This window comes from Myotis yumanensis, unplaced genomic scaffold (assembly GCF_028538775.1).
Source record: "Myotis yumanensis isolate MYYU_CA2020_CCGP unplaced genomic scaffold, mMyoYum1.0.hap1 SCAF_6, whole genome shotgun sequence".
Taxonomy (NCBI): Eukaryota; Metazoa; Chordata; class Mammalia; order Chiroptera; family Vespertilionidae; genus Myotis; species Myotis yumanensis.
The window spans coordinates 20,624,710-20,685,657 of record NW_027223757.1 but is presented as its reverse complement, the minus strand read 5'-3'; the positions used below and the strand labels follow the sequence as shown (position 1 = coordinate 20,685,657).

General features: G+C 40.8%; 1 long non-coding RNA gene across 2 annotated transcripts; it reads right to left on the bottom strand.

The window, feature by feature from the left end:
• Nucleotides 1-12,710: 12,710 nt before the first annotated feature.
• On the bottom strand, nt 12,711-56,588 carry LOC139012166 (uncharacterized). 2 transcript variants are annotated; one of them, XR_011471818.1, is made up of 3 exons: nt 55,916-56,588; nt 44,389-44,503; nt 12,711-12,757 (listed from the first exon to the last, which is right to left on the bottom strand). It is a non-coding gene; the product is annotated as an uncharacterized lncRNA (long non-coding RNA). The 2 variants fall into 2 exon arrangements; XR_011471819.1 differs by lacking the exon at nt 12,711-12,757 and adding an exon at nt 42,488-42,732.
• Between the last annotated feature and the right edge of the window lie 4,360 nt (nt 56,589-60,948).

Sequence of the window (60,948 nt, the reverse complement as noted above, 5' to 3'; positions counted from 1 at the left end):
GGTTCATAGGTCGAGTCTCATTGCCTGCATTTTAAAAACTCTAGCATCTGAAAGTTCCTCTTATATCAAGCTGAGATTGCCTTCCTGTTATTTGATCCATTGACCACAACCCTTCAATCCAAGTAAAACATGCTGTCTCGGATTTCTTGGGTCCTCTATTGTTTAGCTTGAATATTCCCAGACACCTCATCAGTTTCTTGTATTACATGATTGATACTTTCCTTCAGGTTACCAACTCAATCACTCTCTTCGAAACATTTTCTGGTTTCCCTATGCCCTGTGTGTCCCATCCAGAATTAAGTGCATATGTCCAGGTGTAGAAGAAGTCATCTGGCCCATCAAAGACAAATTTAGTAATGCCTGACTTTTTCGGGTCACTGATAAAAAGTGAACAGGTCAACACTTATGTAATAGCTCCTTGGCATTCCACTGGATACCTCATTCCAGATTGGCATAAACCTATTAATTAATCATCACCCTAGCCGGATTGGATCAGTGGAAGAGCCTCAGCCTGTGGATCAAAGGGTCCCAGGTTCGTTCCGGTCAAGGGCACTGTACCTCAGTTGCAGGCGCCTGCCTGGCCCAGACTCTCGTTGGGGCGTGTGCAGGAGGCAACCAATCATTGTGCTTCTCTCACATCGATATTTCTCTTTGTCTTTCCCTCTCTTTTCCACTCTCTGAAAATCAATGGAAAAATATCCTTGGGTGAGGATTAAAAAAAAATTTAATCATCAGTCCATAGATACGGTTGTTCACTCTGTTCCCAAGTCAACCACTCCAGCTTGTCCATAAGGACATCATAAGGAAAATTACCAGGTGTGTCAATAAATTACTGCTACACTTTGTCTGCTACCTTTTGTCAACTACCAGTCTGACTTTCCTGTCAAAGATGATGAGTTGATCCTGTTCTTATTAAAGATGATGACAGAACCTGTTCTTAGTAAACTCTTGCTGACTTCTAGTGTTCTATACTTCTTTTTTGTTGTAAACATAAACCCTTTTCAATCTCCAAAGCTGTCATTTTAGGACTCCCAAAGTAAGAAGAGATCACCTTACTTATGTCATTCTATCACAGCTCAATCTTTTTATTTATTTTAGAGTATATATATTGAGTTTTAAAAACCCTTATTTTAACAATAAAAAATTCTTAACCAATCTCTCTTTCTCTCTTTCCTCCCTATCCCCCTATCTGGCATTTCCTGAGGATGGAACGACATCTTATTTAACTGAGATCCAAAGCCACTAGAATAAGAATTGGCACATAGGACCTTATATCAGTTTCCTAAGGCTACCATAATAGAATACCACAAACTGGATAATGTATAAGAGCAGAAATCATATTTCTAGAGGCTAGAAGTCTGAAACCAAAGTGTTGCAGAGCCCTGCTTCTTAAACATACAGGGAAATTCTTCCTTGCATTTTCCTAGCTTCTGGTGGTGTCTCTGCCTTATAAAGGCATCACTCTAATCCTCTGTCTTCACATGATTTTCTCCTTGTGTTTCTGTGCTTACATGCCATCTTCTTATAAGGGCACAAGTCATATTAGGTTAAGGGCGCATTTACTCTGTGTGACCTCATCTTAACCAATATATCTGCAATGACACTATTTCCACATAGGGCCACATCTGAGGCACTGGAGATTAGGACTTTAATGTATCTTTTGGGGGAACATAATATAACTGCCAACAGCCCTCAATGAAGGTTTTTGCAATAATAAAGAATGAATAATACCTTGTATAATGAGAGGAACAAAAAAAAAAATGACATAGCTCTTACTCGCTACCTCTTTCTAAGGCTCCAACCCTTGGCCTTTTTCTTTTCTTTTTTTTTTATCAGCCAGCTAACATGCAAGAAGCCCAGGATTCTAAGCACTTTTACAGAGGACTGGAAAATACTCAAAATCCAAATGACTAAATCTTTAATGACGTGCTTCCAGGGAACCATTTCGTTTGGTGCACAGGCAAGACTCTTTAAACCCAATACAGTAACGATGGGCCTGCTCCTGGGACACCTGAGTTTATGAAAATGTTCAAACTGAGTGATCCCTGGCAAGTGACCTAGTTATGTCTCTGGGTAGAAGCTCTCCTAACCCTGTGAGGCATGCTAGAAGCCTAAGCAGAGAGGGTGGTTCCCTCTGAGTGTCTGACTCATGTCACCTCATGACTATATCTTATAGCCTCCTCCTCTTTCTTTGCCTTCCTCTCTCTTTACCCAGCCAAACTCCTGGGAGTGTGGAGCCTATAGAAAACAAAATGTGGCCTGACCGATGTGACTCAGTGGTTGAACGTGGACCTATGAACCAGGAGGTCACAGTTCGATTCCCGGTCAGGGCACATGCCCGGATTGCAGGCTCCATCTCCAATGGGGGTTATGCAGGAGGCAGCCGATCAATGATTCTCTCTCATCATTGATGTTTCTATCTCTCTCTCCCTCTCCCTTCTTCTCTGAAATCAATAAACATATATTAAAAACAAAAAAAGGAACAAAATGTGGATGAGCAATGTCCCTGATCTCTGTATGAGCATAGGGAGCTCAAGGAGCACTGTGCCAGGTGACAGAGAGTAACTCAAAATGGGGAGCTCCACCACTTTGGTGCATTGAGGTCTCCAGAGATATAATGCTCAATGGGTCCCTAAACTGAAGGCTTGTTGGGGGAAGATATTTACATCTTTTTGAAGTTACAGACTCCCAAAGACAGTCGATAGGGAAAAGGGGGAAGGTATAGGTCACAAGAAAATAAAATCACTAAGATCATGAGTACATATGGTGACCACTGGGTGCCACCTAGAAATAGTGTGGGACTTAATGTCCTGAACAAAGATTGGAACCCAAGAACTACTGTGCATGCCCGTTGGGATCTAGATTTACTCAAAGGCATATGCGGCCTGGCACATAAGTGACGATCATATGAAATAACTGCAGCCTCTGAGGCAGAGTGGCTTACACACATCTCATAGCTAATTGACCCTGAAACTGAGACTGAAATGCACATTTCTTGGGTCCCTCTAATGCTATTCCCACTTCATGGCACCCCTCTTCACCTGCTAGACGTCGTCATTCTTGTAAATGAGACAGTCAACCTTTAGCTTATGAAAGACAAGAGGGATATTCCGAATCTTTCAGAAATGTAAACTGGTAAGTGATGAGTGCACCCTACACTTAAAACTTTGACGAAGTATCTGCACAAAATTCATCATGTCCTTTCCCCAAACCCAGAAAGTCAAACCAAGTTGGTTACTTTATGTTTCAGTATTACTTTCTTTTGATTTGTTCTATTAATGGTGGATGCCCTCAAAGTCTAATTTTTCTGGAAAATTAAATTAAAAGTGAAATTTTATTATTTCCTGAGTTTTAGTGTGTCCATGTATTAATTGACACTGGATATCATGTCTTATAATTATTAAGGGAAACCAGAAGTCTCTTAATTTAAGAGATGATATAGTTTTGGGTTTTTAAAAAATAAATATATTGGTTCATGCTCTGGGAACTAATTTATTTAAGTTTCCATTGAGGCTTTTCCTGAGGAAAGTGGGTTTTGTCTAGTTTTTAAGATTTTTCTCCTTGACCTTGGTTTTTGGTAGTTTTGGTGTGCTGTATCTAACTGTGGAGTTCTATATATCTTTCTTGGATTTGTTAGGCTTCTTGAATTTGTGGATGAGTGTTGTTTATCAATTTTTAAAATTCCTAGCCATTTTTATATGTTTGTGTCTCATATTCTGTACCTCATATTCTCCCCTCTCTTCTGGGATTAAAGTTAAAAGTATGTTAGGCCTTCTACCTCCATTCTCTTATCACTTACTTCTCTTTGTCTTTCCATGTTGCATTCTGAAGAATATCTTGTGACCTATTTTCTGGTTCAATCATTCTTTCTTTAGCTTAATCATCTAGCCAATGAATTCTCAGTACCAATTTTTATATTATTAATTTTGGGGGTATGGTTTCCTTCTCCCTATAGTTATACCTAAGTTTTTCTTTCTTTCTTCCTTCCTTTCTTTCTTTCTTTCTTTCTTTCTTTCTTTCTTTCTTTCTTTCTCTCTCTCTCTCTCTCTCTTTCTTTCTTTCTTTCTTTCTTTCTTTCTTTCTTTCTTTCTTTCTTTCTTTCTTTTTAAAATATATTTTTATTGATTTCAGAGAGGAAGGGAGAGAGAAACATCAATGATGAGAGAGAACCATTGATTTGCTGTCTCCTACATGTCCCCTACTTGGTATCGAGCCTATAACCCGGGCATGTGCCCTTGCCTGGAATCGAACCCAGGACCTTTCAGTCTGCAGGCCAATGCTTTATCCACTGAGCCAAACCAGCTAGGGCAGTCATCACTACTTTTAAATGAGTTAAAGGCGATTTCTTAGTTAGGTGGATATAGACATTGTTATTTTCTCAGATTTGGAAATAACCATTGCTTTCCATTCCCACTGAGATCTAACTTGTGAGCCTAGTACCACCAGAGTTTCAAAATTTTTGCCAACAAGGCATTTGGAAGCAGAACTATGAGTGGTATTTACTGTGTAATGTCCATGGACTACATTGCCGAACTTTGTTACAGGGGAACACCCAGGCAGGTTTGTGCCACTGGGAGGAGCGTCTACTGTTTTCAAGGCAAGTTCAAGGTCGGATGCTTTCTCTTCTATATTGACAGAAAAGAGTCACAGCCTCACTAAAACACATGTACTTGTACTATTAGTTGAATTCATAATGCTGTTATAAGCAAGCAAAACTATTCATCTAGAGAAGGCTTAGAGAAAATTATGCTTAAAATTATTAAGACCAACCTGTGGGGTTTTTGTTTGTGTGTGTGTTTGTTTTTAATAAAACAAATACTTTCATGAAAACTTCATATGCAAACATGAATATCTCTAATGATACTGATTGGGGATATTTATCATGTCAGTGAGGCAACTTTTAGTTACTCACTGGATAATTTATCAGATTCATTAAAATTTTTACTTTTCTTCCTGCTGATAGACCAAAATACTGTTTTTACTTAAAAATGAATATGTGTCCATTGCAAAAAAATTTTAAGAATAAAATGAGCCCTCGCCAGTTTGGCTCAGTGGATAGAGCGTTAGCCCTTGGACTGAAGGATCTCTGGTTTGATTCCAGTCAAGGGCATGTATCTCAGTTGCAGGCTCAGTCCCCAGCTGTGGTTGGGGCTTGTGCAGGAGGCAACCAATTGATGTATCTCTCTCTCTCCCTCTTCCTTCCACTCTCTCTAAAAAATCAATGGAAAAATGTCCTCGGGTGAGGATTAACAAAAAAAGAATAAAATGAACATTACCTACAGCCCTACCCCCATATGTAAATACTGCTAATATTCAACTATATTACTTTCTAATATTTTTTGTATTTATATGTTTTGTTCATTGGGGACAGTTTTCTATCTTGTTTTTTTCTCTTAGAATTATTTTCTGAACACTTTCCATATTAATAAAAACCTTTGAAGTCTGCTTCTAAAGAGATATCAACATTCTATCAAATGATTGTACAATAATTTACTTGAATGATGAATATTTACATTGTTCCCCTCTTCACTATTAGAAATACTGTATTAGACTTTAAAATTTATTTTAACATATGATTTTCCATAAATAATGTGCAAATAATGCTACTGTCACTTCATTTGCACATTATTTATGGAAAATCATATGTTAAAATAAATTTTTAAAGGTCTAATACAGTATTTCTAATAGTGAAGAGGGGAACAATGTAAATATTCATCATTCAAGTAAATTATTGTACAACATTTGATAGAATGTTGATATCTCTTTAGAAGCAGACTTCAAAGGTTTTTATTAATATGGAAAGTGTTCAGAAAATAATTCTAAGAGAAAAAAACAAGATCAGAAAACTGTCCCCAATGAACAAAACATATAAATACAAAAAATATTAGAAAGTAAATATAGTTGAATATTAGCAGTATTTACATATGGGGGTAGGGCTGTAGGTAATGTTATTTTATTCTTTTTTTGTTAATCCTCACCCAGAGGATATTTTTCCATTGATTTTTCATAGAGATGAGAGTGGGAGGTAGAGAAAGAGAGGAGAGAGAGAGAGATACAATTCACATCATTGGTTGCCTCCTGCACGTGCCCCAACCAGGGCTGGGCTGGGCTGGGCAGGAGGGGAGGGGGCGGGATTGAACCCACTATCCAGGTATGTGCCCTTAACCAGGAATTGAACTGGAGACCCTTTGGTGCACGGGCCAACAATGCTCTAACCACCAAGTCACATTAGCCAAGGCTAAGCTGGTATGTATATATTTTAAATATATTTTTATTGATTTCAGAGAGAGAGAGATAGAAACATCAATGATGAAAATCATTGATCGGCTGCCTCCTGCACACCTCCTACTGGTGATCAAGCCCACAACCCGGGCATGTGCCCTTGACCGGAATTGAACCTGGGACCCTTCAATCCACAGGCTGACGCTCTATCCACTGAGCCAAATCAGCTAGGGCTTTGTTATTTTAAGTTATATATTTAATTATTAAATTAAAATCTCTCAATTGGGCAAGGCAGTGACGTTAGTGACTCCATGCAGAAATTCCAGAGGACAGTGACTTGCAAATATTATCTCTCATGTGAGTCAAAAGCCTACATACTCTTCAAAACAAAGATTTCTCCATTGCTTATGAAATAGCTGTCTTAACAGAAACTGTTAGCAGAGCAGCTGATCAGTAACAAAAATTGATCTATTTGTCACTAAGGAAAGCAATTGGAAGTTGAAAGCCTCCACCCCAAGAGTGGATTTCCCACCCTCTAGTTTCATGTTCAGAGGTTGTATCTTATCTTTTCTATGAAAACAATTATAAAAGAGAAATTAGCATGTATTCCTTAACTGGAGAACAGGATTTGGGGCTCCTGCTCTTGAACAGCAAGTCAGTGTGGAGGGGGAGCATTGGAACATAGGCCTGCAGGGTGCCCTCGAGAATGAAGCAGGCTGCCTGGTCATACTGCTCACCGTTAGAGCTCCCAGCCTGGTGCCACCATACATCCTGGCAGCCATAGGTACATCGGTGTGGCTAACAAACTTCCTTCCTTCTGGGACTATACATGTTTATTAGGGTCCAGAAAACACACTTCCAGTATTTAAACCAGAGGCTCAACTATGCCTGCCTAGAATTTTCCTAGAGAGGGTTTAAACACAATGATTGGCCCCCTACACAAGACAGCTAAATCAGACCATCTGGGGGCAGGGTTTGATTATGGAATGTTTTGGTCTAGGCCATTGGGTCTCAAACTTTAATGTGCATCAGAATCACCTGGAGGGCTGGGTAAACACAGATTGCTACCCCACTTCTAACAATGCTTTTGCATAGTCTAGGTGCTCTAAAAATATTTGCTGAATAAATAGCGCCAAGTTTGCATTTGAAAAGAATAAACTTCTAGAACAAGCTTGAGTAATGGGTGTCCATGGATGTGTTTGAGTCTATGAGCTCCTGAAATTGTCTGCAATATTTCATGAGCATAGGCCTATGTGCATGAAAGGGACAGCTCCTCAAGTTCTCTTTCTTCCTTTCTTTCTTCCTTTCTTTCTTCCTCCCTTTCTTTCTTTCTTTCTTTCTTTCTTTCTTTCTTTCTTTCTTTCTTTCTTTCTTCTTTTCTTAGCTCCTCACTTTCATCAGATTCTTAACAGAAGAGGGGAGTGGGGGAAGGAGATTCATGACCTAGAAATGTTACAAGCCACTCTTATGGGAATAAATGTTATTTTCCTTTAGGTGTTTGTTTTCATTAATAAAGTGTGTGTGTGTGTGTGGGGGGGGGGGGTTAAAAGTAGACTTTTGTTTTCAAAAAAAATAAATTTCAGTATTGGCAAGCCTAAAAAGCTTTTTATCTTGTTAAAAATAATAAACCAGACACCAAAGACACTAGACTACCATCTAAGAGCCTTTTTGCAAATGAAGGCCCATATTTTGAGGAATGCATCTATGTTTGCTTTACTTTGAACAAAATTTATTGCAGTTTGAAAAATAAAGATTAAGACTGTTCTCTCCAGGGCAGGGTGTTTGTCTTATAATCTTTGTCCCCTTAGGGTCTGCTGGGGAGAGGCACACAGTAATTGGTTGAAAGTAGAATGATATTAATAATATACATTACTCAACTCTGAAGAGCATATAAGAAATGCTAATAAAATATCAGCTTAATGTGCACCGCAGTTGTGAGTTGGTAAACTTTTCTTTTTTTTCAAATATATGGTTTTTTTTCCCCTCCTTCCATCCAATTCCTGCCCTTCAAGACTCAAAGATTCACCTTATCCAAGAGAATTCCTAAAAGCCTTCCCCTTTGACAAGTGTATAACAATTATTTTTTAAAATATTAGGTTTTATTCTTATAATATTTGGCTCATAAACTAATACTTTTTTTCTATTATTGTGTTGGATACATACAGTAATATTATACTGTTATATTATAGGAAATAAAATATTATACTTACAGTTAAGAACAGAGTTGTGATTCTAAGGAGAAAAGCCCAGCCAATGGCTATCACCTCAATGCTCTATTCCCCAGAGGGTCCAATGAAGTCACCACTGATTGGTGTGTTCCACCAGGATGCCAAGAAATGTAGCTGGAATCTGTACCTCTTATAGCTCAATCTCTCTCTCTCTCTCTCTCTCTCTCTCTCTCTCTCTCTCTCTCTGTCTCTCCCTGTCAGTCAGCAAATGGCCTTTCAGAGTTTTCAACTCATGCATAATTTTCTCCATAAAAGGAAATTTTTTTCTATGTTAACAAAGATCTTCCTTTTCCTTTTGAAGGAGTACAAGAGATTCCATCATATGAATACATGATTGTTGTTTTTTCCAAAGCCAGACCCCTATTGGTAAACATTTAGCTTATTTCCAATTCTTCCCTATGATAAACATAGCAATGCATATTCGTATAAGCACAGCTTCCTGCCCTTGTCTTTCAGGGGGGTTGGCGTACCTATCATTATAGCTTTCCTCCTTCTAACCCCAGATGTCAAAAATTCTGAATATTAGCCACGTCAGTCATCTAGTAACCATAGAAACCTGGGGCAATTACTTAAATTCTTTTTTGTGTGTGCAATGGAAATACTAATTGCTACTCTGCCTTTCTCACATGGAGAGGACGGGAACATGCTTTGAAATCTATTTCATCTGTGTTTTGTATTCTTCTAATAGACTAGTGCACAGTTTTTGTTCAGGATGCTCAATTCTGTCCTGTGCACTCAGTCAATGCTCATTGAATGAGAGGCTGTGAATGGACTTTACCAGTATTTCTCAGATTGTGGTCTGTGCACCACCTGCCAACGAGTCACCTGGTACACTAGTTACCGGAAAAAGGCAGATTCCGGAGGCCCCCTCCATGACATAGTGAATTAGAATTCGTGTGTACGGGAGGACCTGGGAGTGGAGAGGCCCTGAATTCTGACTTTGCTCATACTTCCCAAGTGATTTTCATATCGATGAAAATTTGAGAACCTGTAGATGAGGCACACACTGGCATTGCTGGTCCCCATTTAAAGCTCCCTGGTAGGAAGAGTAACACTACCTCCTTGGCTGAAGGAGAAGCATGTTCAACATGGGAAATTGTCCCCTATGCATTTTAGAGACATAAGTCTCATCATAGGACGCTTAGAGATATATCTTGGAATGAGCATACTACTCAAATAGACAGTAAATTTCTTACAAATCAATTTTCCAAGAGGACCTTCAGCTTCCTGATCAAGTTTTAAGATTGTGTGGATGTCTAGATTTGGCTGAATAAAATATCCTTGGCCATGATCACCAACAGTCATACTGAATGTGGCTATGCAGAACGTCCCCGAGGAAACAGGAAACTGGGCCAGTCCTTTCTGGGTAATGGAGGCCATGAATATGGAACAGAGAATGCAGTTTCTTTTCACTTAGTTCTTCCTGTGTTAATATATGGGACCACTTTAGAACGTAGAAAATGCAGGGGAAATAGTAGGGGCATGTTCAACAACTCAGACATTGCTCTCTCATATAATGTGGTTACATTAGAGAAGGATGATGAAGATGACTTCTCTGAAGATCAAGTCATGACAAGAGCTTGCATTGGGAGAGCTTGTTTGGTGTCAAAGCTGTGATCAGTATTTTACATAGAATGTCATATTAAGCCTCATTAATTTGCCAATCATTGCAAAGGTTTCAGTAAAATGAAATGTGGAAAAAAGCTAAGAAAACATGAACAAACACTCCCAATATTTCGAGTCAACAGGGAAAGCCAGAAATCCTGGTTTGTCGAAAGGTTATCAGCTTCAGCTTCTATGACCTCAGGTACCAGACATGTATTAGACAAGGTTGTGGTTCAGTGAGGTGACATTGCTTAGGAACATGCGAGCTAGTCCTCTTGGGAAAGAAAAACAAACACATTTGGAACATCTAGTGCTGTTTGACATTTTCAGCTGTGACGCTGAGGGCAGAGCCAGAAGCGCTATCATCAGCATTGATGTCAGTCCGTTTATGTTTGAAAATACTCCCCTGTTTGCATAGTACTCAATAGAAGGCATCTTGTAGAAGATGGACTCCTTGTCTCAAAGGAGTTTACACTCTATTTTGAGGAAAAGAGTACAAATCCCCACCTACTTTTAAAAAATAAACTTGTATGTTAACCACAACAAGCAGCCTGAGCTTTACAGACACGTGGGGAAGAATCAAGAGATGAAAAACAAGTAATGAGACTCAGGGGGAGGGGAGGCAGAAGCGGAGGAGTCATGGAACTCATCCAAGACCTCTGCTAGAGCAGAGCACAGAGAAAGAGGAGGACATTGAGTCCCTGGTTACCAGCCTCGTCTAGGTCACGTTGTGCTTTACCCAGGCCTGTCTCTGAGGGTTCCACGATGCCTGAATATCCAAGTCTTCTCTCTTGGCCACAGGGCTCAGAGCACCCCTGTTCCTACTCCCTTTTCCTGAATCTATGCGCCTGATTGCAGCTCCTTCAACATCAGAGGCAGTGGAGTCACCAGCGAGGTGTAAGACTCCCAGCTTTCCAGAATCCAACATCCCACTGCATCCCCAACTCTAACCCTCCCAGGAGGTCTCGGTGTGCCCAGCCCTTCTGTGCACTGATGTTCTCTTGGGAGTTAGCCAGTCCCTCTTTTCAGTGGTAATTGGGCAAGTGCTTGATTTCAGCAGTGTCTGAGGAGTGCTCCTGCCTATAACGGTGATAACAGCAGGAGCAACATTATTGCTTATCTCCCATATTCCAAGCAGTGAGCTAAGCGATACATAACAAGGACAGGGGCAGGCAAGGGTCTGTCATGTGGTCACTTCTCTGTGGACACTTGCTGCAGATGCTAATTGTTCCTACAGTTCCTTGTTGACTGTCCCTGCCCTCCCCTCTGCTCTTGGGCAGCCAGATCCACAAAGCTCTCTCCTATTCCCTGAACCACCCAAGGTTCTCCTGGTGCACTCAGCCTCCCAGACACAGCTCCTTCCCGAGTGGGAGACAAAACCAAGCCACTCCTTATGACACCCCTCACTCTTCCTCAGCTCTATGTTTTAGCATAAACATGAGGGTGTGAGTTCTCCTAGTTTTGCCCTTGATATTTTAGGGGGAGCAGAATACATCACCCCAAAATGTGCCACTTTGGCATGTGGATTACTTTGAGCTGAAGGCAATTAAGACCCAGCAGACCCTCCCTCCTTAACTGCCTAAAATAATTTAGATTGTGTGTGTGGGGGAGGGGGTGGGGGGTGTGCGGGCTATGCCAGAAACAACTTTTTATTTTTAAATTATTTTCTTTGTTTTTATTGACACTATGACAGATGTCCCCCTTTTAGAAATAACTTTTTAAATCAGAAAGACTTATCTGTATGGCAGGCAAATAACTGTTTACCAAACATTAGCTCTTCTCATCTTCCTGTGCATTGTCTTCCTCCCCCTGAAGCCCAGACCGACCCCCTTCTCCTCAGCTCAGAGTGACAGGTGAGCTTCAATTACCTGCCTGCGTTGGAGCCTCATGTCATTGTGAGGCTGCTGTATACATGTGATTAAATTAGTTTTTCTCCTCTTAATCTGTCCTACGTCAATTTGATTATTAGACCAGCCAAAGGACTAGAAGGGAAAAAGCGGACGTTTTTCTACCACTACATAATCAAAGATGTATTTTTGGACTTCTAAATTCCAACTAACCAAATTTCTTGGGAGCCTCGAATATCTGGCTTTTGAAATTAAAAACCAAGTTTTGCCCTAGCCAGCTTGGCTCAGTGGATAGAGCATCAGCCTGAAGACTGAAGGGTCCCAGGGTTTGAGTCTGGTCAAGGACACATGCCCGGGTTGTGGCTTGATCCCCAGTAGTGGGCATGCAGGAGGCAGATGATCAATGATTCTCTCCCATCATTGATGTTTCTATCTCTCTCTCCCTCTTCTTTCATCTCTGAAATCAATATTAAAAAAAAAGAAGAAGAAAATAAAGTTTTAAAGATTAACATCTTCACAACTGAGGGAAATTTATAAGAATCTCTGTAGGAATCAAAAGTCAACAATTTAACTCTCCTCTCTGCACCATTCTTAGCTTGAATGCAGTCATGCACAGAGCAATCTTTGCTGCCGGAGCATGCGAAGAAGGGGCCCTAGCCAGTTTGGCTCAGTGGATAGAGCATCGGCTTGCAGACCAAAGGGTCCCAGGTTCAATTCTGATCAAGGACACATACCTTGGTTGCAGGCACCTCCCTGGCCGGGGGCCGTGGTTGGGGCTCGTGCAGGAGGCAATGAATTGAATGTTTCTCTCACATCGATGTTTCTTGCTGTCTTTCCCTCTTTCTTCTACTCTCCCTAAATAAAAAAGGGAAAAAAAATCCTTGGGTGAGTATTAACAAAAAAAAGAGAAAGGTAATGGATGCTGGGCAGAGGGCTAAACTTCAGTTAATATCTCAAATTATAATTCTGGAGCACAGGGAGAAAGAAAAATACAGAATTCAAAATTTGGCTGCTTTCTTCTTTTTTTTAACCTTTTTAAGCAAAAAAAGAAAAAGAAAATGAGGATAAAAGAAATATTGAGGACAAGTTAAGAGAGAGTGGGTCAAAGATAATTTATTACAAAAGAAGTAAGGACAGATGGTACACTCCTTTTTCTCACTCTCTATATTTAGCATTGTTTAATAATTATTTTTTCATAAAGAATATTTAGGTCAGAGTTTCTAGTTGTAAGCAAGAAAAGCACATTCTGGCCAATGTAGCACAAAAAAGGCATTTATTTAAAGGATCCCAGAGAAACGTTAGGTGGGCTGGAAAACCAGACTCAAGGCTTTCTGGGAACAAGGTCCCGAACGTCACTCTTGAGGGGGCCTGCCAGGGATTCATCACCATGACTGCTGCCCACAGAGCACCAGATGCTACTGCTTGCCCTGTTGCTACCATTTTGCAAGTGGGGGCAGGACATGAGAAGCCATTTTTCTTGGCCTTATCCATCCTTGTGAGACTACACAGTCCCTAACAGAGTGAGACGATTCAAAAGATGCTGGATTAACCCAGCCAGCATGGTTCAGTGGTTGAGCATTGGCCTATGAACTAGGACAAGCATGTCAAACGCACAGCCTGCTGACCGCGAGTTTGACATGCTTGAAGGAGGTCACAGTTCAATTCCTGGTCAAGGCACATGCCCAGGATGTGGGCTCAGTCCCCAGTGTGGGACATGCAGGAGGCAGCCGATCAATGATGTTTCTATCTCTCCCTCCCTTCCTCTCTGAAATCAACATATATATATATATATATATATATATATATATATATATATATATACATTCTTTTTTTTAAAAAAGATGCTGAATTGGGGAACTCAATATATGACGTTAGAAAAAGGTAAGGATACACTGTTGTGGAGAGATTGTCAAGATATTACGTACAAAAGCAAGGGAGTATGGTTATCACATTGATTCCTGCACCAGGAAGAGGAAGACGGCTAATTCTACCAGTGGAGAAGGCAACTATTTAAATCTACCCTGTTTACTGCACTTTGCCTGATAACCTCCCATCACTGGCTTCCCCCACCCCTTCACATCTCTGTCTTTAGCTGGACATAGTTTTTAAGGTGGTGGCTTGGGAGATTTAGAAGGTTACTAGTTTTCCTAGATGTCTAACATGTATATTTCTGCTGATTTTTCTCCTGCTACTCTGTCTTTTTATTACAGGGAGCTCTCTGCTAAGAATCTAAAGGGGTAGAGGTAAAATTATTTTTCCTCCCTTACAAGGGTAACCAGGTAGCCCCAGCTAATGAGGAATGCCCCAATCAACATATAGTAAGTTATAAAATTAAAAAGTAATAATTCTGAAACAATCTAATCATTGATTCAGGCAAGGAACTGGTGTTGACCCCTTAGAAGAATGATTGGTGGGGAACTGGACACCTATATGGGGCTACAATAACACTAATGGAGGAATTAAGACATTATGCCCACCCCCCGTAGTCTCTCTCAGCATCCCACTGGTGGATAACCAGATATCATGAGTCCTCCGAAGAGATGCAATATGAAGTAAACGCATGTCATCTAGGATATATTATAGCCAAATAGTTAAAATCTAATCAAGCCGTTATATCTAATTTCCAACTTACAGGAAAAAGGTAAATGATGCCACAGACAACAATCAGATAAATCATGTGGGCCAGTCTCTTCAGCAGGACAGTGCCGTTAGAATGTGACTGAGCAGACTGAGAGGAACTAAAAGAACTAGCAATCGGCTGAAATGGGCGATCCCAGATTGGGTCCTGTTTTGTAATTATATGTGATTTGAGGGACATTTAAGGACATTCAAATGTGGGCTAGTTATTAGGTAATACAAAAAATTTAAAACAATATTTTTAACTGAGAAAATGTTATTTTAGTTATATAGGGAAATGCTTTTGAGAGGGTTAACTTGAAACACAGGCAGATAGGGCTGGGATCCAGTGGAAAACGAAGGCAGGTGGGACATAGGCAGGGGCAGACACGGCAGTTTGAGCAGCCTAACCAAGGAACCAACCAAGCAGAAATAATAAAATGTTTCTGGACTCAAAGCGGGAGGCATGGGAAAGCAAGGATGGGCCTACAACAATAAGGTGTACTGGCACATAGAAACAGAAAGTTCAGCATAGGAACAGAGAAAGGACACATAGAAACAGGGAAAGTTCAGGTCCGACACTGGGCAAGAACAATGAGGGAATCAATCAGGTGACAACACGAATAGATATAGAGCAAGCTTGTAGAAAATATGTATCCTGGGACTACAAGGCTTCAGGGGGCAGCCCATTATTTGGGCTCCCGTCCAGTTGGGGAGTCTGAATCTGCTTGTAATAAATTTTCCACACTTTTGCTGACTAATAAATCTTCTGGTCCTTGGAGCTTATTCTTATTTTTTTAAATATGTTTTTATGATTTCAGAGAGGAAGGGGGAGGGAGAGAGAGAGATAGAAACATCACTGAGAGAGAGAATCATTGATTGGCTGCCTCCAGTACGCCCCGCACTGGGGACCAAGCCCGCCACCCCAGCATGTGCCCTTGACCGGAATCAAACTTGGGACCCTTCAGTCCACAGGCCGATGCTCTATCCACTGAGCCAAATGAGCTAGGCCTTGAGGAGCTATTTTTGGGCGTCAAGAGACATGACCCTGGGAAAAACCCTTGGCTCATAATTCCAGTTTATCACTGTTATTTTTAAAAGATTCATCTTATATACTTATGGTGGAATGTTTTGATGTCTGGGAAGTTACTTTAAAACAATTTCACATAAAAATAAATATTCAGAAAGCAATTGAGTATGGGGATGGGAAAAATAATTTTCCAGTTATGGGAGGTTATTGTGCAAAGTACAAGAAACAAAGGTAAAGTTGCTATATAGATTTAAGTAGTTGCCTTCCACATTGATAGACTTTCTAGCAACTTAGTCATCCTTCTCTTTCAAGTAGTAAACAATTGAAGGCAACCTTACAAATGGGGATTTCTAGGGAAAGGTTGGAGTAGCGTGAATTAGCAAATGATTCAAGATTGCCCTCCTACTGGAAACAACTATTTCCAAATATTGGACAACAGGCAAGACAGAATGGTGATCCCTGAGAGAAGAGAAACGAATAAGACAGGGATCTGGTCCAAATGGCAGAGTAGGTGGACACTATACTCATCTCCTCCCATGATCACAGCAAAATTACACCTAAATTATAGAACAGTTCACTGTCTGAATGAATAACCATGAGGACTAGCTGAACAGAAGTCCAATGATGTATATATATAAAACCCTCATATGCACATAGGCCAAACGGCAGAACAACCGACAACCGGTCGCTATAACATGAACTAACCACCACGGGGCACATGCGGAACATGGCGAGCAACAGCAGCAGGCAGCAGGCACGGAACATGGGGGGCAACAGCCACAGCGGGATGGTGGAGCAGGTGAGCGGGGGTGCCAGACCAAGGTGGGGCGCCAGTAGCTGTCATCAAGATGAGCCTCTGGTGGTTATTGAAAGTTCTTTGCTCCCGAGCGCCGAGGTCCCGCCTGGTGCTCACACCTGCTGCTGGCGATGGCCCCGCTCGCACCCACTGCCGGCGCTGGCCCGGCTCACACCTGCAGCTGACGCTGAAGCCACTGCTCACACCAGCTGCTGGCGCCTGGCACCAGTCCTGATTGCTCGGCACCATCACCCCTAAGGGCTTCTCCACCTCCCCCTGCTCATGAGGGGCAATCAGGGCAGCAGCCACCACTCGCACCCGCTGATGGCGCCAGCCCCAATCACTCGGCACTATCAGTGTGTGGGAGTGGGGTTGCCGGCAGAGAGGGGACCAGGGGCTGAGGAGGGAGGGGATGGGCGGGGGCATGGAGGATGGGCCAAGACCTGCCCCCATGCCCACTGCAGCCTCATGGCCCACAGTTCCTTTCAAGGTGCATGAATTTGTGCACTGGGCCCCTAGTTAAGAATATAAAGAAAAAAACACATTGAGGCTGATAGGAGGAACAGAGATGCGAAATGGGCTGGCCCTGCGGCCACTTGTGGTGCTTGAGGGTTATGCACATTAAAAATGCCCTCCCTGAGCACTCAGCCCCATGCTAAACTGCCCAGTCTGGAACACCAGGGCAGGGGAGAGGAGCCCATATCACATCTGGCTATGAAAAATCAGCGTAAATTTCATCTATCAGGGTGGTCCAAAGGCTTTTGGAAACCCAAGCATCCTCTTAAAGTGTCAGTGCACAAATTCACTCACACTCACCTTGGCTCCAGCAGAGAGAAAGTAGCTGGGCAGAAGCACCAGAAACATACAGGGAGAAAGTGAGCTGTGAGGCTTTGGGGCAAGAGCTGGAGGCAGACTCTTATTGTCCCTCCGTTGAGCCCTCCCCCCAAACGATCAAATCTGACTCTGCATTAGCCTGGTGAACTCCACCAGCTCCACCCTAATGACTCCCTGAGACCCCACCCTACCCAACTTCTGCTCAGCCGGAAGCTCTTTCCGCCTAACCTGCCTGGGCTGGTGTCACAATCTTTCTTTAAAAACTTTCAAGGAATTCCAGTCAAGCTGGGTTGGGGGTGGTGCCAGAATCAGATAGAGAGAAACTGAGTTGTGTGGCTTCAGAGTGAGAGTTGAAGGGATGGCTGCCATTATCCCTGTGTTGAACGCTCCCCCACACAGCAAATCTGAATCTGCATTAGCTTGGCGAACTCCACCAGCTCCACCCTGATGAATCAATTTTTATTGATTTCAGAGAGGAAGAGGGAGAGAGAGAGATAGAAACATCAATGATGAGAAAGAATCATTGATCAGCTGCCTTCTGCCCACCCCCTACTGGGAATCAAGCCCACAACCCAGGCATGTGCCCTTGACTGGAATCAAACCCAGGACCCTTCACTGAGCCAAATGGGTAGGGCCCCATTGATTATTTTAGAAAGAGTGGAAATGAAAAAGGGAGGGGGAGAGAGAGAGAAAAAAACATCAACGAGAGACACATCAATTGGTTGCCTCCCACACATGCCCGTGGCCTACGCTTGAACCTGCAACCCAGATACCTGCCCTTGACCAGTAATCAAACCAGCGACCCTTCAGTACTCAGTGCTCAGGCTAATGCTCTCACCACTGAGAATACTGGCAAGGGTGAAAAAACAACCTGTCAATATAATGACAGAACATATTCGCCAATGACCCATCCAATAAGAGGTTTATATCCAAAATTATAAAAAAGTCAGACCACTCAACACCAAAAAAACCCAAACAATCCAATTGAAAACTGGGCAAAAGACCTCAAAAGACACTTCTCCAAAGAAAACATACAGATAGCTAATAGACATGAAAAGATGCTCCATGTCACTAAAAATAAAATTTAAATTAAAACCACAATGAGATATCATCTCACATCTGCAAGAATGGCTATTATCAATAAATCAACAAACAACAAGTGTTGGTGAGGATGTGGAGAAAAGGGAACCCTAGTGCACTGTTGGTGGGATTGCAAATTTTTGTTGCCACTATGGAAACAGTATGAAGATTCCTCAATAAATTAAAAATAGAACCACCTATGACCCAGCAATTCCCCTTCTGGATATATAGGGTTAGCAAAAGTAGATTTACAGTATGAATATGCAAAACAGAGTTTTTTCTTCTATTATTTATTAATTATTGTATTATTTATTTGTATTATAAATGTAGACCTACTTTTGTCCACCTCTGTAAATATATATATATGTGTATATATATATATATATATATATATATATATATAAATCAAAACACTGATAAGGAAAGATATGCACCCCTATGTTCATTTCAACATTATTTACAAATAGCCAAAGTATGGAAGCAACCCAAGTGCCCATCAATAGAAGAGCAGATAAAGAAGATGTGGTCCATCTACACAATGGAATATTAGTGGGCCATAAGAAAGAATGAAATCTTATCATTTGTTGTAGGGACTGACCAGCAGACCCTGAGCAATGGATGAATGGATTACTCTGACACACGATTCTGTGAAAGAGAAGGCTAAGGGGCTGCTTGGCAGGAGACACCAAACAGCCCCGATTGCCTGCCTCCTTAGGCTTTTTTAATTTTTTTTAAATATATTTTATTGATTTTTTTACAGAGAGAAAGGCAGAGGGATAGAGAGTTAGAAACATCGATGAGAGAGAAACATCGACCAGCTGCCTCTTGCAACACCCCCTACTGGGGATGTGCACACAACCTAGGTACATGTCCTTGACCGGAATCGAACCTGGGACCTTTCAGTCTGCAGGCCGATGCTCTATCCACTGAGCCAAACCGGTTAGGGCTCTCCTTAGGCTTTTATTGTAATAACCACTTGAACTAGATACAATCAGCAAGGTAAGTATCCTTGAGAAAGTATATGCTTTTACAAGGTTGGGTCTAAAGACTAAACATAGAGATTCCAGCAAAACACCAGGGGGCTCAGACTTGTTTGGAAAACAAGGGGCTGCCACCTTCCGCAAGGCCCCCCTAGAGGCCCCCGACATTTCGGAGAATCCTCCTTACAGACTTTCCAACCAAGTCCCATGCTGCCCCACAATTTGTGACAGGATGGACCTAGAGGGCATTATGCTAAGTGATATAAGTCAGAACGAGAAAGACAAATACCATGTGATTTCACTTATATGTGGAATCTAAAGAACAAAATAAACAAAAAAAAAAAAGACAAATTTGAAACAGACTCATGGATACAGAGAACAAACTGAGGATTGCCAGATGGAAGGCATTTGGGGGGGCTGGGTGAAAAAGGTGAAGGGATTAAGAAATACAAATTGGTAGTTACTGAATAGTCACAGAGATGTGAAGTACAGCATAGGATATATAGTCAATGACATTGTAATAACTGTGTATGGTGCCAGCTAGATATAATTTTCTAACCACTATGCTATACACCTGAAACTAATATAAAATAATATTGAGTGTCAACTGTAATTGAAAATAATTTTTTTAAATTTAGATTTTCCTTATACAGTAGTTTCTCCTCATCCACAATTTCACTTTCCATGGCTTTAGGCACCTGTGGTGAACCATGGCCCAAAAATATTAAATGAAAAATTCCATAAATAAACAATTTATAAGTTTTAAATGTGATTTTCTGAGTAGTGTGATAACATCTCATGCCTTCTCACTCCCTCCTGCTCAGGACATGATTCATCCCTTTGTCCAGCTTTTTCATGCCATCAGTCACGTAGCCACCTACATTATCAGGTCCACTGTTGCAGTATTGTGTTCATGGAACCCTTATTTTACTTAACAATGGTCCCAAAGCCATTCACAAAACTTTTATCAAAGTATATTGTTATAACTATTCTATTTTATTATTGTTGTTATTAATCTCTTATTGTGCACAACTTACAAATTAAACTTTATATTAAGTGTTTATATAGGAAAAAACAATGTATATATAGGGTTTGCTACTATCTGTGGTTTTAGGCACCCACTGGGGGTCATGGAATGTACCCCTATGGATAAGGGGGGACTACTGTAAATGTAAGTGTCCCTTACAAAAGGGTAACTTCTACTCAGTTTTCAGAGTTTCTCCTGAGTTTACTCTTTTTAAAAAATAAGCAGCTCAAGATAATCCTTACATCAAAAAGGCATATTTTGGAGGGGCATATTCTGAACCCCTTCATGGGAAATTAGAAAACACATTTTCACTGAGTTAATTATGTCCTATAATAGAATATTTAATTGCATTATATAACAAAGTTGTCCTATCTCCAGATTTTTTAAAATTAAATTTATTGGGGTGACATTGGTTAATTGGATCATATAGATTTCAAATGTATATTTCTATGATACAAGATCTGTATATTGCACTGTGTGCCCACCATCCAAATCATCTTCTATCACCATATATTAGGCTCGCTGGATTTTTAATTACTCAGCCTAAACCTTGAGTCTGTGTTGGCTGTGCAATAACAACCCACAGTGCCAATGATTTCAAATGTGGAGGGTATTCGTTTGCTAGGGAGTTTGAACAACAGACTTTTATCTTCTCACAGTTCTGGAGGCTAGAAGTCCAAGATGAATCATCAGTGTTGGTTCTTTCTGAGGACTGTGAGAGAGCCTGTTCCTGGCTTCTGGCTGTTGACCCGCATTCTTTGGGGATCCCTAGCCTACAGAAGCATTACTCCCATCTCTGCCTTTGTCTTCACAAATTTCCTAATGGCCTCATTTAACCTGATTTCTCTGTAAGGATCCTATCTCCAAAGAAGGCCACATGCTGAGGTACTGGGGGTAGGACCTCAGCATAGGAATTTGAGGGTTGGGAGGGAGGACACAATTTAACCCTTAACAGTGGGGAAGAACAAAGCTTCTGACTGTACTATCAAACCCTGGTTCTGAGAAGCCTCTGCGTTCACAGACGACACAAGGCTGAGTGTCTATCCAGAGCAGGGCCCCGTGGACAGGGCACCACGTCCCCTGCCTTTGAGCAGAGCAGTGCTGCTTCTACCTTCTCAAATGAGATTTCCTGAAAAAGGAAAATTGGCCAGGAAGGGGAAAAGGAGAGTAGTGTAGTGGCTGTAGGGTTTCAGTTTTGCAAGATGAGAAAGTTCTAGAGATCTGTTTCATACATGTGCATGTAGTTAACACTACTGTATTGCGCACTTAAAAATGGCTAAGAATGTGGATTTTATGTGATGTGCTCTTTTACCACATTTTTTAAAAATTGTCAAATGATGCTTTGTATGAAGCACTAACAATGCCTTTAGCCTGTGCCAGCCCCGCGAGGTGACAGTAGCATCCACACAGGAGAAACACGTGCCAACCACATTCCACTCTCATTAGACGGCCACGTGTTCTTCATGCCATACAATTTCAAGAATCTATGAGAAGTAATTGTCCTGTTTTACGAAATTTTTTCCTTTGCCTCCTGATCGTGAATTTGATTTTCTTTTTTTAAAAAAGTCCTGTACCCTCCATTTTTATAATTTTTATTATGTTTGACTTTGGAAATGCCATAAAAAAGCCACAAAGAAGATAAAATAGTGCCACTGTCCACTGACTATATTCCTTTAGAATTAGAAGCCAAAACACAGTGTGTAAATACCAACTCCCAAACTTTGTTATTAAAAACTATTACACCAGGGGGCACTAGATTAACATAGAATAGGTCCCCCACCAAACGATTGACATTGGTTAGCTTTAGTGTAGCATTAGTACATAATTTAATCTAAAATAAAATGAGCCATTGTTTGTTTCAGAGCTGAGAATGACAATATTCACTAACTGAAGAATCTTTTCACATTACACATGGGATTTAATCTCTCTTTACATCTAAATTTCAACCTTGTTTGAATGAATCCTTGCAATACACATACACACAGACATGCACATGCTCACTCACACACGCAGACACACACACAAATGCCTGGTAAATACATACACATACCTCTCACTTGATCTAAAATAGCAATGAAGTCTCATAGTATTAAGCATTTTTCGTACCCATGTAATGTGTTTATTAGTAATTAGAAGCAGTTGTCAAAATAAATAAACTCTATTGGCGATGCAGCATGTCCTTAAAAAGATTATTCTTTTACATGGTTGTTTGGCTTAAAATCTCCCAGGGAATTACGTATTGTCATGAATGCACAGTTCATTCGAGCAGCCCTGCTGCTCCTGACTTTACACTTCCCCGTCCACAGAGTTATTTATAGAAACTAGCAGGCCAAATCAGCAAAATGTTCAGGAGTGAGAAAAAAAATATCTGGAAACATTCAAGTCCTCATTTCGAATATATCCAGTAGGTGTCCAAAGTATAAAATTTTGAATTTACGTAGCAGAAAAAAACCCAGTAAAGCTCTAATTAAAGTCCAAGGGGAAAATGTGCTCACAGTTCTAAGTCTCATACTAGAGATTGGGTATTCAACTCAACTTTGCAAAGGTAACCAGAAATATTACTGAATCTCTCCCCACTCCCATCGCACTAGACTAAGTTAAAAACAGTGTAGGGTCTGGGGATAGATGGATGTGCTTTTGTTGTTTTTAAATATATTTTTATTGATTTCAAAGAGAGGAAGGGAGAGGCATAGATAGAAACATCAATGATCAGAGAGAAACATTGATAGACTGCTTCCTGCATGCCCCCTACTGGAGACTGTGCATGTGCCCTGACAGGTTCACTCCTGGTTCATAGGTTGACACTCAACCACTGAGCCACATCAGCTGCATGATGGACGTGGTTTTAAATCCCAGACATCGATCGTCTATTTTCTCACCTCTAAATGGGATCAATATTGGCAACATATTTGGTATATTGTAATGACATTTTAAAGAAGATAATGTTTGTACATCATGCAGGTCAAATAATATGAAGTGTCAGATATCATTATTCTTTCCTTTCTTCTTTTTTGTCTTCTCTTTCCTCCCTTCCTAAATTCTCTGATTTCAAATAGTGTCAGACTTTTAAGAATAGCAAGCTTTATATGTTTAATATTTGGTTGTTTTTACCTGTCAACCTCTCCTTGCCCCTCCCTGGTCATCATGATCCCTACATTCACATTTACAAACTCACAGGGGAATTCTCAGGAGGCTGTACTCCAAGCACTTTGCACACTGTCTGGTGCAAACGAAGTAAATCAACCGGATTTAAATGTGTATTTCAAAGGTCACGTTCTTTTCCTGTTATTATCAAATTCAGCTCTACTGAGAACGCAATGATATCTTACATCTAACTGCCTTAGGTAGGGTTTTTAAGTGGGCAACAGAGCCCACTCCATTACTGTAAGGCATTCCAAAGGACAGAGGCAGCGCAGGGAATTGTGGAGATGGCTGCAGAATGGGGTGAGCTTCCAGGGGCAGCCGCTTCTTCCACAACAGGAAGCTGCCAAATCAGAAAGTCGCTGTCCCAGCTGCTGACACACCTGCTGCCATGATCTCCGTGGGCAAAACGGGCACCCAGAGCCTGTCTTTGCCGTCACATACACAGTGGTAGAACCTCTCTGAATGGTGGAGCTTGAGTTATAGCTGGAACTCTGCCTTTAGAGAGACTGGGGAATGTGATAAATGCAGTGGCTGGTTTTACAGCACAGGAAGGCACAGCAGAATGGTATTGGGGAGGATTTACTAGTGAAATGAGCCGATTCAGAGAATCTCTACATTCTTTTTCTATTTGGTTTATTTTCATAGTAGAGGCCTGTTGCACGAAGAGATTCGTGCAATAGGCCTTCCCTTCCCTTGGCCCCTGGCACCAGTTTTCCTCTGGCACCTGGGACCCAGGCCTTCGTTCTGGATGGGCTCCGGCCAGAGCCCCCCACCCCAGCCGTCAGGCTTTGCTGCTCCACTGATCCTGGGGCCGTGAGGCCTCGTGGCTCCGCTGATCCCCGGGCCCTGAGGCCTCGCTTCTTGGCTGGCTTGGGGTACGGTTGGCTTCCCTCCGCCACTTGGAGCCTAGTATGCAAATTAACCATCTTTGTTGGCGGTTAATTTGCATATTGCCCTGATTAGCCAATGGGAAGCATAGCGAAGGTATGGTCAATTACCCTTTTTGTCTTTTATTAGATAGGATACCGTAATAATTAAAGCTTCTGTAAACTTTGCTAAATACAAGTCAATGTCCTTTAACATTACCGGTGAGGAAAATGGTCTATTCAGAGGTTCAATAATGTGAAATTACATTTAGGTCTATTTTGAAATTATATATCTTGAATATTTTTACAAGTAACTAAATTCAGCAATATCATATTACCTTGTTCTTTAGATGGGACTCTATGTCATACTGGTACGGATGAACTACAGAATGTTAAACACTGAGGAAGAGATGAGTCATCGAATTATTGTTTTCAATGATCCTTTTTCATAGGTATTTGTTTAACCTCGGAAAAGAGCTAGAATACTGTTCCTCTAGTACCTTGGATTTTAAAAGGCACCTGAAATTCCTTTCTATCCCGGGATAATTCAAAATATACTATAAGCAGGAATATTATCAAAGGAAGGATTGCTACAGTTTTCTACAAAGTAGGATGATTATTGAACAATTTTTCAGGTTTTATTTAACCTCTACTGGGCCCATTATGTCAGTCTATGACCTTTACAAAATTATTGAAGACATGCCAAAATGAGAAAGACTGTCAGCACACCCAACAGAAAATTTAGAGTAAATGTGGTTGTTTTGATATGCTAAATAACTTCCCACGTCTGCTTTTTATATCTGATTTATGTTCTCTATAATTTCCATTAGAATATCACAGATTGGAGGTAATATTGGGTTTGCAGAGCACAGTGAACTTGGAAATTATTTAAATGGTTTAAATTTCTACTCCTAAAACCCTTTCCTCACCCCCCTTCATTTTTCCTCTCAGAAAAGAGCCTTTATAATGCTTCAAAGCACTGTGCTAGGCTCTACTTGAAAGCTGAAAATAGTCCAAATAGGTGATAATAGAAAAAATGGTTTGGATACCATCTGAGAGCATAATGATTAATCCAATCATTTAAATAATGCAGAACAATGAATACATGTTCCCCTGAACAGAAATACCTGATTTAAAACCCATCCAGCCCTAGCTGGTTTGGCTCAGTGGATAGAGCGTCGGCCTGTGGACTAAAGGGTCTCAGGTTCTATTCTGGCCAAGGGCACATGCCCGGTTGCGGGCTCGATACCCCCTCCCCGGTAGGAGGTGTGCAGGACATAGCCAATCAATGATTCTTTCTCATTATTTCTATCTCTCTATCCCTCTCCCTTCTTCTCTGAAATCAATAAAAATATTTAAAAATAATAATTATAAATAAATAAATAAATAAATAAAACCCATCCATATCCAGCATGGCTGGTGTGGCTTATTGATTGAGTGTCCACCTATGAACCAAAAGATCACTGTTGATTCCTGGCCGGGACACATGCCTAGTTGCAGGCTTGATCCTCAGTAGGGGGCATGCAGGAGGTAGCTGATCAATAATTCTCTCTCATCATTGATGTTTCTATCTCTCTCCCTTTCCCTCTTCCTCTATAAAATCGATAAAAATATATTTAAAACCTATCCATTCCTAGCAGCATCTGGACCTGGCAGCTGTCTGGAAGGGCCACATAATAGGAACTGAGCTCTTCAGTGGAGGGATGCAAACAATCTGGTGCTACCTTCCAATGAGATGGCTGGGAAAATCAATATTCCAACCCCCTCTCCCCCCCTGTTCTTCAATAGCTTGCTGCCATCTACTATTGGCTGAACTTAACTACACACAGAAGCAAGGATGCCATCAACCAAAAATGCAGTCCTAGGGCACAAAGCCAGAGTGAAGAGTGAAATCTGGTACAGCAAAAAGAAGATTTGATGAGCATGGCCTTTATTTGTGCCTGCCTGGCAATTCTTCATAGATCTAATTTGATCCTTACCAAAACTTACTAAGTAAAGATTATTTTCTGCAGTGTATAAATGAGAAAAAGGGAGGCTTAAATCTTTTACTATTATCCAGCATGTCCATCATAATAATAGTTTGGAGAGGGGGAAAATCTAAGTATATGCAGAAAAGAAAGCACTAGAAAAAATTAGTTTCCATTAATGATAAATTGCTTTAGCAATGTTTACATTGAAGGGAGTTTCTTAAACTAGCAAAGAGTATATATATTAATCTACAGCAATTAGTATATCTGATGGTAGAAATGTAGAGACATTGCTTTTAAACCAAGAACAAATAAAAAAAAAATGTCTACTGTATTGCTTTTATTTAATATTTTAATGCAAGTCAAAGCTACTGCTAGCAGTCTTAGCTATTGCAGGAAGAAATATATAGGAATTAAAAAAGAAAAAACGCCAAAACCGGTTTGGCTCAGTGGATAGAGCGTCAGCCTGCGGACTCAAGGGTCCCGGGTTCGATTCCGGTCAGGGGCATGTACCTGGGTTGCGGGCACATCCCCGGTAGGAGGTGTGCAGGAGGCAGCTGATCGATGTTTCTCTCTCATCAATGTTTCTAACTCTCTATCTCTCTCCCTTCCTCTCTGTAAAAAATCAATAAAATATAAATAAAAAAAAAGAAAAAACCACAAAATGAATAAAAAATGTAAGGATTGAAAAAGAACAAAAAAATCAAACAAAAAACTGAAACTGGGGTAATGAAGAGGCAGCATAATTGAATGGTTAAAGAACACAGGCTCTAAAGTACTACAGATCTTGTCTTGAACTGAGCTGCTCCACTCTCAAATCGTGTGATCTTGGCTAAGTGACAACATCACAGACCCTCGCATGATAAATGAGTATTAGCAGTATGAGATATTATGGTTGTCTACACAGAAAACCCAAGAAACTTTATAGATAACAGTACTGTATTACATGAAGATATACCCATATTAAGACTTACTTCAAAACTGTAATAATTAAGACAATGTGACAAGAAAAAACAAAATGGAAGAGAAGAGATACCCCAGGAGCAGATTCATACATATTTGGTTATTGACATTGACAGAGGTGTCAATACTGATCAGTTTTGGAGTATTAGGGTTCAGGAGTATTAGGACAACTGGTTATTCATACAGAAAAATGTGAAATTGGATTCCTACTTCAGACCATAAACAAAAAAATCTCTACGTGTATTAAAGACCTACAATTAAAAATAAAACTTCAAGCATTGAGTAAAAAATATATATCTTTGTGGCTTTAGGTCAGAGGGATTTTCTTAAATGAGATGCAAAATATACACTTCATAAAGTAAAGGATGATATGCTTATCAGCATCAAAATTAGTGACCTTTGCTTAATAAAGGACTACATAAACAAAGTGAAAAGATAAGATATATAATGAAAGCCTAATATGCTACGTGTCTGTTCATCCATTTGTCCGTTCAACCAATCAAAGCATAATATGCTAATTATATGCCAAAGTTGCTCAACCGCTCCTTATGACATGCACTGACCACCAGGAGGCAGACGTTCCGACTGGTAGGTTAGCTTGCTGCTAGGGTCTGGCCAATCGGGATTGAGCAAGATGGGCCAGACATGCCCTGGAGCCCTCCAGCGGTTCCTCCCCGACTGGCCAATCTCCCGCATCTCTCCCAGGCCCCAATCTTGCACCAGTGGGGTCCCTCGGCCTGGCCTGCATCCTCTCAAAATCCAGGACCTCCAGGGGATGTCAGAGAGCCAGTTACAGCCCGATCCTACAGGCCAGGCTGAGGGACCCCACAAATTCATGCACCAGGTCTCTAGTAAGCTATAAACTGGGAAAGAGATTTTTTGCACTATGTATAGCTGACAAATTATAGAAGGGTTTTTTCTGTTTTTTTTTTTTTCCTTTTGTTTTTAACATTAAGACATAATACCTCTCAGTCATGAGATGATGAGAGTAAGATATTTTAATAGGCTTTTTACACTACTTAGGTCTCTAAGGGAATAATAACGGTGCCTTCCACAGCTATACTCTGAGTTCTTCCTGTTGCTTTAGTGTACAGTGTGCATTTTGATTTCACTCCCACCTGAGAGTTATTTTCTCTCCCGCCCACAGCAACGCTCACTGCTATGGGCTAATTAACTAGGCAGGTTGCAACATTGCCACCTGAAGCCATTAGCATGTGCTATGAGTCAGGGATGCAGAACAGGGCTCCAGAGGAGGATGTTTTGAATAAAAAGAGCAACACCACAGTGACCCCAGAAGTAGTATCTGGGTTCCAGAGTCTTGCTGGAGATAGTTTGGTATTATAGAGTGACAGGAAGTAAGAAGAGAGAGGTAAATAATCCAAGGTATATGGCAAAGGACTAGCAATGTCTTCCCTTAATAAAACATTCACTCAGTAAAAATTCTGCTATAAATGGTCCATGTGATGGTTACCTTGAGAACAAATGAAAATGGACCCTTTACTGACAACGATGGGAACCAATGAGATACAGAATGTTCTCCACTTCGCCTCCATCATTTAGGAACTGAACAAGTTACTTAAGCTCTTTATAGCACAGATTCCTCATCTTTAAAATGAGGCTGAGGATAGTACATACCTTAGTAGATTTTTGTAAAGATTAAGTGAGGTTATGAATGTAAATAGGCAGATCACATGCCTAACACATACTAAGTGTTCAGTAATATCATCATCATCATCATCAATCCCAGTGAGTTCTGTATACCCTTTCTATCCTTAGAAAAATCTGAAAAAAATTTTAACACTAAATATAAAATATAATTAAATAAAGTAGATTTAAAATTTTTTTCTGAAAACTTTCCCAACGCACATTTTATTGCCTGAGTAAAAGAAAATGCCTCTTTATCAAATGTACTTTGAAATGTACCAGGAAGACAACCCACCGATTGGAATTAATGTGCTGTCTCTTTTTCCCCTAAGTTAGCTATCTTGTCATCTGACAAGTTCTAAACCTTTCAGTGTTACGACAAGCTGAGACTCTCACAGCAGAATCTAAAACTGCAAATATAAGAGGACATTGATAATTGGTTGCATCGGTGTTAGAAGAGATGAAGGTAACACTGCCTGATCATATTATCCCTAATTTTAAATTTACAGGTCCATGCATCATACACGTGAATATATTAGATGTTGTGTTGTTAGTGTCCTGGGGGAAGGAAAGGTGTTTCACTTATTTTTGAGTTTCTGGCACCTAATTTTACATTTACCAGTTAGAAAGTTATCTGCTACTTGTTAAGGGAACAAAATAGTTTCTAAATGTTAAGTACTCATGACAGTTCTCACACGACTGTATGAACTATTAAATAAAAGCTTCATGAATGCACCATGTTCCGAGTCTAAAAAAAAACTTAATATGTTGTTTATTATCTTTGATTTTATTACCAAAAAGAGTAAGGCAAAATTGAGTAGAATAAAACTGAACATTCTATTTATAAAGTATTTCTTTTTCTTAAATTTTTTTTTATTTTTCAATGATAGTTGGCGTACAATATTATATTAGTTTTGGGTGTACACCCCAGTGATTAGACATTATGTAACTTACTAACTGATCATCCTGAGAAATCTCACACACGTCAAATGAATGGCATAGACTGTGAAGATATTTGGAGTCCAGGAACAAAGTGAGTCTGATAGGGCCTTGAACTAATCAGACAATCATTGTCTTTGAATTTTGTCCACTCTGGAGTCTTTATTATCTATTTCATTTGGAAGCATTGTCCTTCACTTCTTGCCCCTTGTCATTATACTGTACTGTTGGACTAGAGAATAAAAAATTTTTATAGAGTTTTTTCTCTTGAAATCAACCTAATTCACTGATATTTGAAATATAATCTGAAGTCAAACAAAAAAACGGTTCTCTTAGGCAGACCATCATAGCCTTTTATGAATAATACAATTAGTCCAAACATTCATGTGTAATCTTTTCTTTCTTTCTTTCTTTCTTTCTTTCTTTCTTTCTTTCTTTCTTTCTTTCTTTCTTCCTTCCTTCCTTCCTTCCTTCCTTTTTTCTTTAAAAAAAATCTTTATTGTTGAAAGCATTACATAGGTCCTCCTTTCCCCCCAATTAACCTCTTCCAGCCCACTCTCACCACTCCTCAGGCCCTCACCACCCCATTGTCTGTGTCCATGGGTTATGCATATCATGTGTAGTCTTAAAGTAGCTAGAGACAATTCATTTTGCATTCATGATGAATTCATTAGGATACTTTCAGCAGCTAGTAACAGGAAAAACAACTGAAATTGACTTGAAAAAATAAGGATATCTATTAGCTCACATAGTAGGAAAGATTTCTGTGTTGCTTAATTTCACAGTTCAATGATATAAACAAGTACCCAGGTCTCCCCTACGCCATCTACAGTGTCAGTATGAATTTTCTGTTATCTTCAGTGGGAAAGACAAAAAACTTAGTTTCTCTTCCCATAGTTTTCTCTTAAGAGTCTAACTTCAGCCCTAGCTGGTTTGGCTCAGTGATTAGAGCATTGGCCCACAGACCAAAGGGACCAGATTCAATTCCTGGTCAAGAGCATATACCTGGATCCCAGCCTGAGTAGGGGCATGTGCAGGAGGCAACCAGTCAATGTGTCTCTCTCACATTGATGTTTCTCTCCCTCTCTCTCTCCTCCCTCGCTCCCTCCCTTCCACTTTCTGTAAAAACCAATGGGAAAAATATCCTCAGGTAAGGATGAACAAAATAACAACAACAAAAAAGAGTCTACATAACTTCATTTTCAGATGACCTTGGTAAGCATCTCCTTGCTTGTCATTGACTGAAATTGTTCTGGGCCTGGCCACTATCGAAACTTTATTTACTGGGGTGTGCGGGGGGATTATTATGGTCAGTTTAGGTTAATTGGTTGAGGTGGAATAGATGTTGGTGAGTAAGCAACAATGTCCAATACATATAGTGGATTTGGGATTTTATTTTAATCTTTAAGTTATTCTTCACTCATTTCTATTTTATTTCATTTTATTGGCTAGGCCCTCAACTCTTTTCAACATTGAAATAAAGATCTTAACCAACTACATCTGTGACACAGTAAGAGGTTAAAAAAGGTTCTATTATAGTGACCTCAACATTTTTCCACCCCAGGCACACCTGAAACTATAATAATTTAACAACATAAGAGATCATGGGATCTCTCATCTATACTTTTTTGGTGATCTCATCCAATATAATGATAGATATATGAACTATTAATTAATGATGCTTAAATTCTTATCTCTAGCAATTACCTTTCCTGACACCCAAGTCTTATTAAAGAGCTTAGTAACATCTTCACTTAAGTAACTGATATCTCAAACTTTGAACATTTGTAACTAAACTCTAACTCTTCCCTCCAAGTTGTTACCATACAAAATCATTCCTATCTCTATAAATGTCCTTCTAGACAAATTCAGACGATCTGATCATATTTCAAGCCTGGTCTGTGTGCTTTAACCTTAGACTTCATCGGAGTACTTACTGGCTTGGGACAGTAGACACCTGTTCATGTGTTAATAAAGAATTGCTTGAGTTTTTAATTCCTTGGGAACTCTTGGAGAGTAAGAATTCCTAGCAGAACAGGATTTATGTATTGCAGGCATTTTACAAAAACAACAAATTCACAGAACCCTACATTCCTCATTCAATTTCAGTTAGTCTCCCTAAGTTCTGAAAAATGGCAGGAGGATAGTTTACTTTTCAAGTATCAAAAGAAGTTCATTCTGCTCACTGGGAATCTGCCTTTGTTTCAAGAAGGGAGAGATTCCATATCATGATGTGGGAAATTTATAACACTGATGGAAGAAAAAGTATCACTGAGTAACAAGATATTTCACAAATTTGAATTTAGAAATATAACCTGCTAGAAGTCATGAAGCTCTTCATTGCTTTAAAACAGTTTGACAGCAGCCAGAACAGGGTAGATCTACCTAAGATCATTAAATGTGCTCATCTTATTTTCTTTCTGTCATTTATGCTCCACTTACTCTAAACATTTTTAAATTATTCATTATACTTCAGAGAAACTATTCAAAAGAAGTGTCTTTGCATATCACTCATAAAAGCAAAGGCAGTCCCCACAATTCCCAGCTTTATCTAGTAACCCTGCAGGAGCCCCCACACCTCTGACAGCCTTCCTCTCTACCATGTACCCTGCCACTAATTTGGGCAACTTTTATTTTTTATTTATTATTATTATTATTATTTTAAATTCTCACCTGAGGATATTTTTCCATTGATTTTTTCAGAGAGAGTGGAAGAGAGGGAGAGACAGAGAGAAATATTGATGTGAGAGAAACACATATATTGGTTGCCTCCTGCACAAGCCCTGACCAGGGCCCGGTCCAGGGAAGAGCCTGCAACCGAGATACATGCCCTTGACTGGAATCGAACCCAGGACCCTTCCGACCGATGCTCTATCCACTGAGCCAGACCGGCTAGGGCTGGGCAACTTTTATATCTATGTAGGAAATTTATCACGCAGACATCTCAGTTCCTGGATCTTATCCGTAAATTGAGAGTCCTCACAAAGCCAAATAAATTAACAAAATTAATGCATTAGAAAGCAAACAGAAATATAGAACTAAAAAAAAAATAAAATAAGAGCTTTATCTTTCAAAAAGACCATAAAGAAAAAATAGCTAAGATTAACAAAGAAAAAGACATAAAATAAAACGTACAACTTTTTGAAAGTTGGCAATTTAAAAATGAGTAAAACTACAGATAGGCATACAGTTGGGAGATCATAATAAAGTATCATGTATAGCTTTTGGCCAACAAATTGGAAGATCTAAATGAAATTGCTGATTTTATACAAATATACATTTTAAAAATTGACTCAAGAATAAATAGAAAACATGAGTAGACCAATTATCAGTGAAAAATTTGAAAAACTTAATCAAACATCCACCTTAAAAAGATGTGTCCTCTCCAAAGAACAGATGACTCCGGTGTTATTTAAATTATTGCTGGATATACAAAGGTGAAAACCTTTCCCATTTATTCTAGAAAACTAGCATGCTCTTATACCAAATCTGGTATAGGTCACACAAAAAACAAAGTGTAGATCAATTTCATTTATGAATATGGTGCTTTCTTACACAATAAAATTTTGGTCGAACTTCTATTCCAAAACAATACCAGTTTCCTTTCTCTTTTTTTGTAAATTCCCACGTTGGGGTATGAGGGAAGGTTAAGCAGCAAGTAGAATTTGGAACTTTAGGAAAGGAGGCCAAGGCAAAACCTAAAATGTAGCTGTAAATAAATTCTGAGGGGTTTACCAATGACTTGGAAATGATCACCGCCAGGCTTAAGAAAAAGGGGGGGGGGGTGTTTTGTGATTTATTAGCCCATAAAACAAATACTGATGATTGGAAGTTCATTTAGATCCTAGAGATTGCAACGTAGAGACCCAGGTCTTTGGGGGGAAATACTCTTTACTTTAACTCTACAGTTTCCATAGAGTAGAATTAAATGTCTGGTTCTCAGTCTTGAGGTCAACACATCACAGTGGTCAAGTCAGTGACTGCCTCTTAGTTTTATCTAACACAACTTATTTTTTCTGGATCATGCTCAGAAAATTTGATCCCAGGGGGAGTGGGTAGCAATATAAACACAAAAGTACTTCCTAATAGCTGATTCCAAAGTGCAAGAGGAAGACTGTCAAATTGAAGTGGAAAAGCTTTAGAAATCAGACACACCTCCCCTCCCCCCAACACACACATACCAAACCATGCCATGGCTAGGATGTCCTGAACAGATTATAGAAGCCCACTAGGTTGCCGCAGAAACCTCTCCCACCCTACGTGCTCTCTTGAAACACAACCTTGTCACTCCCCCATCAATAACTGGAGTCTATTTTCCCTCTTCTTAAATCTGGGCTGACCCTGTGGCTTATTAGTTGATAAACTTTTACTTTAAATATTAAGTTATAGAAGAGTTGCAAACATAATACAGTGGGTTGCTGTCTACCCTTCACCCAGCTTTTCATAATGCTAACATCTTACATAACCAGGATACATTTCTCTGATCTATTTTGATCAATAGAATTCAATGGTGGAATGTAATTTCCTAGACTGGGTTTGGAATGCTCTTCCTTAGAGTCCAACTTCCACAAAGTTAAAAGCCTTGGCAACCACATCAGAGACCCATTAGTGAAGAGCCAAGCCCCCAGCTGACAATCACAACTGAGCTTGCCCCTGCAGCTAGCACCAATGGCCAGCAATGCCAGTAAGGCTATTTTAACCCTTTCAGCCATCCCAGCACCCTAGCTGACACAGAATGCAGGGCAACCACCTGGTCAACCCATAGAATTGTGAGAAATGATAATACATTATTATTGCTTTAAGCCACTAAGTTTTGAGGTAGTTTGCTATACACCAATACAGAACTGAAACACCAACTCTAACTAGTTTGACACTTGTGCTGTGCACTAAATAAAACTAATCCAGACAAGAAAGAAGGGGAAAGGATACAAAAAGAAGCTGAGATAAGCAGCATTTTATCCCTCTAATTTAAGAATGCTAGTCTCTTTTATTATCAGACTACATATAAAGCAAAGGTGTTTTTAAGTGATAAACCTCAGCTTTTGTAATGGGGACTCAAAGATCAATCTGACTAGCAGAAAAGGGCTGAAAGAAGCCTTTGAAATTCCGATTTGAATTAAATGAAATGCACATGCTTGCCTCTTCAAAAATATTTTTAAAAGAATCTGCCGACAACTGAACTACTTTGGCTAGTTTAGTATAAATCCTGACAGAGTGTATCTTTTCTTGTAATGCAAGTGCCCAACTTAAGCTTTGATTGCCCAGGCATCCACTTCAAGGATGGCTATCTTTGTAAACACACAGGAGCCAGGCCAGCTGCCCTGCCTGAGGCTCCTTGTTTTAGAGATCTTGGTTGATTTCAATAACTGACCATTTGGGCCACCTGTTTTTTTGCTTCTCATGCTTCAAATTCCCACTCTTACGTTTTTATATTCACCAATAAAGAGTGAGCCTTCCAAATCTTAGGACCCCACCCTCTACTCCAATCAAAGCAGAACCCCAAGCCCATTCTCCTTCCTTTCTCTCTCCCTTCCCTTCCCCTCCCTCTCCCCCCTTCCCTCCCCCTCCATGACCTCCCTATGTGGCCCCAAGGTGTGTGCAATTTCCAGGGCCTGTGAGTATTAAGCCTGTATCTTTTCCAAGTTTCCTGGTGGTTACTGCTGAAGGACATCTTGTAATTATAATAAGAACCGCAAGGGCCTGTCTAGCCACAACATTGGTACTGATAGGCCAAGGCCAGCACAAAACAGTCCCACATTCCTCTAAGCTTAGCGATGAGATCAAATGGCAAATAAACATGATCCTTTGTGAACTTTTTCTCAATTAGCTAGATTAGAAGCCAGCAAACTTTTTACTGTCAAGAGCCAGAGAGTTTAAAGGATTTGCAGGCCAACAGGCAAAATCGAGGCTATTCTATAGAAACTTATATAACAAGAGAGATATTTTTTATTGATGAAATTCAAAGTATTTTAATAATAATAATTGAGTATACTTTTTTAAATATAGGTGAGTAGAATTCTCTTTGTAGGGCAAATGGTACTTGCATTTGAACCCCAATTAAGGAAAATTGGGGTTCAAATGCAAATACCATTCTTAGCTCATGATCATATAAAAACTTGTTGGGAGAGGCAAATTTGCCGTGGGCCCTGAACATTCCTGCACATCCTTGCTAGAATGGCCACAATGCAAGGCTTGACTATCTTTACCGGATCGTTCTCAGGACTGTGTTTGCAGGAGCAACCTTAAGGGATGAGGTACCTCTTTCCCCAGACTAAGAGTATCTATATATACAAAATCCTAATATGCAAGTAGACTGAACGGTGGAACAACCGAACAACTGGTTGCTATGACGTGCACTGACCACCAGGGGGCATGTACAGAACATGATGGGCGTTGGCTGCAGCGGGATGGTGGAGCAGGTAAGCAGGGGTGCCAGACCAAGGCAGGGCCCTGGTTACTGTCATTAGGGCGAGCCTCTGGTGGTTACCAAAAATTCTTTGCTACCATGCGCCATGGTCCCACCCGGCGCTCACACCTGCTGCTGGTGCTGGCCCCGCTTGCACCCGCTGCCAATTGCTTGGCACCATCAGTAGGTGCGAGCAGTGGCTGCGGCCCCAACCTCCTCTGAGGGCTTCTCCATCTCCCCCTGCTCCTGAGGGGCAATTGGGGCAGCAGCCACCACTTGCAGCCACTGACAGCACCAGTCTCGCTCACACCCGCTGCTGGCACCGGCCCCAATCACTCTGTGCCATCACCATGTGGGAGCGGTGGCAGCAGGAGCAGTGGCTGCCAGCAGACAGGGGACCTGGGGCTTCAGCAGGAGGGGCCAGGCGACGGTGCAGAGGATGGGCCGAGACCTGCCCTTGTGCCCACCACAGCCCTTTCAAGGTGCACAAATTTGTGCACTGGGCCCCTAGTATTCTATAAAAGTGGTAGATTCTGCCCTGCTGGCATGGCTCAGTGGTTGAGTACTGACCTATGAACTAGGAGGTTGTGGTTTGATTCCCACTTAGGGCACATGACCAGGTTGCAGCCTAATCCCCAGTGGGGGATATTCAGGAGGCATCCAATCAATGATTCTCTCTCATAATTGATGTTTCTTTCTCTCTTTCTCTCTCTCTCTCTCTCTCTCTCTCTCTCTCTCCCTTCCTCTCTGAAAAAAAATGTCAACTGGCTTAAAAAGATTAAGTGGTATATTCTGCATGATCAGTGTTCATTTTCTGTAATGAAACTCAGTGTATCTGCAGGCATCTATCCTGGGCTCTTTGCATTGCCCCTGAAGGACTTGAGGGGCATGGGAAACTGACACAAGTGAACGTTAAGGTCTGCCTACTGTTTTTACTGCGGGTGACAATATTCTTTATCTCTGCTCCAGGAGTCTCATGTCTTCTGTCATCACCCATGATAACCTGTTAGCTTGAAAGTAGGATAAGGTCTCAGACCCTTCACAGTTCTTGCCATGAACCTATGATATAAGAGCTAAAGGACAGAGCACTACTTTAATTTTTTTCAGGTCTTAACAAATGATGGTATAGGTCCCATCTTTGATTTGTCTTTGTTCTGTGTCTCCATAGCCATTGCTATGATTCAGTGAGAAACAACTTTATTATCCCACCAGCATTGTTTGTACTCTATTTACTCAATTCTGCTTGTAAATTGGCCAGATTTTGCCCCCTTAGGTCATATTCTTCCTTACAACAACATTCCCATGCTATCAACATTCTATTTGAAATATCTTTCTGCATTACTGTATTACCTGGGTTTAAAAAAATGTGACAAAATTAGCTGAATCAGATAAATTCATATTCCATGGCAAATGATGCCAAATCAGCATTAAAATCTTTGTACATAAAACGTTATTTTACTAAAATTTTAGGCACACTAGATCAGCTATCTTCCTTTCTCAAACTTAGTTTTTTGTGTTATTCCTCACCCCGCACAAGACTATTTACTAAAATCTAATGGATCAGAGGAGAAACCAAGATGGCAGCATAGGTAAACAATGGAAATTGTTGCCTCGCACAACCACTTCAAAAATACAACTAAAAGACAAAACGGACATCATCCAGAACCACAGGAAGGCTGGCTGAGTGGAAATTCTACAACTAGAAGGAAAGAGAAAAGCACACTGAGACTCAGAGGAGGTGGGGAAGTGCAGAGGTACAGAGGTGCATGTGGAAAGGGCTGGTAACTGAGGACGCGACTATCTTTTTCAATCGGGAGGGAGTCTTAAGCTCCCGACTGTGTCTGGCATCGGTCGGAACTCGAGGGCAGCTTTCTCTCAGAGGTGCTTGCAGCGATTACCTGGACACTGAGATGCAGGGCCTCTTAGGGTAGGACTGAGGAGCAGCCATAGCTGCTTGCTCTGCCCTGTTGATCCCCTGAAACCCCGCCCCACCCAAGCTGTGCGCAGAGGCTTTTCCATATGAAAAGCCTGTCCCTTTGCAATCTAAAATTACCTAACAAACTGCAGCTGGGTCAGAGAGACCCAGAACTTCCAAAAGAAGGCCCAAGGCCCCACAGCAGCTTGCATTGCTTCACAGCTGGGCCTCATCTGGGTACCTCCAAACCCCAAACAAAGAAGAGGAATCTGCAGATATCTCCATAGCTCCTGCTGGGTAGCCTCAGGCAGAGGCGAAATTAGCACCTCCTTAGAGATCCAAGAGCCAGTGTACCCAGTGGTCAGAGTGGGACCATCCAGATTACAACTCCTCAGATCCATAAGGGACACACTCAGGGGACAGACTCAGTGAGTACCAAAGCCCCACTGAAGCAAGTCTTGCCCCAGAAGGGTGTCTCCAGCACAGAAGTTCTCCCACTGCAGACACAGCTGATTCTCACAGCCAATTGGCCTGGAGGTCAATTCCTCCCAATGATACCTACAACAATCAAGGCTTAACTACAACAAGACTATGCACAAAGCCCACAAAGGGGTGCACCTAGAGTGTCCACCTCAGGTAATGGGGGAGGCTGAGCCACTGGGCCCTATAGGACACCTAGCACAGAAAGACACTCTATCAACACAGGGAAGCATAAAAAATGTGGAGACAAAGAAACAGGTCACAAATGACAGAAATGGAGGAAAGCAAACTACTGGGTATAGAGTTCAAAACCAAACTTATAAGGTTTTTCAAGAATTTTCTAGAAACCGCCGATAAATTAAGTGAGACTCTCAAGAAATCTAGTGAGACCAACTAGAAATTAAGCATACATTGACTGAAATGAAGAATATTATACAGAGTTCCAACAGCAGACTAGAGGATCGCAAGAATCAAGTCAAAGATTTGAAATACGAAAGCAAAAAACACCCAACCGGAAAAACAAAAAGAAAAAAGAATCCAAAAATATGAAGATAGTGTAAGGAGCCTCTGGGACAACTTCAAGAGTACCAATATCTGAATTATAGGGGTGCCAGAAGAAGAGAGAGAGCAAAATATTGAAAACCTATTTGAAGAAATAATGACAGAAAACTTCCCCTACCTGGTGCAAGAAATAGACTTACAAGTCCAGGAAGTGCAGAGAACCCCAAACAAAAGGAATCCAAGGAGGACCACGCCAAGACACATCATAATTAAAATGCCAAGAGCAAAAGACAAAGAGAGAATCTTAAAAGCAGCAAGAGAAAAACAGTCAGTTACCTACAAGGGAGTACACATACGACTGTCAGCTGATTTCTCAACAGAAACTATGCAGGCCAGAAGGGAGTGGCAAGAAATATTCAAAGTGATGAATACCAAGAACCTACAACCAAGATTACTTTACCCAGCAAAGCTAACATTCAGAATTGAAGGTCAGATAAAGAGCGTCACAGATAAGAAAAAGCTAAAGGAGTTCATCACCACCAAACCAGCATTATATGAAATGCTGAAAGGTATCCTTTAAGAAGAGGAAGAAGAAGAAAAAGGTAAAGATACAAATTATGAACAACATATACACATCTATCAACAAGTGAATCTAAAAATCAAGTGAATAAATAATGTGATGAACAGAATAAACTGGTGAATAGAATAGAAAGGGAGTGGACTGACTATTCTCTGGGGGGGTGGGAGGGGGAGGGGTGTGGGGGGTGCAGGAAGAGACTGGACAAAAATCATACACCTATGGATGAGGACAGTGGGGGGGGGGGGGGATAAGGGCAGAGGGTGGGGTGGGAACCGGGTGGAGGGGAGCTATGGGGGGGGGGGGAGAGGAACAACTGTAATAATCTGAACAATAAAGATTTAATTTAAAAATAAATAAGTAAATAAAAATAAAATCTAATGGATCAGTTTGGAAAAAAAAGCTAAGATTCATAACCAGGAGTTTGTACAATTTTATCAGTGTACAATATACAATGTACAATGATGAAATTCTAGAAAATATGACAGCAGAAACCTTGCTGTTTCTCAAATGGCCACACTTTGTTTGTCTTAATGCTGAAAAGAATGCTATTTACTTATTTATTTATATGAATGACTCATAGTTGCGGAACTTCTGTTATTCTCGGTCCATTTTTGTTTCCTCTTGTTGTTTTTAATTCCAAGTGTCTAAAAACTAGGTAATAAATCAAAATGGCTAGAGGCCCTCCTACCAGGAATCCTTTTTTGTTTTTAAACGACAGTGAAACATTGACATTCCAGTCACTTAGCTGTAATAACATAACACATCCACCCCCTGAATTGCCCATGTTGCTCCCCCTGAATTGCTTCCCACTGTAGCACAGCTCAGCCTGCCAAGGTACAGAAATATGAAACTCATTTCACATTTCATTCCTCCCCTCTGTTCAGAATTCCCTTCAGATTCTAAAAAGCAAGAAACCTGCCAAGCTGATCCCATTCTAACCCTTAAAAAAAACAAGTAGACTCTATATTTAGAGGGCATTTGAGATTTGAAATCATCATCCTAAATCACCAGTATAGCTTTTCCTCTTGGGTCCCTTTAACTATAGTAGGTCATTTTCCAGAGCTGCACAGGCATGTAAGACAAAGCAGAGAGAACATGGTATTTAGAGGGTAAAGAGGAGATTCATGTGAAGGTAGAACCAATCAATGAAATAGACAAGTAGGACAATGCTTCACCTTTATAGAAATCAGTGTTAGATCAGGCAAATCTCTTTCCAGACCCACACGATAGGACAGAATTTAGAGAGAACAGAACCAGCTGAGTTTAGGGGATGGAGATTTTGTAATCTGATCTTGCCTTCCGCTCACATCAAACATTGTGCTCCCTTCAGTGCATTTCACTGGAACCAAGCAAGGCTCTCCTCCTGAGGCTATTTTATTTCTACTTGAGGACAGTAGCCACTGAGAGGAGCGGTGGTGATTTGTGCATCAGTGAGCTCACTCTGAATTCTCGAAGTCCTGATTTTCTATCATCTTATTTACATAGAAAACCCAGTTGGAGAGAGATATAGTGCGTGCCTCTTTATCTAGAATCAAAATCCTCAGAAAAGCAGAACAAATTGACTGGGATAAACAATAACAGCATTATTTGGAATGATGACCATGGAGCACAACCAGAAGATCTAAAATTTCTCTTATCCCTGAAAAAATAAGTTGCAAGCATTGAATTTTAGTGTGAAGAGCTGATTTAATATTTTCAAATTATTTGAAAATTGGTCATTTGTTCACTTAGTCAACAAATATTTATTCTTATTTTATTGAGGGACAATGGACAAAATCATTTAAAAAGTAGACTTAAGATGAAGATCCTTATAGGAGCTAAGCAGATAGAAGACACAAAAAGAACTTGGACCATGAGCCTGACTGAAGTAGGTTGCAGACCTGCTTGCATTTTTTTCTGAGCATAGTCATCCTCAAAGATGTTGAGTGATTTCCAACTTCAATTGCTCATCTTATTCCATTCATCATGAATGATTCCCTAACCATCAACATCTAATAAAACCTCAACCTTCCTTTAACATGCACTTTGCTATAGAAGATACCCATTTTATATTTGTTGAATTGAGTACATGAGAACATGAAATATTTTTCATAGCACATTTTTCAGTTAATAAATTTCAAGAAATCATCAATGTAAAACCAGGACTTTTCATAGTCTTACATTTCAAGAGATAGTATCTGTGGCTCAGTGAATAAAGTACAGAGATTTTCTTATAAGAGATTACATCAGCTAGAATGACCTTTAAAGCTCATTTGATCAAGTAGAATGATATTTCAAAGTCATGGCCAGATCATCAGACAATGACATGCAATATATCTAGAATTTAATCAATTGTTTTAATATCTCTAAGAGTTATGTATTTGTAAAATACAGCAAGTATATGAGACAAATACACATCAAAGTCAAAGAGCTTTTGAGTTCAATGGAAAAGATCTCTAAGTATCTTAAGAACTTATGGCAGTTTTAAAACAAAGTCACATATTTGTGGACACCCCTGCCATAGAAAGGAGGGGTCTATATGCCCTTCTCTTCAATATGGATGGGACTGGAGACTCTTCAACCAGTCGAGTGGCTGTGAACCCTATGTGACTTCCAAGCTTAGGTCACAAAAGGCCACACAGCTTCCACCTTGTTTACAGGAACACTTGGCTCTTACATAACCCTGAGAGGTTATGTAAATCTGACTACCCTTGAGTCACACAGCCAGGGAGGCAACATGTAGGCACTCCGGTTGAGAGTTCCTGCTCTAAACCCAGCTTTCCAGCCATTCCCCCAAAATCCAAAATATGAGAGGGAAACCACCTTCAGACCATTGTATTACGGCTCAGTATTGTGGGCCAGGAATGCTGCAGAGTTTGGTTGGAGGATCCTTCTGTTCCATGCGGTGTTAGTGGAGGTCATGTGGTAGAACAGAAGAATGAACCAGCTGATGATTCCTGCCCAAATTCATAACCCACAAAATGGTGAGATATAGTTTTTAAAAATTTTTAAGACACTGAGTTTTGGAGTAGTTTATTATGTAGCAATGTGTAGCTGGAACAAGACTCCTCTGTCAGCACACCCTGAAAGAAGAAAAAATATATATGAGAATACTTTATGTAGCTGCTGGACGGGGGTCTCACACTCTGTGAGTAGGTATAGGCCTTGGGTAATGTGTAACCCAAACACAGGAACATGGGCCATGAAAGCTATCAGATTACCCTATTTGGAGGATCATAATATAGGTCAAAACATGTCCCATCAATGTCATCAACAAGAATTCAATCAGTGTTTCAGCAGAAATCCTCCACTCTTAAAAATTCAACTGGCACCCTGCTTAATAAAGAAGTCTCTCTATATCCATTCAGAAACTTAAAGGGACCATAGCTTTTACCAAGATGCCCAAGTAATCTAATAGCAGATTGGGTAGCCTTATGTTTTCCAGTTTAAGTTAACATAATATTTGTGATATATACAGTAGTTGCTATAATGTAGAGTCTAGAAGCTTTTGTATAGTTAATTTATTTACATAAAGGAATGTAGAATTTTAAAAAACAGGAAAAAAAGAGAATAAGTAAGAATGAAATAGACTTCTAATCAAATATGAAATGAAAATCAATTCTAGAAACCCTTCAGAAGTTTTTCCTTTGTGAAAATGTAACAATATGCAATGTGTATACAAAGGATTCTTTGTAAGAGGCTCCACTTGCAGCAAATGAATTTTATTTATGTAAATGCCTCTCATGACGCTCTTAGTAATTTTGTAATCCAAAAGGTGAATGCTCTATAAAGCATTTTAACGTACATTTTCTACTTCTCTATCGTGAAAAAGTAATTTGAACTAGTTCCAGGCAGCAAATGAAAAGCAGCTGTGCTCTCTTCCTTTGCTGCTTCCTTATACTGTCCTCCTGTGTAATGGATCCCAGTGCCCAGATGTGAGAGCTGCTGTTTCTTCAAAACTTTAAGGAATGTGGAGGATTAATTCCCTGTGCTTCTGATGCCTGTCAGAAAATTTCAGTAGGCAAGTACAGAACTTTGAATGAGTCAGAGAATCTTTACATAATAAGACAACCAAAGTTAAAAGATATAAAACAGCTTTAAAAAACAAACAAATATAAAAATAAAAGATCCTGCCCTAGCCGATTTGGCTCAATGCACAGAGCATCAGCCTGCAGACTGAAGGGTCCTAGGTTCAATTCCGGTCAAGGGCACATGCCCAGGTTGTGGGCTCAATCCCCAGTAGGGGGCGTGCAGGAGGCAACCAATCAATGATTCCCTCTCATCATTGATGTTTCTATCTCTCCCTCTCCCTTCATCTCTGAAATCAATTTAAAAAATAAAATAAAAGGTCCTGTTTAATGTTTAAGTATGGACTACAGTCTGGTGCTACAAGTAGGTGGAAATAATCCCCAGGTTCACAAATGATTCATACATCTGCATTGGTTTGACCTGCTCTTGCTTACAACACCTGCTCAGTCCATAATTCCTCCATTTGAAAATGTATTGTTCCCTCTCTCCATGGAATAGTAAGGGAATGAGGCCAGGTATAGTAAGTAGCCTAATTCTTCCTTGTCTATTACCATCTTTCCCATCACACACACACACACACACACACACACACACACACACACATGCGCGCGCGCACACACAAACACCATTTCCAATTGGCCCTTGTGGCAGTGAGTAATTGCTCCAGAAATGAGACTTCGAGGGGAGGGGTGGATTGGGACTTTCATTACCAGACTTGCGGCTGGACAGGGAATGTGAGTGAGCCAGTCTGGCCAAGGAACAAGTAGGTTGATCAGAGTGGGATGCAGGTGGCTTGAATCCTCCAGGGTTCTGTGAGCTGTGGCACTGCCAAAAAGAAGATAGATGTAGAGAGCACCAGCTGAGACAGTCTGATGGGGAAGGGGAGGCGGGGGGACCAGCCATGCCTATGCAGGCAACATGGACATTTATATAACACTTTACAATTTATGAATTATTTTTGTCTTCACTACACCATTCATGATTACCATAAGCAGATGAATTATCTAGGAGGCAGATATTATTCCCAGATAACATAATTATCCCCATTTATTTTCATAAATGAAGAAATTGAGGCTTTCATAAGATCACAATATTACTAAGGCTAGAGCTATAACTCAAACCTACATCCCTCTGTGCCTCTTAAGCCTGTATCATTTAGAAGATTAGCACCAAATAAATCTACCCAGTCAGCTGTGGATGGAAACACAGCGCAGTAATGCAAGTCTTCCAATCTGTCTGGAGCTGAGATTGTGATGGAAGTGGGTGGTGAGAGGTCTGGCTGGGCTTTTAAGCTGTTTTCAAGGAAAAAAAAAGTTTAATATGTTTTTAATGAGTTCAGAGAGAGGAAGGGAGAAGGAGAGATAGAAACATCAATGAAAGAGAATCATCGATTGGCTGACTTCTGGGGACCGAGCCCACAACCCGGGCATGTGCCCTGAGCGGGAATCAAACTGTGATCTCCTGGTTCATGGTCGATGCTCAACCACTGAGCAACAGCAGCCGAGCTGTTTCCAAGAAATTGTAATTAATCCTTGAGAGAATGGGAAGAACATGTTCAAGTTTATGTTTTAAAATGGGAATCAACAAACCATGGCTCATAGGCCAAATCTGGTCCACTGCCTATTTTGTTTTTGGTTTTTTTTCCCACTGCCTATTTTGTAACTTTATTGAATTACATCTGCACCCATTTATTTACATGTTGTCCGTGGCTGAGTTAAATCTGAATAGCTACAACAGAAACCGTACGGCTTGCAACGCCTAAAATAATTACTACCTGGCCCTTTACAGAAGAAGCTGGCCGACCTCTCTTTTAGAAAGACCTCTCTGGCTGTGATGTTGATTAGAAGGAACCAAGAGAAGAGGCACTAGGCCCAACTAGGAGGCTCCCTCACAAGTCTTAGTGAGAGATGATGAGTCTAAAGTTAGTTTTGGGCAATGGAGATGAGAGACAAGTGCACAGATTTAAAATACTAGGGTGACGACTTGAAAGATTTGGAGACAGGTTATGTGAGTTGAAGAGGTAAGAAGATAAGAATGATTCCAATTATAGTATGAGATTTTTAAAAGTGATTCGATGTTTCACTTAGGAAGAGAATAGAGAGTGAGAGAAGAGGCCCAGGAAAGATCCTTTTAAAACATAGATGGATAAAGGCGGGAAAACTGAGAGAAGCACTCACAGAAGATGTAGAAGAAGCTCCCGGACAGGTGAGAGGACCCCCAAAGGGCAGTTGTGTCAAAGACACCACAGGATGGAGGTGAGGACCCCAAACTTGCCTTTGGATTTGTGAAGAAGGAGCAGTTTCTGTGTATAAGCAACAAGCATATATTCCAGTGGCACCACCAGGAAGCAGGGTGTGAGCTGTGCTAGCACTTTCTCCAGAGCTTCGGCCCTGGGCAGTATTTCTCATCTTCTGAAATCGTTACCCACCGTGCTTATTAAGGTCACTTTTCCCGGGCTCACAAATTTTCCAAATTTTCTCCTCCCTCCAGGGCTTAGGACTCAGAAAATAAAAAGAGGATTTCCAAATGTATTCTGCCCCTTCCTTTCTTCTCTCTCTCTCTCTCTCTCTCTCTCTCTCTCTCTCTCTCTTTTATTTTTATTTTTGTTAATCCTTACCTGAGGATATTTTTTCATTGGTTTTTAGAGAAAGTGGAAGGGAGGGGGAGAGACACAGCGAGAGAAACATTGATGTGAGAGAGACATATGGATTGGTTACCTCCTGCACATGCCCCAACCAGGGCCGGGGATCAAGCCTGCAACCGCAACTACAACTTGATTGGAATTAACCCAGGCTCTTGACTAAAATTAACCCAGGACCCTTCAGTTACATACATTTCAGAAGGCTGATGCCCTATCCACTGAGCCAAATCAGCTAGGGCTGCTCCTTCCTTTTGGAGGTAAAGAAGGCCAGACTTATGAGGCGTTTCAACAAAGAAAATACAGAGAGGGGAAAATAGGATAATAGAAGATGATACCAAAATAATACCTTGTCACTTTGATTTCCTTAGAAGAAAAATGCCACTTAACTATAAAAAACAAAGTATAGAACAAAGGTCTTTGGATGATTTGGGTTAGAATTCCACTAACTTATCTTCTGGCACCAACCCAACAACCACACGGAAGGGCAGAATATGCATAATCCAGCACAGTGCATTTAATAGCCAAGAAAGTTAGAAGCTGAAAAAATTATGCTTTTACAGCATCCTTATGTAAGGGCAATTATACAAACTCTTCTCAGCACATATGTGGTGGCCTTCTGGTAGCCTGCCCATTTGCCTGGTGAAACACTTTCTGGTGATGTGAGGTCACAGAGTGCTAACACCATTTTATTCATTGTTCCAGTTCTGTTATGGGCTGTGTCGACCCCTCAGGGCTCTCATAAGTAGAGTCACTTTCTTTTTACATTACAGGTTGATTTTCTATCTCCTCTCTGCTTTTTTCTTTCTCCCAATATGGCAGCTGGAAAAAAAGGAATATAAAAAATGATGAGGGACCAAATATATGAAGAATGTAATCTGGTATTTGTGAGTTTAGTCCATGTTTATCTAAGTGTGGCTCTGCAAGGTGGTGTGTCCAGAGTCCGTCTATTTTCAAGTCCTTTATATGAGATGTTTTCTCCTGAAAAAGAGTAATAATTGCTATTTCTCCTGCAATCTAGCACTCTCTAAAAGCCTGGGTTAGCTTTCATGTTAAGACAATGCTGCTTGCACTAAGTTGTACATAAGAATATATTTCAGGCCTGTAGCCTGGGTTCAGAAGTACGGAGTGGAGCCCTTAGAAGGTGTGGAGATTGGAGCACTTAGACAGTATGGCAGGTGAAAGGTGGGGCAGTGAGGGTCTAGGTGGGTAGACAGAGCTTAGCATCCTGGAAGTACAATGTTAGGAGCGAGGAGGATATAGAATGACTGAACACAGAGAACTGAGGCCATAAGCAATAAATGGTAGATGATACAGAAGTCAGGACCTACACCCTGAGAATGGAAGTCCTAGATATTAGTCATGAGGTTGAGGGGCCTGAGCAATGGTGAGAACTACTGGTTAACCGGATCTCACCAATGTTTTATTTAACCTGCACAACCACGCTAGGTAAATCTTTTCACTGTGTGTTGAGAGGGGGGAAACTAAATGTCAGGAAAGTTATGTGAATTGCCTGATCATGCATTTAAGATAGTGACTTAGACCCTACATGATCCAAGTCCATGCATGTGTACTCAAGAGCCCGAACGTTTTCCAACTTCACCAAGACTGACAGGGTACAGAACTAAGTTCTTCGCAGGCAGCATCCTGTCCAAGCCAGTTCTAGAGCTTGCAGTGTTTCTCAAAACATGATCTATGAGTCCCTTCAATAAGAATCACTCCAGCACCTTGTAAAAAAAATATTAACTTCTGGGACTCTTTTGTATGTAATCTTATTCAGAAGCTGTGGAGTGGATTTCAAGAATTTTAATTTTTCTCGTAACTCTTGATCCAGGTTGGCCAATGACGGTGCTCCATTATCCTAGCCACTCAATTGAATTATGGTTGAGAAAAGACCTAGACAGGGCTAATGAGTGTCTTCTCTAGGGTTAATATATGTACACTTGAAGAACACAAAATTCTTTGCATGGATAGTGCTAAGCTTTGAGGTTGTGAGCTGGGTTGATTGGGTTCATCTTGTCCACCATGTAGAAGGAGCTTCCCTAAAGAAGGCTGCAAGTAAGAAATAAGCTCTTGAGCCCTTGAATGCACTTATGTCTGAAATCTTCCTTGAATCTCCTTGTTTTTTGAGCCCATGCTCTTTTTTCATTTTTTTTCATAAACTAGTTGGAGTTGGGTATCTGCCACTTGCAACTAGGTGGCCTAGCTAGAGTTTATGTGAAGCAGAAGTTTACATTAATGCAGTATGAGTCACCAGGATAATGGGACTTCTAACTTTCCTGAGGTTACATTGGGCTTCAGAGCAGAGGGTCTAAGTTACAGGTTGTCTTTCTGTCTTTCTTTCTTTAGCAGCTTAAACAACATCTCTTTATTATCTTACCATTTCTATAGGTCAGAACTCTGCGTACTTTTTGTAACCAGGAGCTCAGGGCACATCTCACCAGGCTGAAATCAATATGTCAGCTGTGGCTGCAATTCTCATCTGAGGCTTAGTCTTCTTTCAAGTTCACTACTCATTGGCAGAATTAATTTCCTTGTGGCTGTATGACTGAAGGTGACTGAAGTTTTGTTTTGTTTTGTTATGTTTTGTTTTGTTTGCTAGCTAGTGGCCAGGGACCATTCTCAGTTCCTTACCACATGTCTACATGGCAGTTACCACAGGACTGTTTGCTTTCATCCAAGAATGCAGGACTAGTCTCTTAATTCCTCTATCTCTGACCTACATGTGGTTTGCTTGTATTTCTTGATCTTCAACTTTCCTTAGCTGACATTGTCCACTTGCACGACTTCAATTACCACGATAATTCAAAAATCAATCTCTCCACCTACATCGCTCTTTTGTGGTTTTGATTCTTTGGTTGTGATTTAGATGTCTCCTGGACTTTTCCACTTGGGTGACCCAGGCACTTCAAATTGAATACGCACAAAAGTGCATTAATGATATTTTCTTTTCAGATACAATTAATTTCTTGTTTTTCTTATTCTCTGTGAAAGGTACTGCAGTTCTCCCAATTCCCAAGTTAGTAACCTGGGCATTCTCCTTGCTACCTCCCTTTCCATCACAATCCCTATTCTCTATCACCACATCAAGTTGGTTCTGCCATCTAAATTCCAACTATATATAGCTAAACCAAATATAGCTTATAACACTTTTCATAATTTGGCCATTGCTTACTTACATTGTTTCATTTTTGTCACCCTCGCCTTTTGGATTTTTTGTGCTGCTCATCTTAAACTTTTTCAGTGCTTTGAAGCACCATCCCATACTCTTCTTTGTTTCTGGACCTTCCTATAAGCTGAACAAGTGGTCTGGAATTGTCTTCTCTCACATCTTTCTCTGTCCAGCAAACTCCTATTCATTTTCTAAGACACAACTGAGCTGTCAATTTTAGAAAGACTTGCTTATAATTCTGAATATAACTGAGGTTCCAGTATTATAGTTCTCTAGTAATTCCCTATTATAGCAATATTTATTATACTTAGTTTACTATTCAACTTATATATATAGAGAAAATGTATGTAAATGGGATAATATGTCAAGGATGAAAAACTGAATCATTTCCTCTAAAATAAATTTTTAAGATTGACTCAATGCAATCATCCACAGTGGTATTTTTAAATTGATAACATTTTTCTAAAGTTTATTTAGAAGAGTAACTGAACAAAAAATTAACTTAAACATTTCAATAATAAAAATAAATAAAAGGATATTAGCCTTATCAAATATTTAAAAGTGTTAAAGCTATAAATGTTTGAATACTGCTTAAAATTCTTCAATGGCTTTTCAATGCATTTAAAACAAAACTCTTTAACAATGACCTACCTGAATTGCATTTATTTGGTACAACCTAATTCTCATCCAGAATCTTACCTAAAAGGGAGTCTGAAAAGTGTAGCATTGGCTTTTGAAGCTATGCAGAAAAGAAAGGCAAACTGGAAGGAAGGAAGAATGATGCTGAGTACCAATTACCAATATCTACCACAACACAAAGAACATGTATGCATAGCCAATGGACACAGACAGCAATGTGGTGAGGGCCAGAGGGAGGAGAGAGCAGGGTCTGGATGGAGGAGAGCAAAAATGGATGGGGAGAAATGAGGTGCCAGGACTGACCAGCAGACCCTGAGCAATGGATGAATGATTACTCTGACACACATTTCTGTGAAAGAGAAGACTAAGGGGCTGCCTGGAAGAGGCACCAGACTGCCCCGTTCACCTACCTCTTTAGGCTTTTATTGTAACAACAGCTTGAACTAAAATTAACCTCTAGATACAATCAGCAGGGTAAGTATTCTTGAGAAAGCACATGCTTCTACAAGGTCGTGTCTAAAGACTAAACATAGAGATTCCAGTAAAACACCTGGGGGCTCAGACTTTTTTGGAAAAGTCAAGGCAGGGGCTTCCACCTTTGACAAGGTCCTCCTAGAGGCCCCCAACCTTTCAGAGAATCCTCCTTACAGACTTTCCAACCAAGTTCCGTGCTTGCCCACAATGAGGGACATCTGTAATAATGTCAACAATAAAATTTTTTTAAAAGACTTAGAATTATTTTCATTAATTTCTTTGTAACTTTCTCTTGGGAGGGCATCTCCTTCCCACACCTCTACCATTCCCAAATTGAAGCTTAACAAAAATAAAAATTATGTTAATTTTGTTCATCATTATATCCATAGTGTCAAACAATAAACGTTTGTTAGATTAAAATTTAAATGAAAGAATCCTCACTGAGCTTTAAACTATTAGACCTTCCTCTTAAGTAGTGACCCATTTTGAAGAATACAATTTAAGAAAAACAACAACAGGCGAGACTGGACTACAGGAAGATGGCATTGCTGATGAGACGCTATCAGCACCATGTCATATCAGGAATGAAATGGCAGGTATTTTAGCTGAAAATAAAAACTCAAGAAAAATGGGAGTTCAGACTTCAAAAATGTGACAGTCTGTCACATGGAAGAAGGGATGGACTGATTTTGTTTCTTCAGAGAGTAGAACTAGAGCCGACACAAAAACACGATAAGGAATCAGAATTCAAGTCAGTCCCAGGGAGAATTGCTGCCTCACACAATCACCAGCAGGGGGTGAGTGTCTTTCCCATGGGAAAAGGCCCTCCTCAGAGATGTGGCTCGTAGACCACTGGGCCAGGTAAAGTTGGGCTGAATGACTTCTTAGGTCTCTAGAATCTTAGACTAAACTAGAAATAGACATATTTCTCCCAAATTCTTGTTGAAACTCCCAATTATGCAAATGTTAGTTTCATTTGTTTAGGACTAAGATGAGTTATTCATGCCCTTTAAGACCATGACCAAGTCTTCAAACAGCTTCCAAGCTACAGGGTGGCTAAAATACAGCAGGCTATTTGTCATCACACTTCCAGTCACCCTGACTGAGTAGGGTTATCATTTGACATTCCACATGGCTCTCCACTTAGTATTAGCAATGCATTTTCAATTACGCTCATTTGCTATTTAGCCCCATACTTTCTTAGTAGGAGGCTGATATTCTCCTCTCCTCAAAAGCAGGTGGAGACACAGACACTTGAAGTAATTTTCACAAGGTCATTGAAGATTAGAGAAAGACTGGAAGCTGAGTTCATGCTTAATTCTCTGAGTCATGAGGCGACTCCGCTGCTGCTCAGTAGAACATGGCCCCATGGCAGTGGCTTGAGTACTACTTTTCTGTTTATGCTTTTGGACAGGTAAAGCAGTTATTGTATTTTTAAAAATGTCTTTAAAATAAAGAAACGCAGAACCAGGAGCACAATTCTTTGACAGGATGTTTATTTGCTAGTACAATGCCTGGATTCTAATTACTCTGTCCTTGTTTTGTAAGATATTGGAGACACAGTGCTTTGCTAGGAAGTTTCTAATACATCCACGTAAATGTGGAGAAGTTGATTTTGCTGAATCTTCCCATGGAGTGCTTTAGCCATGATGGAACGGAGCAAGGAACGGTTAGCAGAAGGATGGTTATATGGGGACACTCAGTTTGTAGCTATATGCGCACATCCATCTGCTCGTGCGTGAATTATTCAACCAACATGAAACAGCACCGGTTTGTGTTTTTTTTTTAAATAGTGAAATTTAAATGAGCTTGATTCCCTGAAAGAACTGAAAAAAAGGAAACTACATCAGCACCTCCAACACAGGCAAAGCGGGCCAAAGGCTGGATTTATCATCACCAGCTCTGCAGGCTTAAAAAAAAAAACCCAACCAAACAGAAAAACAACTGAAGGAAGTTAGTTTTCAAAGAAAAAAGCATTTTGCTTTAAGAAAGGGAAGTCAGGGGTCTGTCAGAAGGTGTCAGCTAGAACAAACCGTAAATTACCCTGGCAGCACTGAGCTTTTAATGGGGGGGGGGGGGGGAGATGGCGGGGAGTGGGGAGCATCCTAGGACACAATTTTATGCGCTAGAGCTCTCGCTGAAGTTTGATGGGATCTCAGTGCAGAGTTTGGTGATGATGTGCCCACGCCACTGCGGACTGATCCCCTTGATTGCCTACCACTCATAGGACAAGGCGCTTATTTTTTCCCGATTTCTCCCCTCACACTACCCATAATCCTGTGAGCTCGCACAACTTCAAACCCTCGGTTCCCCTCCCTTGATCTTCGCTGCCCCCTCTGTCTGTGTCCTGCCCTCTCCCTGCTTGGCCTCTCTGATGACATCCATCACTGCCTGTTCCTCTTCAGGAGGCCAAGCTTTTCTCTGGGTTTTCCCACAGAAGGGACTCTCTATTTATGCCCCTCTCTTTCCCTCTCCATAGTTTCCTCTGTGTCTGCATGTCCTCCCTAATTCTCCCTTTTTCTTTTTTAAAAATTTATTTTATTGCAGTAAGAGCACTTACCAGATTTATCCTCTTAACAAAATTTTGAGTGTACAATAAAGTATTGTTAACCAAAGATACAGCGGTGCACAGCTGATCTCTAGAACTTACTATACATCGTGATTAATTGAAAGTCTATGCTCATTGATCAACAACTCCCATCTCTCCCCCGCCCCCAGCTCCCGACAACCACCATTACATCCTCTGATTCCATGAATTTGACTATTTTAGATGCCTCATATAAGTAGAAGCATGCCTTATTCGTCTTTCTATGACTGGTTTATTTCACTTAAGCATAATGTTCTCAGAGTTCATCCATGTTGTTGCATAATGCAGAATCCCCCTTTAAGGCTAAATAATATTCCATGTGTATATATATTGTTGGTATCCATTCATCTTTCCATGGACATTTTGATTGTTTCCAGATCTTGACTATTGTGAATAGTGGCACGATGAACATGGCCCCTCTCAGTAGACTCATTGAAGGGTTTACTCTGGATCCAGGGCAATGAAATCCAGGACATACTTTTTGGTAACATATTCTCAAGAAGGAACTTTTACCAAAGATTTATGATTTGAGTAGATTTCAAATATTTTTTTTTTGTCTCAGCTCCTGAAGTACTTGCATCAGTAGCAACAATTGCAGCATAATCATGCCTATATAGCATTGTAGCCTGTAGACATCATGTGTATAGGAAGTATGTACCTAAAGCTCTCTCATGATGTCCATTGTTCTGACGTTTGATGGGCAAGGACAAAGCACATTACAGGTTTCTCATTTTCTCTACCTCTGCCATCATATTCTGAATTTGTCCTGATTTCTTTTTCTTAAAAGACTCAGGTCCAAATTGAAATTAAATAACTGAGAAATACATTCTTAAAGGCTATATTCTTCATTATGAATTTTATTATTTGTCAAAGCTAGGACAATGACTGAGAGAAAGGCATTTGCTTTTTAAGACTTCACAAAGGCTTTTGAATGCTTTTGTTTCTGTGTGAATGCATGACACAGAAGTTTCTTAAAATAATTCCTATGCTACTACAACAGATGGACACAGCTTTAGCTCTGTCTCTTCTCTATTCTACTTTAGTTATTTTAAACAATGCTGAGACGCACTTAACCTTGCTCATTGATTCCCACTCCCACTAGTGTTTTGGGTCCCAGTGTGTCACGCTCTTTCAGTGCCTCTTCAGCCCCCAGAGGCTGAGGAGGAGATGTGGACTTTCCCTGGCTCCACAGGATGGCTTGGGTGTGGGTCCTGGACAAGGGTGGTGAATGTGTGAAGGGCCTCAGCCTCCTCCTTTCTCACATGTGATTGGCTCTGGTCACTCAGAGCTGCTGGAGGATTAAGGTGGTCCCTGTGGACAGATGAGGTGATTCAGGAACAGAGTCACCTCATCCGCACACTGTTCAGATGCAGACTCACTGTTCTACCAGTCACAGCCAATAAAGTATCTGATAAAAGGCACTGCGAAAATTTATTCAAATCTGAGATGTATTATTCAACATTCATATCTTTATCCTGAAATAATTTTCTTTGAAGGAAAATAAATAATAGATTCGTTCCTCATGGCTGTTTAAATCTTTCTGACTATGCTAATGACTCCAGAGAGAGGCACACATCGAGAGGGAAGCAAGAAAAGTTAGTACTAGCTCACTCCCTTTCCCTGGGAAGCATCACGTAAGAGTACCTGCCACCGTGCCAGTAAACCTGGCCTCTCACCTCAAAAATTATTTTCAAATATTTTGGAGTTGAGTGTACATATTACACAAATCTTAAATAATCTCAATTTAAAAAAATTAAAATGGCATATTTCTTTAGAGTCAAAAAACAATCCAGACAGTATCTACCATTAGCTATTTCAAAGACTCAATGACAGTTGCATAAAGTGTGACATTTAACTGACCAGAGTGTGGACAACACCTTACAAGATTAAGAAAATCCAAGTTCAATTGCAAGTACACATATGTTGATGGGCAGTTTATTAAGATAATAATTTTGTGTGGCTTTTTGTTTGTTTTCGCTGCTACTTTTGCTTGCTTCCCATTTTGTTTGCCTATGGAAGAAGCAGAAAGAAGGACGAATGAATATCTGTCTTTCCCCCACATCCTGACCTTGGTGACAAACAAGGATTTAGGCCCAGAAGACCTGTGGTTTCCTTTACTCCCAGCACAGACTTTAAAAATTGTTAAATGTCAGCTTTATGGAGGTGGTGGATGAGGAATGGAGGTGGTGGATGAGGAATGGAGGTCTGTGGGGTTGGGGTTTGGTTTGGGGGGTGCAGGGTGCCCTGAACTGAGCTCACTCTGACCAGGAAAGCAGATGGGGGTCTGATGGAGGAACAGGGACCCTCCCCACCTGGGCAAGTGGCATTGTGTGGTGGGAGAACAGGGAAAGAACATTCTGGAGAGGGAATAGCTGTCTGGTGCACCCAAACCCGCTAGGCCCTGAGGAGGGAACCTCAGGACTTGGCAGAAACCTCTCTGGGCCCTTTGTCGATAAGACCAGCAGAACCTTTTGGCTTCTATGTGCTGCCACTACAATCAGCAGTGACCACGGAGACCAAAGACCAGGGGGCTCTCATTTATGACCAGGCCTGAAGAAGACTGCTTGGACCCTTGAATAACCTGTTTGAACTGGGGAAAGGGAATCTAGTAAAGAGTAAGATTGAATTTCTCGCAATCACAACAAGATGGAAAATTGGGAAGTATTATGTTTTATTTAAAGAGTGAAAGAAAATAATGCATTTTGCATCCTGAAGTAAAATACTTACCTAGTGGTGGTGGTAGTGGTGGTGGTGGTGGTGGTGGTGGTGGTGGTGTGTGTGTGTGTGTGTGTGTGTATTTTCTTCCAAATTATATGGAGATTATAAACTAAAAGTCCAATTCTAATAATTCAATAGCCTGAAACTATAAATGTATTTACCCATAGAAACAATATTGTGCACGAAAAGTATATAATCAGATTGGCCTTCAAAGATTTAATTTAACCTAAAATTAAAATTATTTAACCTAAAATGTTGAATATCAACAATGGAAAATATTATTACAATATGCTAAATAAAAAAGGGAAAATTTGGAGCCAATTTTTTTTTTTCTTCATTGAGAATGCTGGCACTTGAGGAAAAGTAGATAATTAGGAGTTGGGTTTGTTATGTCTAATTTGCTCAAGAAAACAGTGGACAGCTTCAGGTTAGATGGTTTGCAGCACTCGTCATCAGATGGTGACATTGACCCAATGCTGTTTGGTCACTACTTAAGGAAGGTCATGGAAATGTCATCTGTGGGGCGTATGATGGAGCACTGGTCTCAGAGGCAGGAGGCAGTGATCATCTGGTGTCCTGCAGAAAGATGTGGCGTGTGCTCCTCTTGGGAACTTTACATGACCTTCTTTCCTCACATGAGCTGGGATGCCGCACACGGTTTGACCATCAGAGTTTGCACACAGCGCTGAACTTCCATCTTGTTCAGCTTTCAGGGTAAGTTTTCTGCAAAGACAGAGTGGGAAGCCATCCTGTTGTGTGCTTCGAGATACCAGGCAAGTCCCCTGCCCAGAAAAAAATTCCACCCTCACCATCTCCACAGAGTACAAGAGATACAAGTATTAATGTCTTTGGATCAAGGCCCATGGCAAAATGCATATAATTTCTGGGAAAGCAATTCCTTTCCTAAGAATATGAGTTATTATCTTACTTTCACATAGGATGGAAGTCAGAAAACATGCATATGTTCGATAACCATATACCAATGATGAATGTGTTATAGTGGGAGAATTTTCTTTCCAATAGTTAAAAATAGTATAAAACTACCAATTACACTTCATGCACACATCTTTTCCCATCTAGATAAGATTAAAATGGTGAGGAGATTCCATAATAGTACCACCAGTTGTCCTAGCCGGTTTGGATCAGTGGATAGAGCGTTGGCCTGTGGACTGAAGGGTCTCAGGTTCAGTACCAGTCAAGGGCACACACCCGGGTTGCTGGCTCGATCCTCAGTAGGGGACGTGCTGAAAGCAGCCGATCAATGATTCTCTCTCATCATTGATGTTTCCATCTCTCTCTCCCTCTCCCTTCCTTTCTAAAATCAATAAAAATATATTTTAAAAAATAGAACCACACACTGAAAAGCACCTTCCTCAGTGAGAGACACAGGCAGCCTTTGAACCTCCCACCACAGGGCCCAGCCTGCCGCAGCATCCTGGGGATTACAATGGCTCCGTCTGATCTCTGTCCCTGGGGATGGGACATGCCACACCTGAAGGAGCAAAAATAGGGCCCTTTGGGGAAACTGGGTGCACACCAATGGAGAAGGAGGAAGATGGGAAAATTCATATACATCTGTTACTTCAGTCTTAGCCCAGTGTCCAATTATTCTCACAACAGGATTCCTGTCTTCTTAAATCATCTTAAATTGTTTTTTCTGTATTCATCAGTTTTTATTTTTTTTAATTTTCTTTATTGATTAAGGTATTACATAGAGGAAGTCATTGCCAGATAAAGAGAACAGCAAATGATAAGGTAGAGGCAGGGATGAGTTGCTCATTTGAGTAGCACCAAGGCCAGTGTGGCTAGAGTGGCCCTAACCAGAGAGAGGGTTTGGAGGTGGTGGCAATATGGACTTTTAAGCATAATAAGAGCTTTGGACCTATTCTTGGTGCAATGGGGTGGAGTCAGCCTCTTTCTCTGCAGCAGGAGAGTCATTTGCAGGTAATTATTCCTTCTTGCCCAGCAGCTCACCTCCTCCCAACTGTGGAGAGAGAGGTTAGTTACCAGTTCCCAAAACTGTGTCTCCCCCACTTGGGCCAGGCATGGTATCCTTGGATCCTAGCCTTGGAGCCCTTCCAAGAACCTGATTTCTTTTCAGCAGGGATCTGAAGAAGCCTAATTATTAAGTGAAACTTCCCTTTTACCTACTGATTGGAGGGTTATTTAGCAGCTGGAACCAGAACAAAAATGGTGAGTCAGGCTTTGAATCCATGTTCTCAGAACCTAAAAAGCCCTAATTGAATGGATTATGGATTTCAAGAGAGAGTAAGATAAAAACGATTTCTTCTGGAACACGAAGCTCTGATGTTTTTCACAAGTTTAGCACCATTAGTTCTAGAGGCAAAAGTGTGGAAAAGGTTGGAGCAGGCAGTACTAGTCCCTACTACTGACCTCACGTGGGAGGTAGCCCAAATCCCTTTTGACATGACAATTTAACCCAATCCAAAAGGCCTCAGAGGAACAAATTCCCATCCTTCATCATAACCCTTTAATCAAATTGTTTCTACAATTGGAAACTTGTGTTAGCACATTTAGTCAGCATTCAATAAATATTTAGTAAGGCATTCACACATTCAGACACAAATAAATCAATTAGGTAGAGTTTTGTTGCCATTCCAGTTATATAAATATTTCTTGAGGGGCAAGAATTATTTTACTTGCTCAGTTTATGGTTAAATCAGTGGTCAACTAGAACAATCCCTTTTAATTTTCTATTCCTGTCCTCCACAGAAAATTAGCTTAAGTATTATGAATCCATATAATTTGCATACATTTCAAATGATTACTAGGGGTCCACTTGATTTCAATACAGCCAGAGTATGACCATTTTGGGGAAAGGACAAGTTTTCACCTAAGTCAGAAAATCTACACTAATAAAAGACAAACATGCAAATTGACCATTCCTTCGCTATGCCTTAAGCAACACCCACCAGCCAATCAGAGCGACTATATGCAAATTAACCAGCCAAGATGGCAGCCAGCAGCCATGGAGCTGGAGCAAGCAGGAGGCTTGGTTGCCCCAATGATGGAGGAAGCCAAGCTTTCTGTCTGCTGCGGCCAGCTCTGAGCTCCACTAAAAGCAACAAAGTTTCAATTATAGAAGATAAATAAACCCCAGATACCTGCTTTCAGCAGGCCGTGGCCACGGAGCTGGAGTGAGCAGGAGGCTTGGGTTGCCCCTGGCAATGGAGGAAGCCAAGCTTCCCTCCTACCCGCCCTGGCCGGCTCTGAGCTCCTCTCAAGGCTACAAAGTTTCAATTATAGAAAGTAAATAAATGCCAGAATAAAAAAAAGATAAAAGAAAAAAAGGAGAGCCTGGGAGTTTCCGTCGCCGGGCCGGTTTGGCCAGCCTAAAAACGGCCCTCAGCCCCTCACCCAGACTGTCCAGGCACCCCAGTGGGGACCCCCCACCCTGATCTGGGACACCTTTCAGGGCAAACCAGCCAGCCCCCACCAGTGCACCAGGCCTCTATCCTATATAATAAAATGGTAATATGCAAATTGACCCTAACAGCAGAACCGCTGGGAATGACTGGTCACTATGACACACACTGACCACCAGGGGGCAGATGCTCAATGCAGGAGCTGTCCCCTGGTGGTCAGTGAGCTCCCACAGTGGGAGCTCTGCTCAGCCACCAGCAAGGCTCATGGCTGCCAGCACAGTGGTGGTGGTGGGAGCCTCTCCCGCCTCCTCAGCAGCACTAAGGATGTCCGACTGCAGCTTAGGTCTGCTCCCTGCTGGTAAGTGGACATCCCCCGAGGGCTCCTGGTTTGCCAGAGGGATGTCTGACTGCCAGCTTGGCCCCAATCCCCCAGAGAGCGGGCCTAAGCCAGCAGGTGGACATCCTCTGAGGGGTCCCAGACTGCAAGAGGGCATAGACCGGGCTGAAGGACCCCCTGAGTGCACAAATTTTTGTGCACCAGGCCTCTAGTTATTTAATAATAGAATTTAAAGAAAGAATCCTCATGAAATGCATCTATTTCTATTTCTATATAAGTCTCACCAGTTAACACACATACATAGCAGAACACAAATCATGTATCTATAGCTTGAGAGGTTATTATAAAGTAAGCACATCATGTAACCAGATACAAGAAAGAGAATATCACTGGGAGACTCCCTGTACCCCATGTAACCACCTCATCCCTATTCCCCAGACGCAGGCACTATCCCCTTCCGCTTGCATATTATTGATGTATATATTCAGTCCTTAATTTTAGTTTTGAAATTTTTCAATTTCATGATTTCCTTTTGACTTTTTAAATATAAGATTCTGATCCTCTACTGAAATTTTTTAACTCATTCATCATAGATGTTTTAAATTCTGTATCTGACTCCAAAATCAGTTTGTATTTTGTTTTGTTTTTCTCTTGGTATTTAGTCATTTCATCTTATTTCCTGTTACTGAATGTCAAATATTGGATATTTTTTAAAAATCTAAATAAAATATAAGGTTCTTCATGGTGCTTTTCCTTCTGGCAACTAGAGTAAAGACAAATTGCCTTCCAGTGGTTGGCAAACTGTGGCTCGTGAGCCACATGTGGCTCTTTGGCCCCTTGAGTGTGGCTCTTCCACAAAATACCGACTTCTGTACATGGGCCACAAAGTTTCAATCTCACTGTATGTGCGCGCCCGCATGTGGTTTTTGTGGAAGAGCCACACTCAAGGGACCAAAGAGCCACATGTGGCTCTCCAGCTGCAGTTTGCCGACCACTGCTTAGTCCAATCACAGATTGAGCTATTTCAAAACTGAGCATCATTCGGGGCTTCTCCACCTCCAGTTTCTCCAGCCCACAGTGTTCACGTGTTTTAGATCCCAACTGGAAATTTGGGTCTGACCTCCTTAGTAGATTCTGAATGCATTTTTTTAAATTGCAGTCTCCTAAGGCTGGTAGGAGTTCTGTTTTATAGCTTCTCAATGCTGCTCTTGAACTGGCAAGCATGTAGAGGTAAGGCTGGCTGAACGTTGGGCTCGCAGCATTGTACTTTCTTCCTTTCTGGGATTTTGGCCCCCTAAACAATAACCACATTGGTAGGT